Below are 62,711 nucleotides of genomic sequence, written 5' to 3'. Positions count from 1 at the left end.
AATTCAATCCCCATTTTAACTGATTTACCCAGAACTTATGACTTTTGTTACAATTTTGTCGACAATCTAAAATTTAATTCTTTCTTTGTGAGTTGAGATTAGCAACTGGTTTAATTCTATTATAGCCAAACATAGCCTAATAGGCTCAAAATTTGTTTAGTAAAATCGCAGTGTGACCATTGTGGCAACACTGGATTAAAAGCCACCAATAATAGGATGTCATATTGGACATTATCACTATATTATGTGAAACTAACAGTGCTGTTAGTTGGCTAATGCCAATGGTGAAGGTAAATTGAACATCTTAACGATCAAGAAAAGCATCCTTATTTTCTCAGGCTCACAGAGAAACATGTTTATGCAACCCAATTTTCTGCATGAGCCAGATTTTACTGACTGATGATGTAAGAAAGACATCACAGTTTTCTTTAACTGCAGGTCTTTGGTTATAGGATCTTCATTGGATAATCTGACACCAAGAACACATGCTTTCTGTTGGATTTAAATAAAGCTGAAATCAGTCAGTATAAAACCAGTTTTGATAGCAATATTTACAACACCGACATCATTAAACCTTTTGTTGTGACCTCATGCCCTTTACATGTGGGCATGGACATCCTGGCAGAAAAAACTTCTATCATGAGTAAAATGGTCAAAATACAATAAAGGTAATCAGTCAGAATAAGTCATTATTGATTTGTGATACTTCTCTCTAAGGCAATAGATAAATCTATAAATTTAAAAACTTTAATTTGTCATCTCTCTATACCCTGCTTCTTTAGTTACACACACTCACACACACAGAGTAATGATATAAGAATATACTGCCTCTTTAGTTATACACACACAGTAATGATATAAGAATATATTGCCTCTTTAGTTATACACACACACACACACACATTAATGATATATGAATATATTGCCTCTTTAGTTATATACACACACACTAATGATATAAGAATATATTGCCTCTTTAGTTATACACACACACATTAATGATATAAGAATATATTGCCTCTTTAGTTATACACACACACACACACACACACACACACACACACACACACACACACACACACACGAATATATTGCCTCTTTAGTTATACACACACACACACACACACACACACACACACACCAATATAAAAATATATTGCAACTGCATTACACAGCCACACAGTTATTCATCTGGGATTATTGGGAAATGTCACTATATTCATATCACATAAGCTTAAAGTATGAATCTCGGACTGGTTTGAAATCTTTACTGAGGTTCCACAGAAACCCAGAATAAGGGCGAGTTGCATGAGAGTGTAGCAGAGGAAGAGGTAATAGAAGATAGGGCTGCTGGTGGGCGGGGCTACTGCTGAAAGCAGGAAGTGAAAATGGAAAAAAAAGAACGAGAGAGTGAGAGAGAGAGAGAGGTAGAGAGAGGGAGGGCGAGGAGAAAATCAGATAAAACACTGCAAGCGGTTGAAAAGCAGAATACATTATCATCACAAAATAACCTCTGCCTATTTACCCTGTAGTTCACTCTGGCCTGTAAGTGAAACAGAAAGAAGGATCGAGTGAAAATTATTTCTGTGCAAAAGAATAAGCTCATTTCTTGTTGCTCACGTCTCCCCGCCCCACACCCCTCTCTCTTTCTGTCTCTCTTTAGCTGAAGCCTTGCTGCTTGCAAAAGAAGCCCAGCACTGCTAGTCCCTGACTGTGGGGGATGGGCACACAGCACACAGCGCGCAAACACACACACACACACTCTTAGTGCTGCTGTACTGCTGGCCTACACCATACTTCAGCCTCAGCCACTGAAGTATTCTCTGTATATTTCTTTATGAAACCAGTTTAAAATAGATATTTTGTATATTTTAGAGGGACATGAATGAGTGCTGGAACTTTTTGTTTTTTTTTATTGTTTTTGTTGTTTTGTTTTTTAATGGGAGGAGTGCCTGAACCATTAAAACAGCAAATTTGGCAGAAAGGTGCTGTATTATACTCCATCAGAATTGCAAAAAAAAAGTCCTGTATTGGTTTGTAGATCAGGTTTTATTTTATACCAAATTCTTTAATTAAACCCACACGGTTTCCATTTAGAACAATTAGCTAATTTTACCTATTTATGTTCATTAATTCATCTACAGTAACCTCTTTATCCTGCCCAGGTTGGCAGTGGATCTGGAGCCTATCCCAGTAACAGTGGACACTAGGCAGACACACCCTGAATAGGACACCAACCCATCAAAGCACACCATGCATCCTTCACACTTTGAGGAAATTTAAAATTAATATCCATCTATGTATGTTTTTGTGAGGTTGGAGAACATTTTGAATTGATAATCCATCTACTGGTATGTTTTTTTATTGTTGTTTTTTTGAGGTGGGAGGAAACTGTAAAACCTGGAGGAAACATGCAGAGAAATTACACAGACAGTAACCTGAGATAAGGTTCAAATTAGAGACCCTGAAGCGTTCCCTGGACAGTCTTGACTGTAGGAATTAGAGTTTATCTGACTTTCATGAAGTTCATTTTTTCATTTTGTAGACAAATATTAACAATTTGTGGTGGGATAATATTTAATTATTATTTATCAGATAGCATTTGCCTGACCTTGTTTGAACATTTTCTGGACAGTAGTTTTATGAGAGTTTGTTTAATGGTTTATGAGAATGAATTTTTACTGGCAAATCAGTTTTTATCAGACATTTGAGAATCTATGCTTTTAATTTAAATGCACAATATCTCTACATATGGTATTGGCCACTAAGTGGTCATCATGTTTCCTCCAGGGTCACAAGAATATTCCAGTAGGTGGATTGGCAATTCTAAATAGTTCTTATGTGTAAATTTGTTTTTGTCCTGCAATGTCATTCCCATCCCTGCATTTCCCCCATGATAGTCTCTGATTCATCACAACCCTGGTTAGAGCAAAAATGTTACTAAAGTTGAATGGATGAATATATGTACTATCAAATTTATCTTGGAGACATTAACATAGGCTCATATTAGCACCTGCAAGTGAGCATTTATGTCTTAGTGTAATCCTTACTGTTTTTCTTAAATTTTCAAAACACCAAGAAAGTCAAACAAAGGACAGGTCGAATTGAAGCATGCTGCTAAGACATTTGTAGGAATGACACTTGCACATCATCACTACATTATGATTTTCTTGTCCAAGATATCTTGGTCATCTAATACTTTATATGTCTTCTAAAACAATGAATAAAAGTTTGGCCAAAACATTGAACTCCGGATCACAGGCAAGAATAGAAAAAAATATTTTAAAAATGAGTTGCACCTATTTAAATAGTACGTTTGTACTTAAAATGTGGCCATGCTATTATATTGGAATGTTAATATTTAATACAAATCGATACTTTGGCATTGGAAGTATTAGCGTTGAGCTGAGCATCACATGGCAGGATATTAAAGATCACATAATAGGAATAATGTGGGGCAATCTATACACCAAACACTCCCGTGTAGATAGTAGATCAGATAAGATTAGACTTCTCCATATATCTCCAAAGGTGCATTAATAATTTCAGTTTTTGGGTGTGTTTTAAGTCTGTACTTTTGTATAATATTCACTCAATTGACCTTCTTGACAGTCACTGTACCTGTATATGTATTTCACATTTGCTTTCCCTTCAATGCTGATTACATGTTATGGATGTATCAGTGACATGGACTGAAGAATATTAGCCAATATGAAGATCCAGACAAATCACATAACACGACTGTAAATTACAAGCTGCAGGAATATAGTTTGACTACAGACTATATAATGTAGACTATAGTTTGGGCTAGAAAGAAATCAGCCACAGCCTTCCTCATACAATTCTGTGTATTTTTCTTTCTCTCAATGTGGTTGTGGCTCAACAAATATCTGAAATGTCAAAACCAAAATCTTATGTCGATGTATTTATCTATGTTTATATGTCTTTTTATTTATATATTTTGTTTAGACTGAAACAAAAAGCTGTGTATTAAGTCACAGTGAATGACGGAACACATTTACATTTTACATTTACCGCCTTTGGCAGACGCCTTTATCCAGACCGACTTACAAAATGCACATAAATTATATATGCTATGTGTAAACATTGTAGCAGACAAACTCATAAAAATATTTTGCAGTACATAAGTTACAGTCGAGGCAAAAAAGGAGGAGATTATTTGATGGAGCCATTCTTTCAATTAGTGGTTCATTCAATCGTTTACTCACAGACACACCCCCACATGGGAATCTACAAAGTAACCAGAGCACACACAGGGAAGTTGGGCCTTGGCCAGCAGGTTGCTGGGCAGCCGTCACACACACAAACCCGCTCTCTGAAGTGTGCTAAGTAAAGAAGTAGCAGTCTGGGAAGCCAGCGCACGAAGGATAGATGTGGGTGCATTCGCACAGCCAATACCCCCCACCCTCACACTAACGCACAACATAGCCACACAACAAACCTGGATACAACAGAAACACAGGAACACTAGAGGCCTACATTGTTTGCTAGTTATTCTTATTTTTTTCTAATAACACGATACATTTCCTTAGTTCTCTTGCAAACATCAGACTATCACCATTTACTGTTTATTTGTTTTTGTGATTTAACTACACTGAATTAAATGTTTATCACATGCTCCAGAAAATATAGCATAATGAACAGACCCAAAATGCATTAAAAAAGGAAAGGTCAAATCTTATCTTTATCTTTTGTATAAAAAAAAACCGAAAAGATTCGTATTTCATACAGCCAGTAATGGTTAAATTCTCAGAGGTCTACTAAGATATAAACTAGAAATATAGGGGAGTCAACTTGTCAAACTAGTACATTCATAAGCCTAGGAAGGCAGAAACGAATTTCACATCACTAACTCCTTCTGCCTGTCTGGCTCCTGATTTTACCATGCAGATCGAACTAAACTGTGAACTGGACTGTGGACTGAGTCAGTAGCTCAGTAGCTTTTTTCTTTTTTTGTGTTGCGTCCTGTTTTCAGAAGCTGCTCCATGTCTACCAAACCCCCTTGTACTTGTTTTCATCACTAACCATACAGAGATGCAGCACTACACATAAGATGCACACTAAACATGAAGAATGAAGAATCTCATTGATATATATATTGATCACCTGAAATATCCATAAACAGAATAATAAATAAAGCAAAGCCAGTATACAGCTGAAGTTTCCTTTTTCTCAGTAGCTATAACTTAAAATCTAATCTGTAATAATAGTTGTCTGAGTGGTTGTGAACAGAAGCAGGATATTAAACAAAATGTCTTCTGCCTTCCACTAAATTCTCCTGCAGCAATTTGACTGGATAAAGCATAATAATAATTTAGACTACATATGAGATTCGTACCAAGCACATTCACCGGTTAAGTAAATATATTAATTTCTAGAAGCAAAAATGAAAGATAATTGTGTGAATGTAGGAACATACTTTTAATAACATTAAAAGAAGCATTTCCTCTAAACGTTAGTGAGCTCGGTAGTCACAGTTTCCTCATTCGCTGGGTTATAACTAATAAAGTTTATTAAGTATTTGTACGTAAAGTATTTGTATGTATTTTTCCAAGCAAGCTAACAAAATTAATACATAAATAGAAAAAACACCCCAGAAGCCATGCGGTTAAGGTTTCGTCTCCATTTAATTAATGTGAAAATGGTTTAAAAACATTAGCACTGTTTTACTGCTATTTTTATATAGTTATATCATGATGCTACACTGCTCCATTGTTTAAATGAGTGCCAGCTTCCAAATAATAGAGCCGAGGCTTGTACAATATCACACAGAGTCCATTTTCTTGAAGATTACATCATGTTTTTCTATGGTACATTTTACTTTACATATTTCTTCTAATGCAAATATGTTGACAAGACTTTTGTCGGAAAAAAACAACAACAAAATTCATATTTCAGAAAGTACGAGTTGACAAATGTCTCCTTTCATACTTGAAATACAGGCTCTTTGCTCACAAAGGAGCGGCCACGGTTGAAAGTAAGCAGAATGAGGATGTGTGGAACTGCGGCTCCTGATCCGCTCCGTGTTTTAGCGACGCCCACACACGCAGAGTGCGCTAAGAGGCGATGCACAACCCTGTAAGTCTCACGAGTCCTTCCGCGGATCACACAAGTATGCGTTAAGGTGATTATTAGCGCAAAACCCTTAGAAGGGTGTGGGACGACGTAAATTGTACAGAGTGGCATATTTTGGTCAAAACAACCTAAAAATCTTAATTTTTAAAGACAGAATAAGCCCCGAAAAGACTGGTTTTGAAAACACAAGGCACTATGTAACATAGTTGTCATCTCTCCCTCGCGTGTACAATGCATTCCTGTGTTCCTCCGCGGGTGACAGGGCCTTTACAAGGTCCAGGCAGCACATGATGGGAAAGGTGTCCCGCATGCAGCACTCTCTTTCACTACAGACACTCCAATGAGCGCACAAACAAGCGTTATAACACGGCGGGTGCGTGCTTTATGTTACTTATGTGGCGTGTACTTTCTATATATATAGATCTTTTATACACACACATAGATATATATACAGATAAATCTCTTATATAATATTATAAGATTATATAATACAGCCTGACACTATCACATTTCAACACCTAATGTTCAACACCATCTCTCAGACCTTTATTTCACGAGATACCAAAAGCTGCATATTCAAGAAATTCACGAAACGCCTATATAAAATCTATGAGCTCTGAAATAAGTACAGGCCCACAGAACAGGAAAGCGAGGTCTTTTTAATCAGGTCTTTTTAACGACAGGGCCATCTGGTGGATGAAGTTTGACATGTCATTACAATGGGTTTGGGGAAATGAGAATTAACTCCATAGTGTTTGCTGGTATAATTTCGTGAATGCTGCTGTCGGTCGATCATTTTGCATATTGTGTCATTACAGAGAACACAGTTTTGCACTTTACTGAATGTACTATTTGAAACAAAAAGAAGCAGAAATATTATTTACCTAGCATGGTAGAGGTGCACAGTAAAAAACAAACAAACATCTTTGCATGAAATATGGGGTGAGAAAAAAAGAGGAACATAAAGACATGCATGCATTTAAAATTTAGAATGGCTAGCTGACAATAATATTGTTCACTACATTCTTGTTATATTTCTCTAGCCTTTCCAAGTAACTATATTTAATATATACATATGAGAACTTTTTGTCTGCACTGTCTTTTGTCCTGCACTGTCTTGTCTGTCTTGTTGGTCTTGTCCTGCACTGTTTGCACCAGGTTGCACAGCTGCACTTTATGTAGCTAGGACTACTTACAAGTCCTTAGCTCTGTCTTTGTTTTATGTAGCAACATGATCCTGGAGAAACGTTGTCTTACTTCACGGTGTACTGCAACAGTTATATATGGTTGAAACGACAATAAAAGCTTCTTGACTTGACTTCTGTTGTAATCCATATATTATTGAATAACAGAATAGAAACTATTTACAAAATAGGTAATAATTAGATTAGATAAAGAGACCACATCAAAGATAATAATACACAAGGATGACACGATTATGTTGATTAAAATGTACAAATATTTTCAAGTACGTTACCCAAGTGTTCGGGGAGTGCAGAAGTGTGTTCCATGTTTTATTTGTTTAATTATGTTTCTTGATTCAAGAATGAAAAGAATAAAGATGCACATAATACACTAAAAGATATGTCAGATGTCGGATATAAGTTTACGATATCATAAAATCCCCACTGTTGGATTCTTCATTTGCGATGGTTTTTTTGTACTGCAGTCTCTTTCAATTGTTTATTTCAGGGAAATTCCTATTCATTAAATAGAAATTCTGGGTTAAGAGATTGACTTTCCGGTCGAAATAAAATCCCTCCCATTTATATTGGATGTATTTCTATGTAAACTGGCAGACTAAATGTTTCCGTAGCCTTCTAAATTTGTTCTGCTGCCACCATCATGCCAAACATCACCTTTAAAGGTTTCTGAGCCTGGTCCAGAAGGACATTTTTTTCTTTTGCCACACTTTGGTATTTCCATCACTTTGGTAGAGGTTAATCGTGGGTCCAGTACTTTTTGTGGCTCATCTCCATACTTGTGGTATGGCCTCTACATTTTTACTCTCAAATTTCTTCAAACAGTAGATTGCAATACCTTCAGCCCTGCTCTGTGGAGGTTGTTGTTGTCCCTGACTGTTGTTCTGTTCGGTTTTTCCTTTACAACTCTCACAATGCTTCTGCCATCAGATGCTGCTGCTGTTGTTGTTTTCCTTGGCCGATCTGTTCCACTGCTTGTTGCTCAGTACACCAGTGATAGCTTTCTTTTACATTACATTCCAAATTATTGTACTGACTCTGCCTAATGCTTGTGCAATGCTTCTGCTCTGCAAGATTGCTTTTTCTAACAACAAAGGCAGACTACACAGGTGAAACTAAAGACTAAAACCAAGAGTAGATATTCAGAGCTTTTTATTGTTTAATCAATTAATCTAACAGGCTCCCCTGTCAGTCACATGTTACAATATTTTCTATTCAAAATATAATACAAAATGTTCTATGTTGTTAAACACTTTTATATATAAATAATAGGAAATAAAAGCTGAAATTTTAATACTCTTCTCATATTCATTTTGATCCCAGACCTAAATATGTTGTCTACAGCGCAAAATAAAAAACATTGTACATTTAAAAAGGAGAGAGTTTTTTTTTAATGTTCATGGTATGTGCACAGTGTCAAACTTCAAAACCTTCTGTTTAGGAAAGAAATTCAAGTCAATATTGTTATTAAATTAAGCTTCTACTACATTTGCAAGTCCATGACCTCTTCTTTCAAAGTCTGTTTGTTGGTTTCCACATATCTCTCTTGTACTCCCAGAGCTCTGGAATAAAAATAAGAGTTAAGGAAATCTATTTCACCCACATCACTTTGGATACAAATCTGCAAATGATTAAATGTTAATGTAAATATGAGGGAAAAAATGCTTAGAGAAGGATACAAGTTAAACTGAAATTCTGCACCAACAGCAGCAGACATCATAGCTTGCATATTTCTTTCCTCCATGTCACCAAAGCAGTAGCCATTGGCCTTGTCCACAGTACGAAGGACCTGCATCATGCTCTCCTTATCCTGTAGGAAAAGTATCAGGAAATTTAATCAGTGCCAGTTAGTGCTTAGTAACTGAGCTTGTGACAAAAACAGAGCGAGAGCACGAGTGTGTGTGTGTGTGTGTGTGAGAGAGGGTGGAGAGAGGGGGCAAACAAGGGGGGGGGGGGTTACAGGGAGACAGTGAGAGGAGAGAGGGAGGGAAGGGAAGAGAGAGGGAGGGGAGGGGAGGGGAGAGAGAGAGAGAGAGAGCGAGAGAGAGAGAAAGGAAGAGAGGAAGGGAGAAAGCGCAAGCACTAACCTGCACATTTAGAGGGACAAAAGACACAAGGCCATAGTCCTGGATCACTTCAGCTAACTTCTTATTCAGACGGTGGAACTTCTTAAAGAACGGATCGGTGGCTAAATGTTCCACCAGGTACGACAGATCCATAACCTCAGTGTAGAAGTCAAGATTGAAGGCTTTGAAAGACAGTAATACATGAACAATGATGCATTAGTGACGGCATGTTAATGGAAATATAACCTGAATCAAAAACAGTAGGAATATTGCTAAATATACATCATGGTGGACTTCCTACTCAATTTAATTTGGGAAAAGCTAAAGAAAAGGGTTGGAGAAAAACTATATAAATAAACAAGCTTTTTATTACTGTATTTTCCACCAATATGTTTGATTAAGTCCAAGTTGACAGACTTTAAAGGTGTACTTGCTTTTGAGATGAGGTCTGGATTAAAAAGTGATTCAAGTGACCAGACAAATAGGTTCATAGATGAACAATAACTTTCATAATCCCTGTGGTGTTTGTACAAATTTTGTGGAGAACCACTATATATATACATTATATACATCTTTATACATGGCGGAAATGAACACTATTTAACAAAATCCAACTTTATTTAAAAACATCCTCTATCTGACAGCCATTTCTAATTACACACCAAGTCATTTCTGCAACTCAGGACGTCGTGTTAACACACCGCGTTCTGCTCATAGCAGCTCTTTGAATGCATTCCTTTAAATGACCTTAAGTCGTGGCTAAAAGTTATCGGAGGATACTATACTCTCTAGAAGACAGATTTTGGAAGAGATTTTGCAGTTTCCCAAAATTTCCCTAAATACGAAGACACACAAGACATACCGAGGGATGAATATCTACTCACCCAGCTTGCCATACTGCTCAATAAGATCCATCTTTGACAGCACATTGACGTGAGGGAGCTCCACTTGAAGCATGGTGGACAGCGAGGTGCAGAGCACAGAAATGAACTTGGCTGGATCAGCACAGTAATGCGAATCCACCAGATGCACCGCAGTCAGCTAGATTCAGGAATAAACGTCCAGACGTGGGTGTTAGAATTAAAAACACAACAACAAGAAGATCCATTATGGCTGTATTCGTGTTACTCACCCTGAAATTCCACTTAGAGAGCTGGGCAAATATATTTCTGACTGAACCATGATGAGTGTAAAGCTCCACCTGACCAGGACAGTCAAAAAGGAAATAGCAATCATGGTGCTGCTTCAGTTTAGCCTCTAACCAGTCCATGTTGGCCTCTAAATACTCCATGCAGTAGATGAGGCCACCATTAGGGCCAAGTTTTAAACCCTCCATCACATCTTCAAGTGTGATCAGCTCTGAAACGTCCACTGCACACTGATATGGTAGTCCTTCATTTGCAGGGTCCAGGTTTATTACCACGACTTTACGCCCCATTTGACTCAGGAAGTTATACATGCCTAAGCAGTAGGTGGTTTTACCTGATCCAGGTGGCCCAATAACCACCTGGCCAAAGTGCACACAAGACTGAGGAGCTCCAGTGGACGTGCTCATTGTAGCTCAAGTCTAAAATAAACACATACGTTATCATGTAACTAGGGCAGACAAAAAGAAAGTCAGGTTTGTGCATGCATGAGGTTCACCACCTGATCTACAAACTGGGAAACAACAACAGGCTTATTATAGCACCTTGCTAACTAGTACAACAGTATATACAGGTTAGAATAATAACACATAGATATATGAGGTACAATCCATTATCAAACACGGACAAAATTAAGTCCTATAAATTAGTAAAATTGCTTAGTAAAAATTCAAGATGCGTTAGAACATTTTGGAATTTCACGTGTGAAACATAAAATAATTGAAACAGCAGGATTCACATCCGAGTCATAATGGCTAGTTTCAAAATAAAAGCCCTGAAACGAAGGACGTGTGTGAGTTAAGACTCCGATGCAGTGGATGAGCCGAGCGTACACAGTGTGTTCCCTTATTATAGGTAAATAAATACAGACGGTAGTCAATATTTTGCTGTTTACAAATAATCATTTTAGTCCATCATCAATGGAAATGAGGTGTGGGTGTGTTTCTCTGCATGACAATAACACTGATATTCATACAATTGAAGAAGCTGCTACCCGGAAACAATACTTTAGAATAAAAGTATGATTTCAAAAGAATTTTATATGCATATCTAGTGTTCAGGTGGCTCATAAATGTCTTAAGTAAAAGACTGAAACTCAATTTGTACAGCAAAACCATGGATAATGACACCTCGGTAGACCCATTTTGCTTTTAGACAACACCTGGGGGGTATTCCAGAAAGCAGATTATGTGACATACCTTGGTATGTTTAAGGGTAAGTTCGTGAATAACCTCAACTTTCGGTTCCAAAAACGGGGTAACTTTCTGGGTATGTATGTAACCATAGCAACTGACTCTCTGAATATAACCTGCTCGGGGTTATGTTTCAGTGTAACTTCGTTGCAGAAGGTTGGTGAGCATGGCGTGCCCTTTTGATGAGGATCCTGTGGACGTAGAAGCACAAAAGTTTCATGGTTTCCAAATGTAATTGGGTGCATTGATGGCACTCACATTCCTATTAAAGCTCCACCAATAAATGAGGGAGACTATGTCAATAGGAAATCTTTTCATAGTATCAATGTGCAGGTAACAACTTATTTTTTTCCCTTCTTAAAATCATTAAAGACATTACTTTTTCCACTAAATAGGTAATATGTGAGGCAACCCAAATCATTACCAATGTCGAGGCAAAATGGCCAGGATCTGTGCATGATGCCAGAATTTTCCGCAAGTCATCATTATGCCAGACATTTCAGCAGGGTATGTTTTGCTTTATACAATTGTTTTTTTTCTTTCCTTTTTACATTCTATTTGTGTTGTACACTTCAATCATTACAGGACAGTACAATGGTTACTTGCTGGGGGACAGAGGATACCCTTGTCTGCCCTATTTATTGACACCCTTCCCTGAACCTGAGCCTGGACCATAGACACGGTTTTACCTGGCTCACAGCCGAACACGGGCCAAGGTGGAGATGACTATAGGGATCCTCAAATCTCGGTTCCAGTGTCTGCGTGGGCTCCGGGTTAGTCCAGAGAAGGCATGCGACATTTTAGTGGCTTGTGTTGTGCTTCACAATATTGCCACTATAATAAGAAGAGAGCCACCATCCTTGTATTGAGGAAGATGGCCCAGAGGAACACCTACATTTTAGAGGCCAACAGAGACGGAAGACTTTTGAGAGACAGGATCTGTCAAAATTACTTTTATTAATTTTTTTGCACTGGTCTGCCAGGCAGGTTATTTCTTTATTTCCTGAAAAACAATAAACGTAAAATTCAATAAAATATTTTTTTTATATTGCTTAACACATACATACACACACTAACGGCTTGACTGAAAGGACAACGACAGTTTGTAATGCAAAAAGGGGCCATACATTATAATGTTATGCATCATACCTCAGTGGATGTACCAGCATTGTCCACTTCTGTCACAGCAGATGTGGTCTCTTCATCTTCATCCTACAGGAGAAATATTCAAGTATACATTATCTGGCAAAAAACAAAACAAAAAAAAAACCCTAAAAGCAACTAAAGGTACCTGACAACAAATCACTTACAACTGTCAGACTTTGTTCTTTCTGGAGGGTCCAATAATACAATTCGTCCATCAGTATCTATAAGAACACACAACCCATTAAATTCTTGATATTATCACAGAAAATAATACATGAAAAGAGTAACATGTCAGACTAAGATCACAGTAGCCTAGACATCATATGCAGTTAAATAAAATAAGCCTACATAAAATGTAATCTTGTTCAAAAAGCCTTTAAGTGACAGAGATAGTAATTTAGTAGGACAAAAGATTAAAACAAATCATAGAGGTAAACTTGCATTTCACCATTTTTTCACCATCACTTGTGGTGCATGGCGTGTGCGAGGAACTGCCCCCAGGAATGCCAGCAACGACTGGTCGCCCTTTATTAAGGGACAGAGCCAGCTCCTCAGATGGGGTGAGGGGAGGTGGTGGTGGGCCCCCGCCAGTTAGACGGGCTTCAGTCTTCTTTCTATTAGCTACATGACAGAATAAATATACTAAATCCTGTTAGAATAATAGTTCAGTAATTGTGTAATCAAATATTACCTTTTTGCAGAATGTTTTTGTGTTTCATTTTGACTTCGCTTAAATTACAAATTTGGTATTGGCTCCCGTTTTATTATAATGCAAAATAATGAAGTATGACTTATACATCCTTTTGAATGTTATATCACTATGAGCGCATTTAATTTCCCTCCCATTTATTTCTTTAGTTTAAAATAACAATGTATATTTCTTATTTAATATGGTGTAATCCTTCTGGAGCCACAAGAACTTTAATACACTCACGCATTTACTCTGTCCGTTATTTTTTTGCCAAGCCAACTCTCTTGGTTTAGCCGATGCAGCTGTATTGCTTCTTTTTAATATTATTGGCTTAAACTCTTCATAAGCGTGCATTAAAACCTCCAACACCGCCTCTGTGAAATACGCCGCTCTTTTTTTCGCTTTGAGTTTCCATGGTGACTCGGGAAATCGGCGATCCATTGAAAATGTCTTTATATATGCACCGTGCACGCGCATAAACTCTGGGTAACCAGTTGGAGGTTGATTAAACTAACTTTTCTCAGGTGTTTTAGAACCGACACACTCACGGTATGCCTGTTTGGGGTAAATCAACCCAGAGGTTATGATTTATCAAATGGTAAGTTAACCAAGCTTTCTGGAATACCCCCCTGGTAATAAAGTGCAAAATGAATAAATGAATAAAAATGTGCACATTCTTTCCCGGTTTTATTTTACAATACAAAACATCAAAAACACATACAGAATATTATGTAGCTCAGGATTTCAAAGAAAACATGTAATTACCTTGGAGTAGAACAATAATGAAAAATATCACTACTATGCAACATTTAACCAAAAACAATAATAGGGTCAAAAAACACAACAAAACCCCTACAAACAGGAAATATTTTATCATCATTAAAAATTACAAAACCAAATTAAACAATGATACCATCCAGGATATTTACAGAATTGAAACATTCATTGACAAATTATCCAAAATATATATATATATATAGTTCTGGCATTGAGCACTTGGGATTTATGGACTACACTGAGCAGCACCAGACAACACAAAGCCGTCTGATATGATGCTCACGCTGTCCACCTGAGAATACATTTATACACAGAAAGCAGTCAGAGTATTTCTTAATAAACCTCAGTGACAAAATAATGTTCAAAACCATGAAACCCAGTGACACCTGGGTCCATCACAGCGATCGAGTCTATTAAAACAAATGTACTTTGGTAGACTGAGCAGAGACTACTCATCAAGGCCTTCATCCTCCTCATCTTCCTCCTCCCTCTTAGTGTCAACCTCTGCCGTGTCAGAGAACTCGTGGAGGAGCACATACTCACGACTACTGAAACCAAACTTCAGCACATCCTTCTCTTTGAGCTCATAGTAGCGCTGTGGTTCAATGCGCTGATTGTTCAGGTATGTGCCGTTACCTGAACCTAGGTCAATAATGTAGGGCTTCACTCTCCTGCCTGTGGTGCCATCTGCTCGCGTGAACTCCACTAATCTGAAAATGACAAATGCAGATATATCGAATACACAGATATGTAGCTATAAACAATGGTAATGAATAAAGTATCTTCTGGTTATATTTAGAAAATGTTAGCGATATAGAATTGCATTCATTCCTCTCTATGTAGTCACACGCTTAATCTGCCATTGTATATATTCGATATTTCATAATTCTGGTCATTTAAAGAAGTTTGATATTTTCCATACGGTTGTAGACAAGTACAGTCACTATTGACACCCTTCATTAAGTAGTTAGGAAAATATGTATTTGTGGTTAACTTGCTTAATAACACACCATCAAATGGGCAGCGAAATCTTAGCCGTTATAGGAAATGTATTATATTGAATCAAAATGACCGCTAAAGAATGTTTCAGTTTAATAATCAGTTCCAACTGGTGACACAGAGACTGATTAGTTATTCAACATCATGTGAAAGATTAAAGGACCCAATTTAAAGAAGACAAAAGTGTCTTCATTCAGAAATCATGTGTAGGCTATAAGAATATCTCTGTGAAAACAGTGGATAGGGGACTGAAAGTGCTCTCATCAGATAAACTGCTCTGTATACTCCAGTCTCTGGCAGCATTAAGACAGTGTCATAATGAATTTATTCAATTAAAGGCTTCATGTGGCTCATATTTTACGTTAATTAACCACATAAGGTTTTTTCCCCCATCAACCTATTAATTCAGTTCTATTTTGAAGGTGACGGTATACAGTTATTCATTTCAGTAGGTTTTGTTCATGAGCCATTCCTATAGTTTGGATGCTCCAAGTTAAGCTGACTTTTTCGGATATCGATACATTACTTAATCAAACCAAACTCTAATAGTGTAAAATAGTGTATTTGTTTTTGCTCACCTGTACTGGAATACGGCATGCTGTTTGGAACATGAGGGGTGATCAATAGGTATATCAGCGATCTTCCTTTGCCTTCCAAGCAGATAAGCACTCTGCCTGTGGATGTACATCACCGGAAGTGGCTCATCATTTTTGAAAGGGTACAATCGCCACCTTCTTTTAGGAATTCTGGCCTCAGGAGGCTCGTTATACTTAATGACCACCCCTCTGTACGTGTTGGTATCTTCCACCAGAGCACCTGAAAGTTCAAAGCTGGGCTTCTCTTTCTCAGCTGTAGGGGCCTCCTCATCGTTCTCTCCACCAGCAAAGGCATGCGGTTCATTTACCTCTCTTGCTTCCTGCCTCTGGCGGTTTTCTCTGCGTCGCTCGTTCTGCTGCTCCCTTTCTGCTTGTTGCTGATGGAACGTCTGTGCGTCTCGCTCTCGAGACCTGTCTCTTTGACGCTCCTGGCCTCTTTCACGGTCTCGCCGGTGATGTCGTGGTTCCTCCCTGTTCACACGGCGCTCATCGACTTTAATTCCCCTTTCATTGTGGTCCTCTTTTTCCTGTACAACATACACAAAGTTTGCGTTAATTATACAATGAGACGATCCGGAAATACAAATTGAGTTATATGATAAAATCAGTAAAATCAATAAATTTAGTCCACACGGCATTCTGTGTCTTATGAAAGGGTGTGCAGATGAAAGGGGACGGTGATGAACGCATGCCTTTGGGCAATTACATTTCCATCATTCAGCAGCACCCTTATCCAGAGCGACTTACATTATCTCATATTTATACAACTGAGCAACTGAGGGTTTAAGAGCCTTGCTCAGGGGCCCAACAGTGGCAGCTTGGTGACCTGGGATTGAACTCACAACCTTCTGATTGGTCCAACACCTTAACCACTAGACCACCACATGCCCACGTGAAATAAAAAGCAAAACAACAACAACAACTCTTAGATATTACCCATGTGAAATGATTAAAATACGTATACAGTAAATAACTACTAATTACTACTAAAACGCTAAATAAACTGTAGTTTGAATGACCCGCTTTATCTTATGATCGGCTCCATGCTGTGGACTTCGACTCCTCCTGTCTCGGGTCGCTCGGTCACCACCTGGACGTCCCGACACCCGACCTCTTCTTCCAGGCGATCGGTCTTTTACCCTGACAGGTGATCTAATATAAACACAGCAAAGTTCACGTCAAGGCCGTAGCTAAAACTGCTGCTAAAACTACTCTATATTATGTGGTTAGAGTGATTAAGCAACAACAACAAAATATCAGAACACGTGTAAAAGTTGTAAAAACAACTAAACCAGCCAGCAGCCGTTAGGCGCCCACCTGTGGTCCGGTCTCCCCAGCGGAGGACTCGCGCTGCTGCGGCTTGAGCCCGAACTCGAGCGGCCTGGTTTCTGAGGCCTAGCAGGACTCACACGTTCTTGTTTAATTTTTGACTTTCCCTCTCGAACAGGGGACCTTTTGTCTCTTCTCTTGTTATCCATCACGATAGTTGGTCTTGAACAAAAAAAACCCCGATCTTTAAAATGAGCACATTTCAACTACAGCCCAAGAAATTTACGTTGTTAAGTGCAACATGCTAAAAGAACATCATGTACACTTCCGGTTATGTTGTGCGTCCGCAAACTGGTCCCCTTTCAGACCTTAAGCAGGACTTGAGTTCCGTTTTGTCGGTATCTTCACCGCTATCTGGTGGTGGAGACAAGAATTGTAGATGATGTAAACTTGAACTAGGCAACTTTCCCCAAAGCTGTAATTGAGGACTCTATAACCGGAGCCTTGGGATGCTTTACTTGCTCGAACACTCCTACATTAACTCAGCAATATGCTGTTAACACACTACATTCCCTGTGTTCAGAAACAGCTTGGATTGATGGTTAAGATACAACTGGCTTCTTTTGTTACTTGACAAAATCAATCGATAAATGTTTAAGATTTTCTAATCGCCCCACATTCGTCTTTTATTTAAACTGTTCATGGTTTTCATCTCAAGTCATATCAAGAAGCTTTATATATACAGTAGCTGTGAAATGAAGCAACATTCCTCCAGGACCCGGATGCACACACAACAAAGAGCTTCATTTCTTATGCAGCACAAAGTAAATGTGCTTAAATTTAAACAAATGATCTAGTGCAGGTTCAGAGGGATTCAAACTTCTTAGCTCATTAATAAAGACATTAATAAAAAGAGAGCTGACTCAGAACTTGCTTTCAGTAAGCAAACACCATCAACTTTGTAATTTGTTCCTCGTTATTTGTATTTTTGTTTTAAGTAAATCAAAGTGAAATATATAAATGATTTTTAGCAGCAAAATTACCCGACTAATAGAATGTTTTATCAGAAAGGATTTATTTTACTAGCTTAACATTTAACGTTGATAATGATGTGTGTTCCTTAGCCAGATGAGGAAGTTTAACCTGCCACAGGAGCTGCTGAAACAGTTCTACTCTCCGTTATAGAGTCTGTTCTGTGCACATCAATAACTGTCGGGTTTGGTTCAGCTACAAAATCAGACATCAGAAGGCTACAGAGAACAGTTTGGACTGCCAAAAGGATTAAGCCCACCCTTCAATTTCTGTAAATCTCCAGAGTGAGAAAAAGGTCTCAGCAAGTCATTCTGGATCCCTCACATCCAAGTCTTGCTATTTTTGAACTTTTACCATCTAGCTGGAGCTACAGAATCCCAAATACCTGCACAACCAGGTACATGAAGTTTCTTCCCCTCATGCAATAATACAGAGCCCCCCAAGGGTCATGTGGTACATGTGGTCATGTGCATAATTTAGCATGTTCAAAACATTCATGGCACTTCTTGAACAGGGCTTTCACATTAAAGCAAAGTGACCTGTGGCCTATCTGTTGCTCCAGGCCACGGCATGGCCTAGCGCAGAATGCAGCTTAAATGAAATATAAAGATAGTATATTTCCATTGGTCTGTTCCCACAGCGCAGAATGCAGCTTAAATGAAATATAAAGATAGTGTATTTCCATTGGTCTGTTCCCACATTATCCTGTATTATTTGTGATCTTTTGTTGGATGTAGGTAGCATAAAATTAGAAAGAAGGAATTTGTAGTAGGACATCACATTGTATGCTCTATATTCCCTTGTCATCTGTATGAGAGTGCACTACATGTTTTGGGTGTATGGCTAATATTTAACACGTAGAACTTAAGTAGTGTGCACTGTTCCAAATACTTGACATTGGACAGTTACAGTATGCTGGTGGGGAATTCTCTGCAAAGAGCGTGTAGATTTTTGGCAGGGAGCAACTGCATAGCCTAAAAAATGAAGGTGTTTTTTAATGAGAATAAAAACAATCTCATCATCTTCTGCTTCCTTAATATCATATAGGTAAGTGATTCTCACACAAAATAACCTCCATTCTAAAATAATAAACTATGATTCTCTTATATCGTGTGAGATAATATAGTGGCTTGTATATTTTTGTTAACAGCATGTGTGAAACCCTTATTCTGCTAGTTCTGCTTAGACTTGTTTTAATTTAGTTATACTCTCCTCTTTCTGTCTTCAGACTGAATTGGATGCTGTCAAACATGGAATAGTCACATTATTCAACTGCCAGGAATCCACAGTGTTCCCCATGCGATTCCTGAGGTCATGTATTTGTTACAAGAACTATACAACACACAATACTAATGTCTTCATACATGCCAATGTACAGTCTTAAGGAAAATGATCTTTTCCATTTTCTGTGTAAATGTAAATTTAAAAGTAAATGTCATAATGATCCTCTTTCGGAGGTATGTAGTTAAGTAATAGTTTGGCCCTGTAGTCTGCAAAACCATAGATCAGGCTCTTGAAAATCAGTACTGACATCCCTCCAAGGCACAGACGTTTCACACAGATACTTACCTAAACTCATGTGACTTTGAATCGACTCCACATCTGGGACTCTACACTACTCAGAACCGAGGAAGCCGTTCAGATAAGAGATCAAATCAAGTTGCTGACATCAATATTTTTGTGAATGCATTTGTACAGGAATAAAAATTAGAATGAATATTTACAGATTAACTCATTTTATCTCTGATACAGTGCAACACATCCTGGCAACAGAAAAATTGGTTTTGGTCTCTAAAAATTCTTGTTTTACAATGATTCTCAAGTTCTATGCTTTGATAAACAACATTAAAATGATTAGAATTAAGTGAGAAAGCAGGTAATTGTTTTTATATTGAGATGCTTTGTCAAATTAGCATACTTCCCTTTAAGGTTTAACAGCATTTTATTAATGTTTATTCATAAACATTATTGATTCATAAACTAACAAAGCTAACAAACAGAGTTTAGCCAAAAACATAAGGTTATTTGAGAATGTAAAATAATCCTAATCCAGCCCATGTGTTCGCAGATTATATCTTGTTCAGTCACACTTAAGTCAATGCAGTTTGGTCAATATATTTTTGCATTACATGAATTAAAATTTGAATGGCCGTGCATCAAATCTGTCAAATATTATATGTAGATGTTCATGTGCAATAAAATTTCCCAAATGTATTTTTTTTTTAGAAAAGCAAAACACAATATTTATAAACAATATTTCACATGGATATTAATAAATCAAATACTGGGTTTAGTATTTATTCATTTGTAAAAATTGGGATGTCCCTGTCATCATTATGTTTGGAGTCCTAATACCTAGTGAAGAGAAAAGCAAATGCATGTTAAAACAGACTTTTACATATTGGCCAAAAAAAACAAAAACAAAAACAAAAAACATACATTGATAAATAAGTGAAGGAAGGGATTATTGAACGTACTGTGCACCTGGAACTTACCTCTAAATAATGTCCATTAACCACATGTTGACATCAAGTACACTTGTTAAATATTCAGCAAGCTCAAGGAATGATCAGTAATTTCTAACACACAACCACGTGTGTGCCTGGGGGCTTCTGGCAAAGGTGCTCTTTATCTCAGTGAAGCAAACATGTATGGACTGTGATACAAGATCAGTACCTATACAGATGTGCAAAAATTATTGTTAATTTAAAGGACAAACTGTGCATCTCCACAATACATGGACTAATAGACTGTTCTTAATGGAAAGCACCCAAAACCAGGGCCTGTATTGACTAGGTGTCAGAGTGATGCAATTTTGGTCCAACTTTTAGGAGTAGGAGTAAGAGCAATTCATTAACATTCTTAACATAGGAAATCACTCCTATCTCCACCAAAATGTAGGAGCGCTCCGGAGGTGTCAGAAAAGATTAATGTTGGTTACTTACCGTCAAGTTGCTGTGCTGGCTGTATGAACTCCATCCCAGTTCACGTCCAGAACGTTGAATCCGGACTAATCAGTGCGCTCGCTTTATTAATCCGCGCGCTAGAGCGCTTAGAGTTAATTGTACGGTTTATTAATCCGCGCGCTAGAGCGCTTAGAGTTAATTGTACGGTTTATTAATCCGCGCGCTCAGTTTTAATAATCCGAACGCACGGTTTATTATTCAGGGTTTTTTTTTTTTTACCACGACTAATGGGTGACTCCGTACAATAACAATGTGCAATAACCTTACATTTATTTACCACCACCTCCATCCTAGTACATTCTATCATCTGTAGCACAACTGCACAATTTATCTAGTTTTCGATTATTTCGTCGATTTGTATTTTCATGTGTTTTTTTAAATTCTCATCTGATTTTTATTGTCTGTGTTGTTGTCTGTGTGTTTAAGCAACACGAGTTGCCGTAGTAACCGTAAACAGTAAAGGCACGAGCGCTCCTAGTCAGACAGACAGGTTAGCCAAAATAACGCTGTTTCTTCTTAAAAGGTTAAATAAAAGCAGTTAAACACATTTAACTTTTAATTGGACCTGAATGAATATGATTTCTTCTACCGAGTCTTTGCTAAAGTATGACAACCCAGAGCTGGTGAGCAAAAACACCGAGAAGATCTCACCAAAGGTAACACTGGCTAGTGCTAACTGAACTAGTCTTTGCTCGTTATGTGTAACTAGATATATGCTAGTTGTCTTTCCAGCTCATCTATTAACATAAGGGAGTTCTATTTAGTTGCTGGTGATGACTTTTATAATAAATGTAGTAACAGTAGTCAGCAAGCTTGTAGTTTACCTGACATTAACCAACAATCTTTGAAATGTAACTCTGAAAATCTCGCTATTACAATTTAAGGCTCGACATTTGAAGGTTAGTCCTCAGCAGCCTGCCATCTCTGGTCCAGTTCCACCACCACCCAAACCCAAAAGCCCTTCATCTGATGCCATTAAACAGCAAACAGAAGAGATTCTTAATGCCATCCTACCACCAAGGTAAGGCCATCTCTCTTTTCAATACTCATCCCAATATGTTAGACATTAAGGGTGTTTGTGTGAAATGGTTGCAGGGAATGGGTGGAGAATAATCAGCTGTTGGTACAGCGGGTGTCCAGCATGCCATGTACCCGGATAGATGTCATTCATCTGCAAGAGGAACTGGATCTCAGACTGCAGCAGAGACAGGCCAGAGATACGGGCATCTGCCCTGTCCGCAGAGAGCTCTACACACAGTGCTTTGGTTGGTTTAAGAAATGGCTTGTTAAAATAGGATTACACAATCTGCATTGTTGGTACATTAATTGTAAGAAACAAGGGAGACAGTACAGCTTCTTGACACACCCAGGTTTTGGGAAAAAAAAAAAGATATAGTACAAACCAAATCACAACACATTCAAACATATTCCTTTGTTTTGTCCTTTAGATGAGCTAATCAGACAAGTTACCATCAATTGTGCTGAGAGAGGTGTGTTGCTTTTACGAGTGAGAGATGAAATTCGCATGACTATTGAGGCCTATCAGACTTTATACGAGAGCAGTGTGGCCTTCGGCATGAGGAAAGCTTTGCAGGCTGAGCAAGGGAAGTCAGACATGGAGAAGGAGGTTGTTGCTACAATTCATCCCTGTTTCTGCAAATTTCATTTCAAAATGTACATACATCTGTAACTGAAACTTTAACTTGGGCAGATTGCAGACTCAGAGAATGAGAAGAGGGAATTGGAAATGCAGGTGAACGAGCTGAAGGCAAAATGTGAGGCAATTGAGAGACGAGAAAGTGAACGGAGACAAGTCGAAGAGAAGAAACACATAGAGGAGATCCAGTTTCTCAAACGCACCAACCAGCAACTGAAGGTATGTACTTTATAAGGCACTCATCAGCTTTAAAACAAATGGCTGAGACATTTGACATATAATAATTCTTCCTATTCTGTTTATTTAGGCCCAGTTGGATGCCATCATTGCCCCAAAGAAATAAAGGTGTCATGCTTCAGATTATTTCTAAACAAATCTTTCAATATAATAATGTTTCGATATGTTTACTTTATTTAGGAGTTCTCCTTTGATGTACATTTTCAGAGAAAATATGGTGTAGTGGACCACACTGTTAAGTGATTGGATGGTGTATTGAATAAAGTGCATTTGAGAAGTTCTGATTCAATTCCAGTTCCTCACAGTAAATGCTCCTCATATACACCTTCATGTCCCGCACCCCCTTGTCCCAAACTAGACAAGTCCATAGAAAATACAGCTGTGACTAAGCAAATTGTTTTATCGCTTAGCTCTTTTGCCTTTATTGCCTTCCGTGGGCACTTGTCTGTTCTTATTTTTGTTCTTAACATTGTGTGTGTCGTAGTAGCGGACGCCGACCTTCTTTATCTTCTGTGTGCGTTCGAGCCTTCGTTTCTGGGGAGATTAAAAGCAAAAGACAAGCAAGAGAATGAGAGAATATTAATGGTTATGACTTGTTTTAATGAAGACCAGGAACATTTTTTAGTGAACTTGAGGTGTCTGGGTATACACATGAGAATCCCTGACAGCAGCCGGCTACAGGGAGAAAAAAAAACATACCTCTTTACATGTGAGTTTATTCTGCTGCACTGGCTCCTCATTGTCGAAAGCCTTTCTCTTCCTGTTGACTTGTACCGCTGCTAAAGGTAATGTGAGGAATGCGAATGTTAACAACTCTGAAACTTCACACCTTACTCCTCCTGTCAACTTGTACCAATATGGCTCCACAAAATGATCTGTATTCTGTTAACTACTTAGATTTTTTGTGCATAGACAGGAAAATTAGTCAAGCCAAAATTCAGACATACCTAGAATAAAAGGTTAAAACCTCAAAATAATTTCTGAAAATACAACTTGTACAATAATGAAACAGCTCACATATGTCATTAACTTTTATTTAACATACTCATATACAAGGATACTTGGTGCCTTCACTATTAAATTTAGCTCACCTTTTGACTGTGGCTTCTTTATGTTCTGCTGGTGTGTGTTCGTTTCACCCGAAACAGAAACCTTCTCTGAAAGGCCCTTAGGAATTCTGTTGAAAATAAAAGCAGACAGCTTATTACTTACAGGCCACCCATCTTATTATTGTCCTAGCTTCCAAGATTGATTTAGATCCTGAAACCCAGAAAAACAATGCAATGTCAAAAAACATTAGAAAATACGTCATAAATCATTAGCTAAGTCTAGGGCTCCTGCCAGAGCTAACAGAAAAGGAGTCTTGGGGTGAAAAGAGTATGAATGTTCACCTTACATAACCCTGCATGCATAGTCTCTCAACCTTTTTAAAGAAAAGGAAGCGCATACAGTTGCAGAGAGAAAGTGTCAAATGTAAAGGCGTATACAGACCGAATGGTGGAGAAACGTTTGGACTTGGCGCTGTCGAGGAAACGCTTCAGTTTGGATATCTTCTCGTCCAACTCTTTGTTCACCTCACGTGTACTCTTGGCCACAGCTCTGTCAGAACTGCCAGGAACACACAACTCTTTTCCTTCCTCTGTTTTTACATTTTCTGCTTCTGCATTTCCATTCTCCTCCAAATCTTTCTCTTCTTCCTCCTCCTCCCTTGCCTCTTCATCCTCTTCCTCTGATCCACAAGAGTCTGACAGATCAGGCATCTCCACTGGTACGAGATCTTCCTCGCTGAACTCGGGAGCGACATTAATTTTGCCAAAGTTCTGCTTGACACCAGCGATGATCCTTTGCACATGTTCTTGTTTCTGCTGTAGCTGTGCATCAAACTCAGTGGTTTCAGTCACCTCTGTGTGCTGCTGCTCCAGTTGGTCTTCATAAACCGCATCCACTTCACTCCTCTCTGCTGGCAACTGTGTGTAACCCTGTGAGGAAGGACAACATGCACAACATTTTAGTTTATTAGTTCATGTGTGCAATTTACAACTTGAGGCTAAAAGGTTGCATACCCCTTGGCTAAAGATGGTCAAAATCAATTTTCTACACATTTCATGTTACTGCATAATGGCCAAGAAAAGATTTATTACAAGGTGCTTTTATGTACCATTTTAATTTTCTTGCGAGTCAAATGTTTCCATTTGTACATTAGTGTTTGGCGGTATTGCCTTTTAACTGCTTCAAGGCAATCAAATGATTGGTGTAGATTTCCACAACCTTCACACAAGACGATGCCAGAATTTCTTTTTGGAATTTGTCCCTCATGACAGAACTGGTATAACTCAGTCAGGTTTGTAGGCCTCTTTGCTTTGAGATGCTTTTTCAGTCGAGTCCACAAACTTTATGAGATTCAGATGAGGGCTTTGTGATGACTGATCCAAAGCTTTCATTTTGTTGTCTTTAAGCCAGTTTGTTACAACATTGGAGGTATGCTTAGGCTCATTGCCTTGCAGGAAAATATATATTTTCTGGTGTTCACAGTCAATCAGTCCCTTTTCCAGCAAAACACCCCACAACATGATGCTTCCACCCATTGCTTCCGTTTTTTCCTCCTTACCTATTATAGCCACAAAGTTAAATGTTTGCTTTATCTGACCAGAGAACACTCAAAAATTCTGGTACTTATCCAAAAACGCAATTTTTATGGTGTTGAGAAGTGGCTCTCTCACTGTCCAACAGCCAAATCAGGCCACAATAATGTTAAAGATGCCTAAATAAGCTTGATTGTCAGCAACTCCTTTAACATTTCATTTGATGTTGTTCTGGGGTTCAGCTGAACCTTTTTGACCTGAGAGTTACATTCTGATTCTTTCATTTACACTGCAATGTGCACGTGATCCTGAGATTTTTGTATCTGGATACAGCTGTACAAAAGCTTCAGTTGGTTGGAAATTTGTTGGAAAGAGCAAAATGGCACCGGCTTTCACAGTGTAACCCACACTTCTGTTTTACATTCCACATTATAATAATTGTCCAATCCGAAGATTAAAAGAACTAAAAGTCATTACAACTTAAACAAATCTGTCTCTATTCGATTGTTTCTCAGATCCGAGGTTATTTTTAAACAACTGAATAGCGACAGATATAGTAATGGCAAAGTCACATCTGATTATCTTACCATACAGCTCTCCTTTAAGCTAGTTAATTAGTAAACACAAACTGTGTATTATTGTGTAAAAAAACAAAAACAAAAAACAAACAAAAAACAAAACAAAAAAAAAAACCAGAGAAGAATATCTTTAGCCTAGGTGTTTGTAACTTTAGGCTAAACTGTAGGCCATCTTGTTAGAATAAGTCAATCAAAGCAAAACATGATATATTAAACCCTTATGTTCTATTTGGGTCCAGACTCAAATACTGCTTCCATGGGACCACATGTCTATAATGTAATGTATTTTTATGTATGCAGAGGAAATACAATACACTGTAATGACCCGAGGTATTGCATAGAACACAGTCTAACATGCACAAAAAATACTGCCATTGGCAAATCTGTTCAAATCAGTTAGGTTCCCTTTCCAATGGTGAAAAATTGACAGGAAAAAAGAAAGCGCTTACCACAGAATATCACAATGCTCAAACAGAAAGCTTACACAATTTTGTTTTTCCACATTGAATTTATACATTTAAAAACTTTGGTCTGTCACACCTAAAATCCCATAGATTAATATTTTAAAATTATATTTTCTGTTGCTTGTTTAGTATAAAAGATTTTCCAAATAAGGCACGACTAATATCTGAGATGGAAAGTATGTTGCTGCTGCTTTTTAATGTTCACTGTGTGAGGCAACTGAATATTTTGGATAGCCTACAATGACCTCCTACAACAAGGAGATTTAAGCAAGCCTAGGTTGTTTTTCCCCCCTGTTTAAATGTCAGTCAGATTCTAAATCTATTTTATTTTGTTATTCACTATGCCAACTGTTTTGTTTTCCTCAGGCCAGACTGTAATATTTCCAATATAAGCAGTGTTTTGGGTAGAATCATAATGGTAAGTTCTCACAACCTACAATCGAACCATGGTTAATGTAATAGCTTTGAGTGTCTATTTATTTTATTTTTATTTAAATATGTTCAGATTCATAGAGAGTCAGATAATACCCTCAGTCTATAAAGTCTGTTGGCAGACACCACCATATATTCTGTTCAGGTCAAAATAACACATTATAAATTGTTTTTCCACACAATTTCATAATATCAGAAATGAATTTTCCAGCCTGAAATTGGATCACTTTCCCCAGTAAACATGACATTCGTTAAAACATTTTTAAACTGCAGATGTCAAGTTTAAGAAACGATCCAAAATAAACCTGTTAGTGATGAGGTGTACCAGAAATATTAGGGATGTGACTGATGTTTGTAGACATGTATCCTGACATAACCTTTGCCTCTTGTTTGTGCACTCAGCTGTCATCAGGAAGATAATTAAAAGATACTGGTGGTAGAAATTCTGCCCTTTCTGGTGGAGAAATGCTGTTACATGCAGGAAAGAACACTTTGTAAAGATGTTTAACTGCACCATGTTTAACTCTACTGCGTAGATTGAGTGTCATGTACACAGACTTTCAGAACGAACTCAAGGTTCAGAAAGAACTCAATGTCTATTTGATGGAATCCTAAGCAGCACAAAATGATCTAGTTATATAGTTCACCAATTTATTTCATCACTCCTGGTTGCTTCAGACCGGAGACTCTAATCTGCCAGATACTGACTTGCGAATTGATGAAGTGCATTTTGTGGTGTTTTCAGCTTGTGTTTTTTTGCCCTGATCTGAGAGTACTGTTAAAAATGAGGCCAGAATCCTGTACAACAGCAGCCTTAATCTTACCTCCTCATCAGTCTCAGATCCAGGTGGTTTGACAAAAAATGGGATGCGTCCCCTCTGCCAGTCATTTAGCACCATTTTGGAAACAGTGGACATATCAGGTTCTCCTCCCTGCATGTGACACACAACAGAGATATTTAGTGCCTATGATTCAGTAAACACTCCAACATTCACAACCTAATACTAAATTAGGCATACAAATAATACAGGGATTAAACAGATGAATAAGACTGAATACTGAATATAAAAAAAGCATTTACGTTATCACAGACAATTCATTAACAACTGATCCTACAGATGCCTGCTGCTGCAATAGAAATTGTCCTTCATGATTCAGCCCAGAGTTTTAATTAAGGACTGGAGGAGAGATGGAATCCTACCGTATGAATGGTAGTTTTTAACCTAAGCCTTAGGTTAGACTATAGTTTGTCAATTTGTAGGAATATGTAAAGATTTAGAGACTCTGACATTTTTTGTCCTGTGAACTTCATTACCACTGATGCCGTGCATCAAAAGTCATTCTCTACAAATACAGATGCCTGTACTGCTTGACAAAATTGCACAAGCCAAAAGCAGCAGGGGCTACAAAGTGCCCTAGAATTATGTTTCATTTAGTTTTTACACTGTATTTATAAATGGAAAACATTTGCATAGTTAAAGGCATGTTTTCATTAACAATCAGGAGTAAAAACCCACATATCCGCTTAGACAGATTCCAACCCTGGTGCGCATTCAAAATTTATCCGCAGGCATGCATGAGAGTATCGGAGCTTTGGGCTTGTTTGCTGAGAGTTGGATTGTACTTTAGCATGCTATGTGCTTGACCACGGTCAGGAGCCACACCTTAAGCAGTTTTCCCGTGCGAAAGGCCAGTTTTTCCAAGAAATCCTCAGCAGAGCTCCAGGATGGGATGTGATAGGTTTTCTGGATGTATTCGGGTTTTGCTCTCTCCAGAACAGCCCCGATGTGATCCTCCGGGTTACGGATCTTCTCCACCTGGACCTAGGAACGAGACATGATGGATGCAATATAAAACGATTGGGTGGGGTCACAAAGAGCTGCAAACAGAAAGCTGACAGAAGGCAAAAAACTTACCACTCCCTTCAGCACAATGTCACTCTCACTATCCTCAGAGGGATACACAACTCCAGGGCAGTCAATCAGAAAAATGCGTCTCATTAGTGTGATGTACTGCCATACCTAAAAAAAGGAATAAATGAATGAATAAATAAATATCAGTGTGTCCTGGCTTTGACTTTTGAAGTAATAGGCTCAGTCCGTCATGCTTGTTATGTGAAAGGAAACTCTAAGCATCTCATATCCTTAAAGAACAATAAAGCTGCCCTGTGGTGCTTTGTAGAAAAATGTTAGAAAATGCGCAACTAAATAAAAATGAGACGTAAAACTACAACTGTACCCTGTGGCAAACACATTTACTTCCAAGCACAGTTTCAGATGGCCTTTTGACCCGCCTTTAGCAAAACCCTTGAATAATTTAATAAGGCTCAATAGTTCTGCAGGCGCTGCTGTTGCTCCCTGGCCACAGTTACAGTCACTGAAAAATACTAGTTATTTAGTATAGTACTATATAGTTATATGAATTAGATTAATTAACTGATACTTAATTGACATGACTGTATGAAATGGGAGATGAGAACTTAAACAGCACAACTAACAACTAACAAACTAATGCCAAAGTTTATTGTAAATCCCTTACTGGCCAAAGCAAGGGGGCGCTGTGTGTATAGATGTGTCAGGTGTGGTTCTGTGTGCCACTCTGACTGTAGACAGAAATGAGATCATACGAGAGAAACAACATACGAGTGTCTGCTGTATTTTTTCACATCTACCTTATATGGGGTTTTTTCCTGTATAATATATTAAACGACAAATATATTATACCTGGTCATTTTTTTAATTCAGGAAAATGTTTCAATATTAAATATCTGTGAGATGCAAAATTATGTGAAGCTCTAGGTTTAGAACTCAATTTCAAGATCAAATTAGAGATTAGATTCAAAGTAATTTCAGTCAATAAGAAGACAATCAGGTCTCCATGAGTGTCCTATTTTATTCACAGAACAAGATGTTCATGATGTGCATTTGTGGAAGGGGATCAGTGCAAAAACAATGGAGATTTCTGAAGACTTCAGAAAGAGAGTTATTGTTGCTCATCATTTACATTTTTTATATCAGTTCATACATCTGAGCAATTGAGGGTTAAGAGCCTTGCATAGGGGCCCAGCAGTGGCAGCTTGGTGGACTTGGGATTCGACACCTTAGCCACTGAGCTACCACTTCCCACATCATCAGGCTGCAAAATGGTTAGAAAATCCTCTCTTAAGATTTTGGACTCCGTCATATAGATTATGTACAAATGGAGGAAATCATTGGAACATCCCCAGAAGTGGTAAACCAAGAAAGATCACTCCAAACGGAGACACATTAGTCTGTTTGGACAGAAAGGAATACAGGGTAACTTCTAAGCAACTAAATGCATCTTTTACTTTGGCTTATGTTCATGTTCCTGAGTCTGCCATCAGGTGAATACTGAGAGAAAGCCACATTGCTGCCCACGAAGAGAACTGTTGAAATAATAATTTGTGGAAGAATAAGACCAAAATAAAACTTTTATTTGATGAAGCATTATTTTTGGAGAAAGTGAAATCAGAACCTTATACCATCTATGAAACATTTTGGTAGTAGTATCATGCTTTGGGCCTGTATTGCTGCATCTGGGCCAGGACAGCTTGGCATCATTGATGACACAATGAATTCAGAATTATGCCAGTGATCTCTAAATGAAAAATGGCAAGACATCTGTACATTATCTGAAGCTCATGAAAAAATGGGTCATACACTAAAACAACAAGAACAAGCACCCAAGTCTGTCTACCAAAGAATGATTAAAGAGGAAAAAAGATAATGTTTTAGAATAGCCAAATCAATGTCCTGAAGAACCACCCCCCCCAAAAAAAAAAAAATGTGGAAGGACCTGAGGCAAGCAGTTCATGTGAGATTTACAACTAAAGTGTTGAAGCTTTTCTGTACTGAAGGATGGAATACAATTCTTCTAAGCTGTTGTGTAGGACTGACCAAAAGTTTCCGAAAAATGTACTTACAGCTATTGCTGCACAAGGGCTAACAACAGATACTGAAAGCAAAGGTTCACATACTTTTGCAAGTCACAGATATGTAATGCTGGATCATTTTTCTCAATAATTAAATAAATATATAATATTGTTGTCTCATTCGTTTGTTTGTATTCACTTTGTTTACTTTTAGGACTTGTGTGAAAATCTGATGTTTTCTGGAGAAATATCTGAATTTCTAAAGGTTTCACAAAATTTCAAGCTACACTATATTATTTATGTACTAAAATAAACTGATATATAATCCCCAGTCATTTTATTAGGAACACCATACTAACAGTGGGTAGGACATGGCTTTGGTCTTTTCCATTGCATGGCTTGTGCAAAGTGTTGAAAACATTCCTTTAAGAGTCTATTCTAGGTTGCTGCAGATTTGTCAGCTGCACATTCATTCTGCAAATCTCCCATTCTAGCACATCCCAAAGGTCGACTACTGAATTCATGTCTGGTGACCGGAAGGCTGCTGGAGTACCCTGAACTCATCATGGAACCAGATTTAAAGGACTTGTGTTTTGCAACGGTATAAATGCTGGTAGTAGCCAGTACAAGTTGGGTAATTTGCACTCGTACTCAGTGGATGTTTGCCATTTTTCACATTATTCTGTGTGATCACTATAGACTGTAGTGAGTAAAAATCCCAGGAGATCAGCAGTTTACCAGCAACCATGCCATGGTCAAAAACGACTAAAATCACATTTCTTTGCATTCTGATGTTCAATGTTATGCCACTACCTGCAATATTGAAAGTTGTTTCTAAACCACACTAAGTATTTTATTTCACACATGGTGGGCAGTCAGTGTATGTATATTGTTGCACATATTTGCACGTGACCAATATACCAGTTTGGTACATGAATGCTATATGCAATCTGTACTGCCCCTATACCGTACCTTGGTTATAAAGAACGAAAATAAAACCCAGTGTAAGCAAGAACATTGTAATCTCAACATTTCAAGGAAATCTGAAATTATTTACTTCTGAAAAACGATGAAAAATACAGCTTAGTGAAAGCTGCCTGTTTTCAATCTGAAACCTGGTCTCTAATCTCTCTCTAATTCCCCGAAAACCATTATTCAGCCCTGTTTGTACAGTGAGAAGAAAAGTTTGACAAGATGAAGACTGGGTAAACAACCCATTTTCACACAGGCATAAACGCAACCATGTTGTAGCTAAAATCAAACTGCTGGAAACTTAAAGACATCCAAAATGTTAACATATGTCAAGAGCTTATGCACTGTCTTGCTTGCATGTAATCCTTTGATCACCAGTGTACTTCGCTATAAACAAACCTAAATTTGTTGAATATTATGTATTCAATGTTTTGCAAAATTGCGCAAGCTGGCTAATGATGATTAATCATGCACGTCAACTGAAAATCTATCTAACGTAAAAAACATGCTAGGATGGACTTGAAATGTGTATACTAAAGCACAACATCATGTTGTAATAAAATTTTATTTCCCCTCAATGCTTACCTTGGTCTCACCAGCAATAGGAGCCACATTGCAGACCTTTTTGGAACGAAGCGTGTTGATGACTGAGCTCTTCCCAACATTGGGATATCCAATGAAACCCACACTGATCTGCTTCTTGTCTACGTGGAGCTGGAGAAGAACAAGAACATAAACAACTCAATTCAATATAGAGGAATCTACATCAATTGTCTCTGATGTGTAAATCGTTATGTTTGTCTAAATAGTCTAGCAGATCATCAAGTTAAATTAAAAAGCAAATACCTTTAAAAAAAAACCACCACCACCACATCAAAAAACTAAAAGAAGCTTTCATCTCAGCCAGGGCTGAGATGAGAAAAAATAATAATAATTTAAACAGTAACAACCAACTACCTTACTAGAAGGTTAACAAATAAAAATTATATATGTACACACACACACATATATAAATAAATAAAACAAACACTTCAGTACTTTAATACACACAACATACAAGCCACTTGATGGCAAGATTACCTTGAGATGGATATAAATGGCTTTAATGTCTGCTGTCTTCCTAAACCTAAGCAACTGCTTCATAGCAATATAACTTTTAACTTTTATTTTAACTCAACAATCCTTTTGTATGCTTCCAAATCCTTGTTTATGGTTAGGGTCTCAAAAAAGCTCAGAAACAGATGTGTAAATAGAAGTGTAGCCCAGTAACTGTAAAGGTGGTAATAGAGGCTGGATGTCTGTGACAAGTTGTTCTCAAACCTGAAATAGCACTCTGGAGCTTATAACTACATTTTACTGGTCATTCTTCTACTTCCTGCTTTTTTATTAACCCTAATGATGGCAAAGACACAAAACAACCGAAACAGTTGAAGTGAGTGCTAACCTTTCCAAACTGACGGAGGAGTTGAATAAGAGAGCCTTTCCCAAAGGAGTTGGTAAGGCTGGCATGAAAGGCCAACGTGGGGTATTCCTGAGACAGTACTGCAACCCAGCGTTTCTGAAAATCACACACAGGAAAAATGTTAGTGCTTAGATATTAAAATGAGAATAAGGTGTTGCTATGCAAGTCCTAAGGTTTTAAACAGAGTAAAACATAAGCAATCAATTTTAAAATCCTGTAATTAGAAACATCATTGATTAAGGTCATATACCAAAATAGCAAAGCTGCTATATGGCTCAGAATATAACAATCTGCAAGCAGACACTTAGAAGCAACAACAAATTTGCCATAGGTTTGCTAAGAGCAAAACAGCTCATTATTTTATCCAAGACCTCACAAGCTATACAATGAATGCCCCATAAAATTAATAGCTGTTGTAAACATTACAGGCCTGTTCTAAAGGTCACCATCTGTAAATTCTACCCATTTCTACTGACAAAAACATGCTGATGCAAGGCTAATCCTAGTTAAAAAAAAAAGATGATCTTGCTTAATACCAAAACATTTAATGGCCAGGTTTCAGTACACCGTGCCTAGGTGTAATGGGAATTCCAGGGAAAGAGAAAGTTTTGAGACAAATGCAGAAGATTTACTGACCGTCACCCAGGTGGGAATCAGGTCACATTTGTTGAGTACAAAGATGAGGTGTTTCCATGGTTTTTCTTTCTTCAGGTAGGTCTCAATGTTCTGGGATCGTGTGCCAATGGGGTCCCGAGCATCGAGGACCTGGATCACAACATCTGAGGAGTCGATCACCTGAAGAGATTTACCAGTGGTTAGCCTCAGAAGATCATGTAAAATAAATATGTATATTAACACACAACATAAGAAGCATCTTCTAGAAAAGTAAGTGAAGTGAGTACCTTATAAAGCTCGCCCCAGATTCTCTTTGACTGGCCCTTCTTGAAAATTTCCTCACGAACCTCGTCTCTACGGGAAAAGTAGAATCATTTTGTTGTTTACATTAGACACAGGACAAAAGATGTGTGTAGTTGAATTCATGATTCGGAAGGTGCTGGTTAATCTTCTCTAACAGCACAGCTATGAATAGTAGTAGCTAATAAATAATTTAGAATATATAAAATGTAATGTGAATGGCTTCTATTAATATGACAATCACAGCATGATAAGTATACTGACTACTTAGTGAGTCGTTCATGACTCTGATGTCCAGAATACTCCATTTTAAATGATCTACTAGTGCTACTACCATTTAAATTAGCAGCTGCAGTTAAAAGAACCCAGAAAGCACCCTTACTTCCAAAGTTTGGGCTTCCACATTGTCAGCACATCAGGACTGATATTTGTATTCATGTTTACTAGACTATAAATCACATTTACAGAACCATCTCACCTGACCCCACTGTCCTCAGTCACCAGGTCACGGTCCTTCTCTGCAACGTAACCCTGAGCCTCAGCCTCAGCCTGTTCTGCCAGCTCTTTCAGCTCTCCCACTTTCAGATTAGGCCTCTTTCTTTGAGCTTTAGGCCCAAACGTGGTCTCAAAAGTCTCTGTATCCAGAATGTGTACCTTGGAGTTCTGAAAGGCATAAGTATCAGATACATTATTCAACAGAACATCATTATTCAAGACCTGGAAATAGGTTTGTACCATTTTTTTTTTACCCATGCCCCTGGAAAAACATGAAAAGAAATGTCAGTGTGTCCTATGTCTATGCCTACGTGCATGACAATCCCAGTGTTCTCTTCAACACAATGCCTGATGTTTAGGACCACTAAACCCAAACCATTGTCAGATTTTCTGAAGGCAAGAAGGCTCCAGTGCACACCAGAGAAGGGATACAGATTGCTAATTAGCAAGTAAAACTTTACAGTATATGCACAATATAGTTTATATATAGTATACATCAGGTATACAAAATGTTAGCAACCCTTTAACCTTCTAGGACGGATACAGACTTGTCAAATAAGACATCTATAAACTAACTGAAACATGAAACCTCTGAATAAAATAAGTGCTGAGGTTCTTGTACAGTTCAGTTATACCTTCATCCAACATACATTCAGGGTTTTTCCTACAGTAAAAATTTTTTGGCGGCCGCCAAAACGATTTTTTGCCCCGCCAAAGCCTTATTTGATCTGTACTTGGGTTTTGTGAGTGAAGCAGGCTACTGTCGGAGAGAACGAGCACAGCGCCCCACCCCTGCACGGGCACTCTCTGTCTTCAGTTGTTCTGTCTTTGCTTTCTCCCTCGCATCAAAAACAACTGATCCTAAAGGTTGGAAGACCGAATCCATGTTTCACGTGGTGCATTCAGAGAATATTTTTTACCGCTGGGTGTGAACTGCAGTCAAAAAAAAAAAAAAAAAAAAAGTTGCCTTATCTTAAAATAAATTATTAAATAATTATCTTAAACTTTAAAAATCTTAAAAATAAAAAAATTATCGAGTTATGAGCGTGTGTACAAATTTTTCGCGATGTCCTAACAGCCAGGATTCCCACACAACACGTCCGCTAAAGTCCGATTTGCGAAATAATGACTCCTTTGAGCCGATTTATTATAATGAATGGTTAAAGCAATTGGTCTGCCCGTCAGTGTCTGAATCGGTGTATAACAAATCATTACTTCTTAGAACATACACATCTGAAATGAGAAAGTAAGTGTGCTTACCCCATTTAGCAAGAGTGTTTAGTAAAATTTAGCCTTAATAACCCACAGTAAGTATAGGCCTATGACAATGTGTAGTAAATTACCTATAAAATCATTTAGTTTAAAAGTTAGACTGGAGTGAGATGAAACTAGATCAAAGCAAGCTGTTGCTAGCTAGCTGCTAATTTTATATGGTAAAAAAATTACTCTATCACACCTTTTAACGCTACGGTTTTTAATGCTACTTTTTAATTGATACGATTATACTAAAATGAAAAAGGACCAACATTTAGACGTATGCTGCAAGGTGGCTGTAGATGAGCCCCATCAGGATGAAATCTACTACAGAGATCTTGTAAAAAGGTTCTACAGTGTTAATAAGAAGAGATGAGTTAAATGTTCATCTGCAGGCTGTGATATTTGTAAATAGATCAATTGTGATACCTTTGACATTTCAAATATACTTTGGTATCGATGACGTTTACATGTAAAATAAGTTGTAATCGCTTTCTTTTACTATCTAGCCTGATTGTGATTTTTTCTTATCCTAGTTATACATGAAAAAACGATCACTAACAGTTTGTATTTATTTTAAATTTAACATTTATTGTCAATACTGGGCTTGCGGATCATGTGGGTACTAGGGTACTCTGTGCTGTGTGTGGATGACCATGTCGGTCAGCCACCACCGAAGACCAACTTTGACCGAGGAAAAACCCTGACATTTAATCTCCTAGTCATCGACTCATTTCAATTCCTCAACGTGTTGGTGGTTCTCATTAGCAGTTCTCAGCAGAAATTTATGATGTTTGTGTACTTAGATCACAAGATCTGCATGTACTTTTATTTAAATACTGAGCACAGATAATTGGTACTGTTATTGTAATAGACCAGCATTCATGTCTAGCATTAAATTAGTAGACAAAACTTTACAACAACAGAAGTATCCACCAAACCCACAGAATTCACTGAATCTGTATTGTGTGTGCCAAGCTAAAGTAAGACTCAATGAGCTAAAAAATAAATAAAAGTAGGTCACAAAAAATTAAAACCCAACCGAAAAGGAAGTCACGCTGGTGTTGCAACGCACAGACAAAGCACTCCAACTATAAATGTCATAATTAATGAAAGCAAACTGTTTTCTTTTTATTATCTCATAAATGAAAAAGAAAAACAAATCATCCATCATATCATACATGTTTTTAAAGGAGTAAAAACAGAAAACATTTAGATTATGTCCAGCTGACTGCTTTGCATGCAGACTTTTGAGGTAATTAATATTGGATAATAAAAATTTTTTTTAAGCAGAATATTGGATAATAGCAGTTTTTTTAAGCAGAACATGCAGAGATACCATAAAGAACAAGCAAGTCTGAAAAAGAGGGAAGGAGACGTTCACCTGACTCTGTTTTGAATGTTTAAAAGGTCTGGAACCATTTAAGGAAGGGGAAAAAAATCCTTCAAAGACAACATTTGCTGCTAGAACATGAGGAACTAGATAAAACGTTAAGTGTTATTTTAAGCATGTTTTAATCTCGCCGTTCTTTAGTTTTGGCAAACGCAAATCTCAAAAGTGCCAAAGAGGGCAATAAGCCGTCTTACTAATCTCACTAAAAAAATTCCTCCGGTGCCACACTGATGATCATCAGTAGGACTCTGTATTCTGCATACTGATAGTTTTTATCATGTATCAAATATGCTGCCAAACTAATACTGTCCTGTTACTGCCAGCTTTTAGATAATAAGATGAGCATCAGTAGGAAGTGTTGCTCTCTCAGCATCCTGCACACAAGAGTTGAATGCTTCAATAAACATTTAGTATTGACGGGCATACATACATGTGCTTTGATTCGTCCATGCAGTAGGGACATGGGAAGTTTGCTCTGGCGCATCACCACTCTGTATGGATCTTTCTTCACTGTGTCCATCTCCTCCTGAAACTTCTGCAGCGACGACTGCTTGATGACCCGAGTATTGGCTGCACAAGTACCAAGAGAAGACAGATATAACAGATAATTTAGGATGTGTTTCAATCGAAAATAAGGCAGCACGTTAAAAAAAATGTAAGCAATGCCAACAATCACTGTTCTTTTTTTCCTCTCCTGTTGCACTTCAGCCTTGAAAGGCAAAGCCAGAGTGGAAGTGTACGATTCTACTCAACTGGTAGCCAATAACTCCATTTTCTTGACATGGCCCAAATATATACACACTGCTACATTTACAGCATTTCTGATGGTCAGTTCTCTTAAAATATAATGCAGACAGACATACTTACCAAACCACTTGATGTTGGGCTCAACTCTAGCTACAGTCCCAGGTGCCACAGTGGACTGGTACTGTAAGGGCTTGATGACCTTACCCCGACTGTTGCTGTAGAAAAATTTAAGAACCACAGTTTATATCCACATTCTATGTGGGCAAAACATAATCCAAAGCATTGAGCTGCTAACAAATGGTTGCTTACATTTTCCTTCAACAGGAATTGCAGTGAGGACATTTTAAACCAGCAGAACATGAGCAATAGCCATTGTGTGGGATGTAAAGAGTTAAAATTCCAGGCTGCTGGACTAATGAGTATTGTCCTTATCCTAACCCCCTTGGCTCTGTGCTATATTTAAAAATTTTATAGTGGTCCAAACTTTCAGAGACCACATTTTCACACAAAAATGTACTTAACACTTTTATCCATCTAGACGTTTGCGGTTTGACAGCCTGATTGAAGAAACCTTACTGTGATGGCTCAGAGGTTAAGAGTCTCAGTTTTCCAGTTGCAAGGTTGAGCATTTAAAACCTGAACATAGACAAACTGCCATCACTGTGCTTTTCACTCAATCCTAACCCTCAACAGGAACCTTATGATGGTCCAAAGTACAATACTTTCATAGTAGTTTGTTGCACTTTAGATCTGTACGTGTAAACTGAAAATAAAGGCTAAAGCCCAGTAAGCATCCAACGGGCACATCAAATTGCATATTTTTCACCAGGGATGGATTGATATACAAATGGATGGGAAGACAGATATAAAGACAGATAAACTGAGGGAAATCATGCGGAAAATATTACAAAGCCGATTCACTCAAAGATTCCCCCAATTTATTTGTTGTTTACATTAAATATAAAATATATTGGAAAGAATATACATTCACATTTCAACCCCGTCCCCAATGTTCAAACCAAATCTACGCCTGTGTTTTCAGCCTAGCTTATGTTATCCATGTGTGTGTCATAGGCTTACCATCGCTGCTTCTGTCTGTACATATTCAGACGCTTGATAGTGGCACGGTCCCTCATATTGTTCCCGCCGGAGCCCTTAACACGATCTAGAGAAAAAGCAGTGAGAGAGAGGTGTTGATGGGTGGGCGTTAGAGAGACTCAGAGCATGTAAACATGAGCAAATAAATGAAGCTGCATACAATGAAAATAAATAAATAAATAAATAAATTTATATTAATTATATTAATTTATAATAAATCTTAGAAGAGATTACACTAAATGTTCAAACATACAATACTTTTCAATACTACTGTTCAAGATGATAATGTATTTAATCTAAAACCTTAATGACAAGGACTGATCCACTTGTGTGTTAATACCAATTTGTAGTTAGTTAATTTTTAAAAAGTTACCTTAACTGTAAGATATTAACAAATAACATCTAGAGCAACTAGGTGAGGAAAAATGGGATTTATTCAATTCATTTCTATTTGCATTTCACTTTTTAAAATGGACAGAATTACAGAAATACTAGCCAGAGGTGACGGTGGCAACAAATAACGCCCTGAGATGTTATGAGGAAAAAACCTCAAAAGGAAACATCCTTATCTAGATGACACCGGTTAATGTCATTATAAATGATTTTCCCTTCTATAACCGTGCACTGTATGGTCAAAAAAAAATAAAAAAAATGCACTTGTGTAACCAGGATATTTATTCTATTTATAACCCGAAACCTGTCTTGTCAAAGCTGTTTACTGATGGAGACTTGAGTGCAAAACTGTTTATGGATTTTGCAGTTTATTCTGTCAGCTTATGCTCTGGGAACTCAACAAAACAAAAATATTAGTCCCCTCTACGAGGTAAAGTCACAATGATGGTATGGTGTTAAACCTGCATTAATTCAAGATTAGAAATGTATCGCAGGTATATGCAGGTCTTCATTCTAGCTCAAAAACATGCTGTAATTCATCTTTCTCTAAAATGATTTACTGACTAAGTCCTTGTCAAAAGTCCTCATCTGTTAATGACTGTGGATTAGACTCACATATTAATCTACAAGTTTGAAAGCTTGCTGATCTCCTAGATGCATTGTTTACAGATGTAGTCTTTCCTGTTAGCATTTGCATGCACTGCTCAGTAGTAGAACAAGTACTTACACAAGAACAGAGGAAGTTTCGTGAGAAATTCCCAGAAAATAAATAACATTAGTCTTTCCGATCTAGCTGGTCTACTTATCCCAATTCTCATAAAAACGTGACTTAATAGCTCACATTTAACTTTGGGTCAGAGTAGATTACACTTCTGTAGATTCTGAAGAATAACAACAACAGCTGTAAACATTATTTTACTGCCTGTTTTGAGGACATTTTCCCCCAGTGTGGTTGTTATCTTGAATCAGGATTTAGGAATGATTGTGTGCTACAGTATGTGGCAGCGAGCAGTAACAACAAGAAGTCTTTCCTTCTGAATGCAGGTAAGACAGCACCAAGGTAAGACAGCACCAAGGTAAGACAGTGAGACAGCACCAAGGTAAGACAGTGAGACAGCACCAAGGTAAGACAGTGAGACAGCACCAAGGTAAGACAGTGAGACAGCACCAAGGTAAGACAGTGAGACAGCACCAAGGTAAGACAGTGAGACAGCACCAAGGTAAGACAGTGAGACAGCACCAAGGTAAGACAGTGAGACAGCACCAAGGTAAGACAGTGAGACAACAAGGTAACTGTCTAATGAAGCATGAGCTCGACTGCTAACAACCTCTAATCGAGTTAGTTTGTTTACCTACAGTCCAATCATAATAAAAGCAAAGCTCTGTGTTCCCTGTAAAACACACCAACATAACGGACCCCGTATAAAACCCTTGTTTTCTACGCAACACTCTTCGTCGTTAGCATTGCTAATTTTTAGCTGCTAATATTTTTATCATCATAAACGGTGATGAAGCTTCTTACCTGGATTACTGCTGGAATTTGACGGATTTATAGAACTTTTCCCCTTAAACTTTGGCTTCGTCATTGTGCCCCGCAGCTCAAAATCACTGTTTAATGTGAAAATAACGAATAGGATGAGAATTTCTTTGCCTCGCTGTAACACACGTGCTACGAAGCTCAGCAGGCGACCCGGAAGTACGTCATTAGTAAAGCGACTGCTTATGGTTACTTGCCCAAATCCGTCCACGCTATATTCACAATGGCTTCAGTAATTCGACAGTCGTAGCTGTTTTTCTTTTAAATACAGTCTTCAAGAGCTCTCCAAGATGAATGTCAGTGTTATTAAACCAACGTTAGACCACAAAGTTTTACCACAGTAACATTAGCAGCAGCAGCAACAACAACAACTTTATTTATTTGTTTGTTTGAATTATTTATTTGAATTATTATCCCCCCCCCCCCCCCGAGCAACACAGAGAACTTTAAAACAGAGCCACATTGTTTTTGTGTAATTAGCTCTTCCAGTAGGGTTGCCACTTTCAATACAGAAAAATAAGGGACGCCTGCCGCAGCGGGGGCCACACGCCTCGGGGCCACGATGACCACAGTCCCGATGGCGTGCCAGTGGTGGTATATCATAACTTAAAACATGTATTCATAAAAATATTAAGATTGATACCAATGGACATTATAATAAGATATCTGCTATTGAAATCAGTGTGAACAGATGCACTCAGTCACTCAGTATTAAGTGGTCATATGGAATACACAACTATGACAATAATAAATATACGCCAACAAAGTGTGTATGAGAACACAAGAAATAAGCTTTTGGAGGAACTTGTTAGATGTGAACCATATTTTATTAACTTATTATTAATTTAACAGATCCATAACTTAGTAATTATAACTTGCAAACTTGCAAAAGATCTTCCATGAACATCATGAACATAATAACATCAGTAGATGTGTATCAGTGAATATCAGCGGACCAGAAGTAGTAGTGTGCAGTATTGGAGCATGTTTCATATGGATTTTCTGTCACTCTGATTCTGTCAAAAGAACCGGCGAGGCGGCGTCCCGCCCTCCTCTGACTCTGATTGGCCGTGATTCACGTCCCGTAACCCTAAAACAATCCAATCAAACCAACGATGGCAACGAGTATTACCCAATCGGGGCAGAATAGGACGCGTCTCCACACAATGCGGGTAGGGTGATTTGCATGGGATGCTGTATAATGTGGACCTATGTAAAATACGAAGAGAACAGAAGAGAAATTTTGTGCTAAAATTCACAATGCCATTATTCTTTGTAACAGCTTTTTATAGTGTGTATGGCTGCTATTCTTTACCAAATATACCAATGTGTGTAAACCCCAAAAATGCTTTTCACACATTGTTGCATTTTGTTCCCATAAAACTGTTCCAAACAGTTTGTTGTTATTGGGGTGACAATAACACAGTTCCTTGTGGTTGAGACTAAATTGTGTATATATTATTTATATGACTTAATTTTACCACATATTTTGGTGAGAAATGTCTTCTTAAAATCTTAGAAAGTATTATATAAAAGGTCTATGAAATATTTTCTCCATAGATCTGAACAAAAAGGAATTATGTGTAATTAATCATACATATTTTTGCCGATGAAGGGTGCCAGTAATTCAGGAGGTGAGCCAGGGAAATGTGAAACCCCCTGGACACCTAGCATGGCCTCTTCTATGATAGACCTTCTCTCAGAACTGAACTGCAGTTCAGTGAATTGCAGAGGATCTGAGGAATAATAACATCAGTATTGAAGTGCTGAGTGATTCTAGACTTGTGGATGTAGGATCAATACTGACGAAGACACATTAGAATAACTGCAAGACCCAATGTCCCTCCATATTCCCTAACCAAGGAGTGCTTTTCTAGATTTCTCAGTCCTTATGCACCAAAATACCAGCTGAAAATCAAGATAGAGATCCATTCTATCAACTACAGGATGAGGCAGTTCCCCAGATCCCCAAAAGTGCTGATTCTTTTGCTTGGTGATTTCAATGCTTGGTTGGATTAAAATATGTATAACATATATGGAATAGGGTGTGTAGAACACATGGTGTTGCCCAGTTTAATATAAACAGCTTATGATTCATGACCTAATGTTCCATCTCTAATCCAAATATCAGGGACACCAGTATTGGAACATGTCCTTTAAATATTTGTCAAGAAGCCATGAAAATAAATCATTTAATAAAAGATTTTAAATCTCTGACAAGGTGGTTTTCAGACACATCTTAAGTGTAATGTCAATTAACAATGGACAGACACCCAGAGAACAATTTAAAGCACATTTACAACTTTTTACATTTTTAATTATTTTTTAAATATAAATATAATTATATTTGATATGTTTTTTCGAGATGCCCATCCTGATGCAACCCTCTCATTTTTATCCAGGCTCGGGAATCTGACTTGCTCCCTGCCCAGGAATCGAACCCGGCCCATGGCAATGAGAGCGTGTGATCCTGCCGCTGGACCACATGGGGCTTTTTAATGTGAATATAAATATCTGTCCAAATTTGTCATGCAAATGACATCTTAATTCAATTATTTTTTTTGGAGTCTAATAAAATTCGGAGACTCTCTGACTGAGAAGCAACGTAAGTTGGGTCAGACATCGATCATTAACAGCTCATCACTTAATGAGGCAATAAGTCAAACCATCAAAATTTTGATTGCTTGACAGCAGTCTGGACTCCAACAACAGCATGATGAAAAACATGCACAAAATAGAAAACTCACAGAGCAACAACTGTGCACATTCCGACTCATGGGGGAAATGCAAAAGACTGATGGAAGCTGCAAAATTAGTTATTCCTCCTGTAACACTATAAAGATCATATTTCACTCTTCAAACAAACACCAACCTTTGTGTAGGTTCTAAGCACTGTCAATGTTCTTTAAAATGTCAAGATCAAAAACTTGGCCAGAGCAAGACTCAATAAAAAAAGGGTAAACAGTGAGCAACAACAAAATGGTTGGTAAAATACCGATCACACAGTAACTGAGCAAATACTTTGTGAGTGTGTTAGTGTGTGAGTGTGTGTAATTGAGAACAGGTGAGTGCAAAAAGAAGTGAATGTGTAAGTGAAGGTGTGTTGTGGGAAGTGGAACTGGTGTGGCCATGTTTTTCTAGGCCACTGTGTATGATCTATGATGTATATGAATCTATGGTTTCATTTGACCTAACTGTATTTGCTGCCATTATGCATGTACTATTGTTACACTCTATTATCTTATAGGAAAATTTGAAATGCTACTGCTTATGCTTTTGCATTTGTAAATTTGTAAAGTGTGCATAAAGTACACCAAATATTCTTCTCTCAACTTTAACTGTCATACCTTTTTTCTATCTCACTAATAATCATTGTCCAGCTGCATGATAATTAAGGGTATGTTGACGTTAGCAGTGTTTAATCTGTGTGACTCGAACTCCGGAGTGATTTCCTGTTTGGTGCGGTATGAAAATTCAGTATGTGCAGGTGAAATATTTGTATGTGCAGGTGAAAATTCAGCCACACCTGGTTCGAGCCAGTGAGGTGGTTTCAATCTGCTCCAGCAAAGTTTGTGAGTGAGAATGTAATTTGATCCTGAAATGATCCAAAAAAATGTGCACCGGACATGGGCAACATTTTTGTGTAGCTGCTGAGCTATGAATCACAATCTAAGTGACAAAAATGTATTTTGAAGATAGGACTGACAAAACAAAAAGTCAAAATAAATTGTAGTTGTGAAGCACAAATTGCTTTCAGTTAATTAATTTTATAATTATATAATAATATGTATAGTGAATGTTTTCTTCGTGTTCTTTGTGCTCAGGGACTTTTTTATGATTTCTTTGTGTACTTGTCAAAGATTTTATTGTCGTACATCTGACATCTGAGTTTTATGGATGTTTTTAGCTGTATGTGTTTTATAGCTTTTTTTGATCATTTTTAATATGTGTAGAGAGAGCAAACCAAACCAGTGAAAAAAAATATACATTTATTTATATATATATATATATTTCTTCGTTATTTATTGCTGTCCCACTCCACTCTTCCATCCAAAACAGAATCTATAGCTGGATGGGATTTTATATATATATATATATCTCAACAGTAGGACAGAGGTAATTTGCCAGTGGACATTTTAAACTTTAAAACTTTTAGAATTTAAACTTAAAATTTTAAACACCCTGCCTCTGTACACTATTGATAATTGATCAGACAGTATATGGGCAGCATCATATCTGAGAAGTGCAGCATTAAAATCCAACACCAAACAAGAAGGAGAAATGAAAGAGAGAATCTAGATTCAGATTCAATTAACTTCATCTGAAGAAAAAAGCTCTCACAAAGGTTCTTTCAGGGCTGCTTAGTAATTATTCCTGAAGTTTTCTGGTTTGAAAGCTCCAGAAACGTAAATGTTGTAAATGTTGTTGAGATTAAAGTTGTACATACATTTGTACATGCAGATTTTTAATCTTCATCTCTGAACAATTTAGCCATTTGCTGAATCTCTCTGTGATTATACTTCTGTTGCTTCTTTTAAATCTGGACTGAAATCTTTTACTTTTTCTGCTCCTTAGTGTTTATTTTTGATTTATGTTATATATTTATTGTGGGTTTGGATAATAATTATTATATTTCGATTATGGGTTATTGGGTACACATTAACACAAGATTTCTGTGTATCCAGAAGAGGGCATTCATGCATAGGTTTAATCATTACTCACTTGCCTGCCCAATGTATAGCATAGTCTATTTTTTTTATATTTGCTCACAGTCAGTGTTGACTGTTCGTCTCCTAAATGCTAATGATCCTTAGGAGTGATGTTTAAACATATTCATTTATATGAACAACTGTTCCACAATTAGCAATCCATGTAATGCTATTTTAATTATCAACCACTGAGTGTTCTTAACTTAGGCACATGTTTATGAACAAGAGATGAATAACAAAGGAAATTTTTTTGCAATTGTGTGCTTTCAAACACATGATGTTCAACTGGATGTGTGAGGCAGGCAATAATGGACGCAGCAGAAAATATAAAAATGTATCATATTAGCCATATAAAATTTAGCAGCTTTTATAAAGTTGTATAAGCAAATTGAACGATGTTGTGGTTTTAGTGTTTGAACTAATAAAGACATTGTACTGTACCTAATGAAATGGTAGAAACCTGCTATCTTTTATTAATCACTGAGATCCTCAGTAAAAACAGAGCATACTGTGACCTGAGATAAAGAACTATAAAGGAGTTACCTGGATATATATATATATATATATATATATATATATATATATATATATATATATATATATATATATATATATATATATACATATATTACATCTGTTTTTCAGTCCGACTTTGAAAAGATGGACTGCTCATACTTTGAGAGGCACTCACCAAACCAACTTCACCTGCATCTGCATCTAGATTTGATCACACTTTTATTCCTAATTACACTATATAAAAAAATATATAACGTTGTTACACAGTATATGGTGTCATACCGGCTATTGAGAAACCACCACCATGCCACCAAGGGGCTAATCATGCAAGTTTGCGAGTCACTCAAGTAAACTGTGAGCCATTGTTTTCCTGACTGACTTCATTGTATGACTGTATGGGCTATTGTATGATTTTGGACTTGTTTTATGGATGGAGTATCTTTTTATTGTGTTTTTGTGTTAAAACTCTTGCTTGTTCTCCTGAGTCATATTTGTCAACATCCAGCATCTGTAAGATGGCCCATTCAGGTAGGCAATCATTTCCTCAATGAATGAGAACAAAGAATTACTCTACCCATAATATTATCATGGTATCATTATTTTCCAGCACTCATTGACTACTATGATGCATGAAGCAATACCAAAAATATTGCACATTCCCTTGTCCCTCTTGCAGGATTCCTGATTGTCAGGACTGTACATGGCACACCACTGGGAGAGGGACAGTTACACAGTGTACCATCACTTTTCAGATGTACACAGGCACCTCACAAAGGAAACCATTTCATTTGTGGTCACTAAATCACTCCAGAGCTCTGTTATCCTAAACTCACCCTGTTAGACCACCCATGACACAAGGATATCCTCAAAAGAATTTGAGCACACATCCTGTCCTCACTGTTTTAAAAATATCCTCTCTCCCTTTCCAAAACAAAAGCCATGGAGGACTACATTTAAGAGGCACCTCACACGCCACGACCGGATGCTTCTTTGTAAAGAGAAAAACATGGTGGCCTCCTCTTCAATCTTGCGTAGATTACTGAACTCTGAGAATCTGAACTCTTTATCTCAGATGTGTTTACAAACTTATTTGTATCAGAGATGGCAATTAGTGGAGGATTGTCTCAATCACAATATCAGCTTATTATGAATATCTGTTCATGCCATATGACTTAGATGCACCTTCTGTTTTTCTAATCAAGACTTTGAGAGTTTTTGAACCACTTTTTTTATCGTGTACATCGGAGATGACACACTGAGCTTAGCTCATTTTAAGACACATCAATTATCTGTATTCTGAAAGGTTCTTAAGACCCAATTATGGGTAAAGTTGGAAAATGTGAATTTTATCAACCCTCAGTTAAATTTCTGGGTTAAATGCTGGATAAGCAGGCTGTGAAGATGAATCTTTTGCAGTCCTTTCCTGGCCACAGCCCTAAACCTCCAAAAGAACCTCAAAGATTGAAATGGTTTGCAGATTTCTTAGGAAGCCACCCAAGCATTACAAGGACTCAAGGAACGCTCAGCAATGCTCCCATCTTTCATCATCCAGCAGCCTGGATTCTTGTTATTTTCTGAGATTGACACAAAATTGAAAATGTTGTTGGAGCAGCACAACTATCACAATGCCATAGTAACTTTGCTAAACTGTACCTTCTATTTCTATTCAAGCAAATTAACATCAGTAGAATAAACTATGACCATCAACTGGGTCTGAAAGCATTTGACAGAAATTATTCAGCATATGAGTCATTCATTGTAGCTCCTGACAATTTGGAAATAATGAATGATTTTATGAGTACAAAAATAAAAAATAAAAAATGGCCCCAACAAATGTTGCTCCAGAGAAGATTTCTATAACCAAGAACATGCATGAAAATCTTAGCCAATGTGTAAACACTTTACATCCAGACATTAGTAGAAAATAAATTCTGGTGTAGAACTTTAGCTTTTGATGTTGGCTGTTTGGTTTATTCCCAGTATCACTAAACTTCATCAAATATCTCTCTGCTTCCCACAGTAACACTACGATTATTTCACTAATGTTTGTCATCTGCTACTTCTTTCTAAGCTTCTTAATGAAAACATATGTACGGAAGTATTCAGACACCATGGGCTCCCCCACAGACATTGTGTCCAAGTGGCATTCTGCAAATATCTCAGTATTAATGTCAATCTGTCCTCAATTTATCACCCTCCAGTCTATCGGTCAAACCAATGAGGACATACTCTGCAATGAAATAAGCAGAACTGGAGTCTGCAATGCATCAGCACTCATGGGTCTTTCCCCATTTTTTGGTGCATGCTTAGCACATCACCCTCCTCTTTCCCTCAGCCTAGAAAGTCTTCTGGTGTGACAGCTGTCAATAAATGATCAAAGCAAATTAAGCAGCCTAAGAAGCTGCATATTTATACTGAATCATTTACAGACAAAAACAACAAGCAGGATGAAACCTTGCCCACAAGGGACTTGAGGTTAATTAAGATTAGAATGACTATCCACATACAGCACACGTTATGGACAATTCACCACCAGACCACCAGAGGGCATCTCCCCCAAATTTGAACCCTTCTTCATTGGTTATGTAGACTTCCTGCACAACCATATATAGTTCTAAGTTAGTTGTCCATGAACGGTGACTAGTGACCCTAATATGCATCTTTACCATCAAAGCATAAGAAACAAAACATTTCTGATCTGATCTGAAAAAATATGCAGAAAACATGGACAGGAAGATCTTAAGTGCAGGAATGATGGAGTAGAGGAAAGGAGACCTAAAATGTGTTTGAATGAAGTTAAAAATGAGCATAAGCATCTATTCCTGTTTGAGTTTCTCACAAGCTCAAATCTTTTTCTTACTGTGTATTGACTGATGTTCATTCTTGTATTTGTTTGATTATTTGCTAACAGAATGATTTTTGAGATTTTATACTGATGTAAACGTTTTTTTTTTTATTTGAACTGTACTTAATGTTGTGTCCCACTATCTAAGCCCATGTTAGATTTTCTCAACTTTCCATATTTTTACTTTTTAAAAAGGATTAATTAATATATCAGTGACATTTTTTGTAAGAGATTAATTTTTCATGGTAACAGAAGATGAACCACTTTATACTAATAATGTCTGAAAACAGATTGTCGTGGTTACACCCACCAAAAATAATTAATTGATTAAGTGGTTAAATTAGTGAGTAAATTAGGTTTGAAGTGGATCCTGAGAATATCCTGGAAACACAGAGAGGTGAGAATACACCCTGGATGGCAGGAAATCACTTGTAATCAGGAGCACATACAGTAACAGGCTTATACCTGGGGTCATTCAACCTATATATTTTAGGGGTGGGAAGGGACCAGACAATGTAAAGAAAATCCTTGTAGAGCATAGGGAGACAGTACCCATGGGTTCAGCAACAAACTGGGGACCCTATAATGGTGACTTGGTAACAACACCCACAGTGCTACATTGGTTACTTTGAACAACAGTAAAACCATGGTAGTGTCATGCTTACCCTGATGTATTATTGAAAAACCATGGTAGTGTCATAGCTACTATGTAGTAAATCTGTGGCATCCCAAACATTCTGTAATATATACTCCAGACCATTTCACAAGACCTTCACCCCTTCAGCACCTCCATTCTACTACTTGGTCTCACTAACTGTCTAACAACCCTGTTGTGTTTAGACAGGTTTCATCATTTTGTCTGAAGTGAGACAGACAACACAAATGTACAAACAAACAAACAAACAAACAGACAAACAAATTTGTCATGTATCTAAAAGTCTATAAAAAGACTGATCTAATGAAAGCAGCACAGTTGCAGAAATCTAGGGCTGCAGTGGTATTATGTAAAATAAATCATGCACTGAACCGTGTGCTGAAAATATTCCCACCTATCAAGAAAAATGTTCCCTGCAAAGCAAAGAGCTTATATCAAGAATCTGACATCTGACTAGCAGATACTTATTGGGGAAAGCAAATGCTACACTGTTTTTGTGTCTGTTTTGGCATCAGATCCAGTCGATGAGGTGCACATCATTTGTGGAAACTTCCACTTAAGGGGATGCAAGTACTTTGGACTTTGGAGTTTCTTGGATGGCAAGAAAGCTTGTGATTCACTCTGATAAGTCACACCCAGAGGCATAGGACCTGGCTGGGGTGCCAATTTTTTTCATGTACTTAGGACACTAAGTCTGTTTGGGGAGAAGGTTGCCAGGGTGCTCTGTCCACTAGCAAAAGCAATAGCTGAAATAGTGATGCCAAAGAAAATTTACTTACATGACATTTGGGGTTATACGGAGGACAATGTGGCCTAGTGAGACCTGAATTCTGTGAGACATAGATCATTGCACCTTGTACAAGGGTGCTCTCCAGCTCCTCCATGGAGAACTACAGTCAGCAATATGTTGACTTGGCATTGTTAAAAAGATAAACCCGTGGCCTGCCAAGCCTGTCCCAAATCTGGCAAACCAGTTTTGGATGTAGATGGGACTCTACTGAGCATATGGGTATGCTAGGTAGGGGCCTTCATTTTAGGGAGCATGTCTCTGAAATGTGGATCAGTCTAGCATTGTCATGATCCATCATAATACCAAGAGTATAAGACACAGAGATCTGGCATGGTTCAGCTGATCAAGTCCCAAATTTCATCTCTCAGTTAAGTCCTAAACTGTGGCATAGTGAATTGTACCATGACTTACACTGTGGGAAAGGATGCATTCAATACTGTGGATTGTTAACATGCATGGCATGTGAAAAAATTGAGGAATATGAAAGAAGAACCTTGCTGCATGAGTGAGAGTCACAAAGGATCCCTCAAAAATATACTTTGATAGTATGAGTGGTCATGAAGAAGGGAAAACCAATTTGAGCTAACTTAACTCCAGGTAAACCACAGGCACACTGGTTTCTAATCACATCCCTGCTCATCAGTGGGACAGTAGAGGATAAAAAAAAACTCTTCAAGGAAGAACCCACCATTGCTTCAGCAACAGGTTGTATTAATAATCCAGAGAACATAGTTGGCACATCAGTGAACAGTATGAAGCAAGGACCAGTACAATGATAGACAGCAGTCAATATGGAAAATACTGATCCTGATTCCACAGAGATGATGGGAGAATGTAAGATTGACTCTAGCACAGGATGAGCTACTGAAATTTCTGTCCAAATTGAAAATTGGATACTTTGAAGCATGTAAATATTAACTTATTGAATGCAGAGATACATACATTCATATGTACATGTTTATATTATTAGATTTGTAAACCACATTAGTTAACTAACAAAGCTTTAATGTACAGTATTACAAAGAATGTTGATAGGATGTAATGGAATGTTACTAAATTCCTAACAAAGAGCCCTGAGATGTTTTTTTTTTCTTTAAACTTAATCCCTGTAAATAGAACCACTAAAGCAGTTTTCAACTTATAGCCTCCTTTTCCTAGAAGAGACCACAGAATGTTCTTTGTTCAGTTAAACATGGACAGAATTGAAGCTGACAGCATCAGAAATCAATTGCAACTCCACAACACTCAAATCACAGACATGACAGATGCAGGTTTTCGCAAGTAAACACTATAGTCCTTTTCAATTTAAGATAGAATAAGCAACCATAACATAACTATTTCAATTATAAAAAAACAAACAAACAAACAAAACAACAACAACAACAACAACAACAAAAAAAAACTCTAACATACAAAATGAAATAATCAATTTAAAAAGATTATAATTTAGCAGAAATGCTACTGGATGCAGGCAGACGTTTACATTTGCAGGGTGTATGTGTCATCTAACATTAAATTTATTTTGCAAATTGATTTGGAATATTGTATTGATAATTTTCAGAAAATACATTTAATCAGAATTATCAGAAATCTACTTTTTAATTGGGAAAGAGAACCTACTTCCTTGGGTGATTTTCTTCAGTTCTCTGAACAGATACATCACTTAGTCTGTTTATGAATATCAGTTTGAAATGGTCTAACCCTTATAAATGGGGTAGATATTTTGTTGACTGTACAGTGTGGTCAGTGACTGTGGGTGGTCTGGAGACTTTACAGTTTCATTATGAGTAGTACAGCTATAAACAAATAGAACTTTTGGAGATTTATTTAATATTTCAATCATCTTAGCAAGAAAAACTAAATGCAAATTAATACATTGTCTAAATAAGGACAGATCACATATAAAACCTCTATTAAAATAAAGCAAAGTAAATTACTATTGTTTTCTTATAGCAATCGAATGACATTTAATTTCTATAGAGAAATTTAGAGTTCCTTTTTATGATGACAGTATCCAAAAAAAACAATGATTCATCGTAAACAATGCAAATAGACCAATACTTATTCACTGTTATTCAGGGCCTTAATATGATCTGGCAGGAATCATAAACATTTTCTTTTTGTTAAAAACATGTGAGCTACTCCTCCTTTTAGACAAATACCAGATGCAGAGCTGGCTACAGGGTGAAAAGGTATGTGCCTATTTTAAATTGACCCACACACTGGGGAATAATCAAAACAGGCCTGGTGTTAGATATTCCACTGCAGCGTACGGCCACGTCAAAGGGAAGTGTCTTGCTTAACAATTGTATGTGTGGGTTTGTGGATAATATTTCAGCTCCGCTCATTAGTTGAGGCTCTGTTTTGAGTCAGACATGGATCGCCAACATGGTGAAAGAGTGCAGGCTTTAACTGGTATGACAAAACAAAAGGAGACAAATTGCTGATGGCTTGAACTTTGTCTGATAATGTAGCCAAGTAAAGCCAGTACAGTTGACTCTACAGAATGAAAAGGCACTAAAAGAAGTTAACTAATATTCTACTGAGGTGATCGTTAAGCTTCTGAAGGAGACTAGAGGTTCTCCAACCTAATTATTGCTCATTAATGCATGATGTCTTTTATGTGTGATAACACTATTTGGCCTCAGAATTTCTCATTCTGCCTCCATCTCGCTCTGCACTAACCCTAACCCTTTCTGCATTCTCATGTGCCTAACACTTCATTCATATAATGATATATCACTGCCAGTTTACACAGAAGACAAAAAAGCTGCAGTTAAAGATCAGGCCAAACATGGAAATAAAAAAACTCCACAGTGGTAAGAATTTATCCTGCTAATGTGTTGTGTCTTATTTAATTTACCACATTTTAAATCTCCACTCTGATCACTGCAGCCTCAGATTTTTACACCACATAAATCACAATTATTTGAGAATGATGCATAAAAACTTTGCTCATCAAATAAATAGCTTTCGTGATAGTGTACAGTGACTATTCTCTCCCTTGACCTTTCCTGTTTAATTGCCTAGAATTGAAATTTACTTTCTATAATGCATTCCATAATGTTGACACTAGGAAAAAATGCAATATATTTTGCCAAATTATTACAAATTTCATATATACTGATGCTGTTTGTGTGAAAACAATATTAGTATATTAGTATTCCCTATATATACCCTATATTAGTTCTTGAGCCATGCATTTGCCTTTGGGAAAGAAGTAATTACAATTGTTGAATATGAGAATATTCAATAATACATGTCACAGCATTGTTGGGGAATTTTGTGTCAGAAAACAATAATACAGAACCCCTTAAGCATAGAGGATCAAAGGCCTTGCTCATGGGCTCAACAGAAGTTTGCTCATGGCCAGTTTGGTAGTATTGGATGCAAACCCCTAACCTTCTGAGCGGAAACCAATGCTGAGCCACCATTGCTCCTGTGTTACCACCATTGTTTTGGAGGGTTTTCCATGTCCATCTTCTCTTCAGGAGGTGAAATGCATGCTCACCTGCTCAAAAGTTATGGCGATTGATTAGCCGGTAAAAATCTTTCCATTTTTTCCCAGATGAAATCCTTTGTTCTGTTGGCACTGTTTTTGGTTATTATTGTACTGCTTGATGAAGTTTTTTATTTACTCACAAATAAACTGGATGCATTGCTCTGTAAATTGGGATATTAGAGAGATTAACAGTTTATGAATTCATTCTGCTGCTACCCATCATGACACATACATCATACATCAATAATGTTAGCGTGCCTGTTCTAGAAGCAGCCATGCAAAACCCAAGTCATGACTCTACCTCCATTGTGCTTGATCTTTGAGCTCTTATGTTTAGTCATTGGTACAGTACATGGGTATTTCACATTGTCAATTCCCAATGCTTGTTGATTTTCCATCTTTTCAAAGCCTAAAAAATGGTTTGCTTTTCTCCCAAAACAACTCTATCTTTTCAATGTTAGTTTGCCTTTTTTTAACAATAAATTTAGTCTACACTGGTGAAACCTGGGGCTCAATCCAAGAATTGCCATTCAGAGGACTGTATATGTAATCTGTAATTAGAATACAAATATTCAGAACATACATAATAAGCTTCTACTAATAAGACTTTTACAATTAAAACTTTCAAAAATTGTTTAATTTATGATGGTTTTTCTAATTGTTATATGTTGCAATGCCAATAGAGGGTGTAAAAAGTTCTGATATGATTAATTTTAGTTCACTTTTACTTCAAAAAAACATACCATTTTAATGGGTGAGTATAAACATTTTATAGATATACTTTATGTGTGTATCTAGAAAGTATAGAATACAGAGTCTACAGAAAACTGTTTGGTCTTTTTACATTGTATAGCATTGTATGGTCTTTTGGCAGTAATCAAAATTAAACAATTCACAGAGAAACAATTTGCAGGTTTGAAGATCATTATAGTTAAAGGGCATCCATTCAAAGGTTTCCCAATACTAAATGCACACGTCTGTTTCTTACGCCCTGGCATGTCAAATAAAACGAATTATAGAAGAAAGGTATGCAAGCTATCCTGTTATAAATAATAAAATAATTACCATTTGATAAGAAAAATATGTGTGGTGAGGGTTTCTTGGAACTCAGTACTAATCCAGAGTGGAACACAAAAATGATTCCTCACCCACAACTGTGATTCCCTGAGCATTTCCAAAACTGCCAGAGAGCTTGCTTAGAGAAGCTGGCAGATGTAGGTCTGTCTGTACAAAGGCCAAAACAAACAAGTTCTTTCCTCTCAAAAGACAGACAATGGGCTGTCATGAAGTTTGGATGCCTCTGCACTTTGTCTGTTTATTTAGTACATGGCATGAGAAGCTTAACTAACAGTGGATGTTCGTGACAGAGGAACTCTCAGTAGGTGGTAAGACAACCAAAATTGAAATGTAGTTATTAGCTTTTGAAGAGGAATAAAATTTATAGGCTAAAAACACATGTATTAAGTTTATAAGCATGAGTTAGTAGGTCAATTTTATTTTCCTTTCCTAAATAGGAATGATTTTGAACCATATCTAAACTTCCAAAGCAATCCTTAAACAAGAACACCAAAGAAAGTTTAGTGTTTAAATGAGGAGGGTGCTGCAGCTCCATGGTTTATCAGTTGCCCTTTTACTTAGATAGGCACAACAGAGTGGACCATTTTTGCTTTTGCTATCTAGACTACAGAGCATGACGTGAGCCCATTGCTCCAGAGGGCCCAAAGTTAAGATCAAAAGAGGCCACACACTACACTAACTTTTTTCCTCAGGAGATAGCACTGCTGGATAAGCACTATTCTGTTGTTACTATTTATACAAGACATGCAGCATACTTGGAATTGACGTCTTACTTGATGAGGAGGTCTCACTGTCTCTTTCAATACAGACACCATTTCAGTACAGACTAATACAAACCATTTTGTACAAACCAATTCATTTAAAGTAAGTTTAATTATGCTGATTATGTAATATCAAGGAATCTTTGTTTATTAGGTAGTAATTATAAATAAGTAGTTATCATAAATAACTTGTAGTAATTATAAATAAGTAGTTAGTATATATAATCAATCAGTCTAAACAAAAAAGAAATAACAGCATTGAATATGTCATTCCTTAAATTCTATTATTTATTGGCAATTTAAAGACTATTATGCAATATTATTTTAAGCTGTCTTAAATGTTCTTAGATAGTTATTCAGAAAATAACTCACAGACTATACTGTATATTGAACAAAATTAAAGGGATTTTGTATATGATTTATAGATTCACATTTTCTTATATTGATGAGTTAGGGTTTATTATTGTATGTTACTCTTGTCTATAACATGTATACATAATAAAGAAAATACTTTTTTACTTATCACCAGCTCTAAAATATTTGATATACAGCATGCCATAGAAATTTACTGTCACCTGCAATGGACAAACTAAACTGGACATAACATCTCATAGTCACAGATACTTGGGTATTAAAAAAGGAGTTCTGTTTTGGATTTGGCTTAAAAAAATTGTAGTTATACCTTAATGATGTTGTAGCCTCATTTTTTACTCTTAATAGTTCACTTCTTAGTACTTCACAAGCTACTTCAATATGTTCATACACTGTTAAATATTTCAAGATGGTTAAACTTAGAAACAAAAGTTCACCTGCAGCCTTAAAAATGTGAGTAAACTCAACTTCAAGATAAACTAAGGAATATCAACAGTATACCAAGACTGATCTACCAAGGATTATCAACAATTGTCTGCTGCTATTTCTTTCTTCATATTTTTATCCTTAGAAAAAAAGGCATTAATAATCTGCCCTCAGCTAACCTCTGCCAACTGAGGGAAATGAAAGATTGGTTTTAATATCTGGAAAGTATACACTGCCATAGTCACAGAATCAAGATGCAGCCTCTCTATAATTGTTCTAACACATAAATAACCTTGGCCAAGTAAGTCATACAATGAATAAGTTAATCCCTCATTTATGTCTGCTCCTTTCTTCCACTGAGTCTTCTCATAGCTCCCTAAACAAAAATGCATGGTGGAGAATCAACATTCAAGTTAAACTATAAGCAGCATAATAAACTGTTTAAAAGGAAATATATAAAGTATTTTATATATGTATATAAATATAGTATAGCAGACAGAATGTGTTGCTTACTCAGCTGTATTATAGCTCGTATTTAAATGAAATCCGTAGTGGCATATGATTGAATATGTCATCTAAAACATCAACAAACAGTTTACTTGCCTCTGCTAAGTGCCAGGGTATTCCACAAAAATTCAAAACCATATTTTATGTGGCAAAATTGTATATACTTTGGAATTGGAGCTATAATCCAGGGTTGCTGACAGAGTGATGGTGGGAGGCAAGCACTGACTGGTTTCAGAAAAATAATTACATCAGCAACTGTAGCACATAAAATCAATTCTGTATTAAGTGTAGTCAGTTATAACTAAAAAGTGCGCTTATACCACCCAGTGTTGTTTAACGCAAACATTTGAAGGGAAAAAATCAAGATTTTTTTTGTAGATTATGATTGTAGGAAATATAGATACACATCAAAGCTTAAATTCAGTGTGCTTGCATTGTGTCCTGCAGGCTTAAAAGAAAGTCTGGATGGATTATTTGGAAACAAATACCTCTCTTGATAATCATAATAACCAGTGATTATCCTAATTACATTTCTTATAAAACCTTGGTTAAATGACATGATTTTTATTATGGTTATAAAACCAAAGATTTTATTATTTTGTTGATTAGCAAAATACAAGGAATATAGTATGGAACACTCAGCAGGTTCCTAGTCATGAATTGCTATAAAGCTAATAGATTGGTTACATTTATTAGTTAGTAGTGAAACTCTATCCATGGGTGTTTGATATGTTGTGATGGCTACCACGTACACATTCAGCATAGATGAGTATTTTCTGTTTGTCTAGACTAGTACTTTCAGAACAGGGCAGTGTGCTGCATCCAGATGATGTAGTGCACATAATTTGTGGAACAGTTTCTACCATTCTGCTAGGTTCATGTCAGTTCAGTACTGTCTTTTAGAACTTTGCACCACAGTCCTCCATCTGTTCTTTACTATAGAGCCAATTCCCTAGGTGGAAGTAACTTGGGAAAGTTGTCAGATCATTCTGTCCATTTGGAACAAAAGTTCTATTGAGGGAGGAAACTTACAAGGCAGGCTATCTTCCAGTAAAATCAGCAGGGGAAAACAGTTCCTTGTAGTATATTTTGGGGCTATAAGCAGGACTCTCTAGTGTCTTGACCTAATGGACTGTACAGATCCACCAGAGAGAACAACAGTTGACAATGGGTAAATTTGTCATTGGCAAAGCAGCGCACTTAACCCTGCCAGAGACACCCAGAGACACGTGGGTGTATATTCTTGGTGCACTGCACCATTGTGGCATTCTAGCAAATACATTGAGCTCAGTTAAAATAATCATAAGCACCCCAATGGGTTTTGCCACAAGCACCAGCTCCATATAACCTTGAGCCACCATGCTATTTTATTTATCTGACTATCCTCAACTATCAACTGTCACACCTCCATGTGCCTCCACGTGCCATTTCTGCCTTTGTATCATGCCACTCCTCAGCAAGTGAGAGAGGTGTCTGTTGTAACTACAGTATTTCTCCCTGAAAAGGGCAAAAGCCTCAAGACAGACACCTTTGGTGTTAAAATCTTAAGACCTTCAGCGACATGGAGCTTGTCCCCTTTGCACTTACATTAGGTCACATTTCTGTTGATTTGGTGTTTTGTGTGTTTACATTTACATTTTATGACATTTGGAGGATGCCCTTATGTATTTGTACAGTGATGTACAAAAGTGCTTTGAAGTATTTCTCAATGAATACATCAACATTTGTCACATGCCAATAACTCAAGTAATTGTACAATTTCCATTAATCCCAAGAACCCAAACTATTCTTACTAAAAACAATCATAGTATGCTCAGCGGGAGATGCATAATTACACATACTTAACTTCCCAAATTCGACAGGTGAGCATACTAATGTGTACCATACATTGGAATTGAGAAGCTGAGTAGCATTCTCAATGAATAAGGCATCATACAGTTAGGGATAATGGAGACAAAGCTCCATTATATGTAATACAAAGATTGACATTTGGAGAAATCACGTGATGCAAAATATGTGTCCATTGCCGGCATGTAGGCAGCCAACCTGTTCATAGTTTATCCACCTAGATGTAGTATAGCTGGCAGATACTAACTAGAATAATTTCTGGTCTGGTTGCTGCTGATGCAGGAGTTGAACAGTGTCAGTTCATGTTTAGACTAGAAATAACTCCCAGACATGACTACAAAGATGGACTTTGCAAAAGGGCTCAGTCTTCCATTATATGCAGCTGCAGTTCCAGGATCAACAATTTAAGTTGGGCTATGTCTGACACCATGTTGTTTACATGCCTAGCAAGGGACTCCATTTGTTTTCTTGACTTCTTGACTTTGTGTATCAATTGGGTTAGATTTAATTCCAAATCAGGATATTTTTGGACTAGTAGTTAGTGTTTGTTGTTGGCTTCCAGGGATCTTATACACAGTTGCACTAATGCAACTCCTTGATTGTGGCTTGTTAATCATTCAGACCCGAAATTATGGAAACCAGTGGGTATAAGGAGACTGAACAGTGAACCATTTGAATCTGTTAGTATTCACAGGCCCCATATTCTTTGAATATGGAATACGATGAATGGAAAAAACATGGAAGCTGATGAAGAGTTTGACAAAGGAGGACAAAACAACTTAGTGGAGAAAATGTTAGAAGAAAAAAAACTTATTTAGTATGCTAGTTTAAAGTGTCTAAAATATAAGTAAAAGCAAGTGAATAGAAATGTATGCAAAGAAAGTTAGCCTATATGAACAAACTAGAACATCCAGTGAGGTTCTGCAGAAGCATTATGTTGAATGATCAAATATTTATAAATTATTTATCAAATTTAAGTTCTCTATACACATTCACCTGCATGAAACAATCACATAAAATTTTTCTAAATGTACCCCTTTGGAACATACCCAAAGCAATTAGAAAACATTCACTGCAGAGACAGCAATGATGCTCTCAGCCAACCACAATATTCCCTCAGAAGTAAGCCTCAGGATGGGTAAATTAGAGTGAGGTTCTTCCATTCTTCTATGTGATGAATGACCCACGCCGAGTAATGGTGTTTTCTAACTGGGCATGCATCTGCACATGCATCAGAAAGCCAAGCCTGTCTTACTGCACTTCCTTCCATAAATTTAGCCTCTCTTTCAGTGTAACTGAGTTCATTTTGGCTTGGTCTGTTCAAACACTTTCTGAGTGAAGAACATAGAACAGCACTCAGCAAGTGCTGAGTTTTTTAATGTAGTAGATATAGGGGAATCATGAAAGCATAATGGGTAGCACTGCCACCTCATAGCTCCTGGGTCCTTGGTTTGATTTTGAGTTTGGATTGTTTGTTTGGAGTCTGCAGGATCTCTTTTGGTTGTCCAGTTTTCTCTCATCTCCCAAAAATTGCACAAGGTGTGAATCACCGTGTGCAATGGATTTGTGTTCTATTCAGGGCATATTCCTGCTGGGCGCTCAGTATTCAGGTACAGGCTTTGAATCCACCACAACCATGAAAAAATCAATTATTGAAGACGAATGAATAAATAACTTTATATACATTTCTAAATGCTTTGCAGAGCAGGGTTTGATTATTATGTTCAGGTAAGTGGGGGGCTGGTATATTATTGATTTATTTTTTCTTTGTTCTCAAATATATGCAAGTATCTCTGTTTTGAATTCAATATAGAATTCCAGAAAGGCAAAGGATGGAATGTTCCAAGTTGTCACTGGTGAGTTGCAGGAGACTCCTCTAAACATGACAAAGTCTACAATCTCCTAAATGACCTCTGTGAAAATATACGTGTTGCCTAGAACTACACCAAATTTTATGGAGTAGTACAACAAATCAAATATTCCTACCACATACCTTCATACTTTCTTTGGAATAAGATATGGTTTGAATAACTTATGTGACATATAGACATCATATTCAAATTTATATTGTAATGTATTTTTGACTTGGAGAACAATGATGTTTAACTGTAGCTCAATAGGAGAAGTGTATCCATTGGTTATGTGCCATTTTAATAAACTTCTTAACACAGATGATGTCATTAAAATTATTACTACTTGTACTTTTAGCTTATGACAAGAGCTGGCAGAGTTCTGGAGCTTTAATTTAGATAAATATAGATCATCTTTACTGCGAGATTCAGGAAACCTGTTTATATAATTAACCTAATTATTACTTAATAAGTCCATGTGATCAATCATGACATATATATATATATATCATGCTCATATATATTTCTGTCAATTTTCACTCACCAAATACACTCACCATCCACTTTATTATGAACAACTTTACAACTGCATATTCAAGCAGGTATGTAATTGTCAATCCAGTTACAGTGAATCTGTGCCTTTAGATTCTTTGTCTAACGGCTGACATGGCTGATTATGCTGTTTGATTATTGACCTCAAGGTATGATGTGTTGTGTGTTCTGAGATAATTTTCTGCTCACCATAGTTGTAAAGAATGTATATTTGTGTCACTATAGACTTTCTATTAGCTCTTTCCTCTGATCTCTCTCATGAACAATATGTTTCAGCCAACAGACCCTCCACTCACAGTATGTCCCAGGAGTCCCACTGGCTGTCCCAGGAGAACAGCAGTTCCTGAAACACTAAAACCAGCACATCTTTTTCCACCATTTTGTTTTATGTGAACATTAACTGAAACTCTTGACTTGTACTGTATCTACATGATATTATGCATTGATCTGTTTCCACATGATTGGATAACTGCCTAAATGAGTTCCTATTAAAGTGGAAAACAAGTGTACATGATTGTAAGAAAATCACTGTTAAATAAATATTGTAAAATAAATAAATAATTAAAACGGAATCACTAAGCTTGTTTGGCAGTTACTGAAGATGATGAATGAATAGTCTTTGGCTGAACTAGCAACGAGGTTGCTACAACATGTTTATTAATCTTATCTTGTGTGACTTATTCAATGTGTCACTCATTATTTGCGACTGCAGCCAAATAGCCACACACACACAGACTAACAGACACACACACACACACACACACACACACACACACACACACACACACACACACACACACACACACACACACACACACACACACACACACACACACACAGGAGCAACTTAGAGAACCCAATCTACCTAGTGGCGTGTTCTAAAGAGAAAACTGGAGTATTTTGAGAAAACACATCTGGGCCCTGGGAGAATAATGCAGTCAAAAGCTAAATCTGGGTTGCACTAACAGTAGCTGTTTTTTGTGGGGTCCTGAGAGCATCCTAACAACAATTTTCT

The 62,711-nt window shown here is 37.2% G+C and overlaps 4 protein-coding genes and 1 long non-coding RNA gene across 6 annotated transcripts; 2 read left to right on the top strand and 3 right to left on the bottom strand.

The window, feature by feature from the left end:
* Window positions 1-8,433: 8,433 nt before the first annotated feature.
* gpn2 (GPN-loop GTPase 2) lies at window positions 8,434-11,289 on the bottom strand. The gene is made up of 5 exons (XM_027149052.2): window positions 10,497-11,289; window positions 10,249-10,405; window positions 9,386-9,546; window positions 8,978-9,108; window positions 8,434-8,860 (listed from the first exon to the last, which is right to left on the bottom strand). Exons 1-5 carry the CDS (start codon window positions 10,917-10,919, stop codon window positions 8,782-8,784), a joined length of 951 nt encoding a protein of 316 aa, XP_027004853.1. The 5' UTR covers window positions 10,920-11,289; the 3' UTR covers window positions 8,434-8,781.
* Window positions 11,290-11,373: 84 nt separating this feature from the next.
* LOC113644561 lies at window positions 11,374-14,209 on the top strand. The gene is made up of 2 exons (XR_007140087.1): window positions 11,374-12,209; window positions 12,288-14,209. It is a non-coding gene; the product is annotated as an uncharacterized LOC113644561 (long non-coding RNA).
* Window positions 14,210-17,538, bottom strand: snip1 (Smad nuclear interacting protein). Its single transcript, XM_027149051.2, has 4 exons — window positions 17,229-17,538; window positions 16,931-17,063; window positions 15,894-16,438; window positions 14,210-15,026 (listed from the first exon to the last, which is right to left on the bottom strand). Exons 1-4 carry the CDS (start codon window positions 17,387-17,389, stop codon window positions 14,765-14,767), a joined length of 1,101 nt encoding a protein of 366 aa, XP_027004852.1. The 5' UTR covers window positions 17,390-17,538; the 3' UTR covers window positions 14,210-14,764.
* A 3,727-nt stretch (window positions 17,539-21,265) lies between these two features.
* On the top strand, window positions 21,266-23,349 carry dnali1 (dynein, axonemal, light intermediate chain 1). The gene is made up of 6 exons (XM_027149053.2): window positions 21,266-21,834; window positions 22,063-22,199; window positions 22,274-22,443; window positions 22,627-22,805; window positions 22,890-23,054; window positions 23,143-23,349. Exons 1-6 carry the CDS (start codon window positions 21,748-21,750, stop codon window positions 23,176-23,178), a joined length of 774 nt encoding a protein of 257 aa, XP_027004854.1. The 5' UTR covers window positions 21,266-21,747; the 3' UTR covers window positions 23,179-23,349.
* Window positions 23,224-41,458, bottom strand: gnl2 (guanine nucleotide binding protein-like 2 (nucleolar)). 2 transcript variants are annotated; one of them, XM_027149049.2, is made up of 16 exons: window positions 41,272-41,458; window positions 39,339-39,423; window positions 38,379-38,473; window positions 37,942-38,081; window positions 34,848-35,032; window positions 34,357-34,423; window positions 34,091-34,249; window positions 33,437-33,550; window positions 32,578-32,706; window positions 29,045-29,149; window positions 28,793-28,951; window positions 27,953-28,060; window positions 24,564-25,051; window positions 24,164-24,249; window positions 23,772-23,851; window positions 23,224-23,606 (listed from the first exon to the last, which is right to left on the bottom strand). In XM_027149049.2, the coding sequence occupies exons 1-16, from the start codon at window positions 41,333-41,335 to the stop codon at window positions 23,472-23,474; spliced, it is 2,199 nt and encodes a 732-aa protein (XP_027004850.2). In that variant the 5' UTR covers window positions 41,336-41,458; the 3' UTR covers window positions 23,224-23,471. The 2 variants fall into 2 exon arrangements, with proteins under 2 accessions (XP_027004850.2, XP_027004851.2); XM_027149050.2 differs by having other exon boundaries at window positions 23,772-23,848.
* Between the last annotated feature and the right edge of the window lie 21,253 nt (window positions 41,459-62,711).

Source organism: Tachysurus fulvidraco, chromosome 3, assembly GCF_022655615.1.
Source record: "Tachysurus fulvidraco isolate hzauxx_2018 chromosome 3, HZAU_PFXX_2.0, whole genome shotgun sequence".
In the NCBI taxonomy this organism is placed as follows: Eukaryota; Metazoa; Chordata; class Actinopteri; order Siluriformes; family Bagridae; genus Tachysurus; species Tachysurus fulvidraco.
The sequence above is the reverse complement of the archived record's forward strand: the minus strand, read 5'-3'. Positions and strand labels throughout refer to the sequence as shown.

What these genes read in the sequence shown, in the direction of transcription:
- gpn2 (XM_027149052.2), bottom strand. Translation starts at nt 10,919, where the DNA reads ATGAGCACGTCCACTGGAGCTCCTCAGTCTTGTGTGCACTTTGGCCAG. An exon ending in TGAGCAGTATGGCAAGCTGG is followed by an intron (nt 9,547 to 10,248) that starts GTGAGTAGATAT and finishes TGTCTTTCAAAG; the next exon opens with CCTTCAATCTTGACTTCTAC. An exon ending in TTGTCCCTCTAAATGTGCAG is followed by an intron (nt 9,109 to 9,385) that starts GTTAGTGCTTGC and finishes CTTTTCCTACAG; the next exon opens with GATAAGGAGAGCATGATGCA.
- gnl2 (XM_027149049.2), bottom strand. Translation starts at nt 41,335, where the DNA reads ATGACGAAGCCAAAGTTTAAGGGGAAAAGTTCTATAAATCCGTCAAAT. An exon ending in TGATTCCCACCTGGGTGACG is followed by an intron (nt 33,551 to 34,090) that starts GTCAGTAAATCT and finishes TGTGATTTTCAG; the next exon opens with AAACGCTGGGTTGCAGTACT. An exon ending in TCCTCCGTCAGTTTGGAAAG is followed by an intron (nt 32,707 to 33,436) that starts GTTAGCACTCAC and finishes GTTCTTCTCCAG; the next exon opens with CTCCACGTAGACAAGAAGCA.
- snip1 (XM_027149051.2), bottom strand. Translation starts at nt 17,389, where the DNA reads ATGGATAACAAGAGAAGAGACAAAAGGTCCCCTGTTCGAGAGGGAAAG. An exon ending in CTGGGGAGACCGGACCACAG is followed by an intron (nt 17,064 to 17,228) that starts GTGGGCGCCTAA and finishes TGTTTATATTAG; the next exon opens with ATCACCTGTCAGGGTAAAAG. An exon ending in CATGCCGTATTCCAGTACAG is followed by an intron (nt 15,027 to 15,893) that starts GTGAGCAAAAAC and finishes TGTCATTTTCAG; the next exon opens with ATTAGTGGAGTTCACGCGAG.
- dnali1 (XM_027149053.2), top strand. Translation starts at nt 21,748, where the DNA reads ATGAATATGATTTCTTCTACCGAGTCTTTGCTAAAGTATGACAACCCA. An exon ending in CCGAGAAGATCTCACCAAAG is followed by an intron (nt 21,835 to 22,062) that starts GTAACACTGGCT and finishes TTACAATTTAAG; the next exon opens with GCTCGACATTTGAAGGTTAG. An exon ending in AGTCAGACATGGAGAAGGAG is followed by an intron (nt 22,806 to 22,889) that starts GTTGTTGCTACA and finishes TAACTTGGGCAG; the next exon opens with ATTGCAGACTCAGAGAATGA.